This window comes from Silurus aristotelis, assembly GCF_946808225.1.
Source record: "Silurus aristotelis genome assembly, chromosome: 28".
Taxonomy (NCBI): Eukaryota; Metazoa; Chordata; class Actinopteri; order Siluriformes; family Siluridae; genus Silurus; species Silurus aristotelis.
In genome coordinates, this window is record NC_139601.1 from 7940590 (window position 1) to 8012678 (window position 72089).

A 72089-nucleotide genomic window follows, 5' to 3' on the forward strand; every position below is an offset into this window, starting at 1 on the left:
GGTTTAGAACATCAAATATTCTCCCCAAATAAAGCTTAATGAAATAAACTAAAACTTTGGTTTCACAGAAGGAGCTAATCATAAACCTGTTCAGTGAGTTTATTAAAATGCTATATATATATATATATATATATATATATATATATATATATATATATATATATATATATATATATATATATATATATATATATATATATAGCATTTTGACACCACCGAACCTCCTCTTGCCATTTTAAATTTCAAGACAAAAGTGCTGTCTGTCAAAAAAATTTACAGTCTGTAAAGCTAATCTCCAACTCTATTTAAAAATCATTTTGATACAAGTAACAAGAAAAGCAGCAGCAAGTTGGGATCATCTCAATCTTAAAAATGGTATTTTGCCCATGACAAATTTTAGACAGTGGTGGTACAAAGTACAATGTACTTGAGTAAAAGTAGAGTTAAAAGTGGTCCCTTAAAACTTTTACTTAAGTAAATGTATAAAAGTATTTGCTTTCAAATGTACCTAAGTATTTAAAGTACTATGATTTATTATGATTATAATGTTCTTATTATCATTTTGTCAAAAGACTCTTGCTTACTCATCTCAGTGTATGTGAATATACTTTAATGTGACTGAACACCAAATGTATTATATGAGTCAAACACAGATTGATATCTATAAATATTATAATAAGCCCAAAATGGTTTTTTTCAAGTACTTAAAAAAAAATCATGCAAATAGGGCCAAGAGTGTTGTGGGAGTCAGGAGTTTCTTCCATCATTTATTCCTATCAAAATACATACAAAAACTGTATGTTGGTGCTAAGTTGATACCACCAAGTGGCAATCAAAAGAAGTACAAAACAGAGCGTGCGCTCTACCCTGATTGGTGGCTTGCTGCGTGCTTGATAAGTTTTTATCAACTCAGAAATAAAAAGGAACGGCTGATTTTGCAATATGTAGTTGGGTAAAAAGATATAAGACTTTGCAATGTAGTGAAGTTCAAGTAAAAGTCTCCCCTTACAAAGAAATCAACAGTCTAGAATTTATATAGTAGGTTTATTTTTACAGAGACAGAATAAAATAAAAACAATAAATTATTCTAAATTATTCCTGTCCTTTTAGAAAATAACTCCTAATATCAACTCATTATGTGTATAAAAGACACTCATCACAGAATCAAGCTCTTTGAATCAAACCTCTCCAGCACCATGGGAAAGATAAAAGAGCTTTAAAGGACGTCAGGGACAAGATTGTAGACCTGTACAAGGCTGGAATGGGTTACAAGGCCATCAGCAAGAAGCTTGGTGAGAAAGAGACCACAGTTGGCGCGATAATGTGAAAATGGAAGAAATACAAGATAAATCAGTCTCCCTCGCTCTGGAGCTCTATGCAAAATCTCACCTCATGGGGTAAGGAAGATTCTGAGAAAGGTGAGGGATCAGCCCAGAATTACAGCTTGTTAATGATCTCAAGGAAGCTGGGACCACAGTCACCACGAAAACCATTGGTAACACACCGAGGTCTTTCTGCTCAAAACTGCACATGAACAGGGCTTTCTGAAGTTTGCCAGTGAACACCTGAATGATTCAGAGAACACTTGGGAGAATGTGATGTGGTGAGATGAGACGGTCAGATGAGACCAAAATTGAGGTTTTTGACATCAACTCGACTCGCTGTGTTTAGAGACAGAGAAATGCTGAATATAACCCCAAGAACATTATCCCCACTGTCAAATATAGAGCAGGAAACATTTTGCTTTGGGGCTTTTTCTCTGTTAAGGGTACAGGAAGACTATATCACATGAACGGGGCCATGCATTGCAGAATCTTGCATGAGAACCTTCTGGCCTCAGACAGAATAGTAAAGATGGGTCGTGGATGGGTCTTTAAGTCCAGACACAGATGAGGCTCTCTAAAACACTTGGTTGATTGAGAGGGCTACTACACTGAGGATCAATGTTTGCTTGGGACATACTGCACCTCTCGCTGTGCACTGTATTCCACACATCCTGGTCCACATCCCAAAAGGAGGGCTCTTTGGACTGAACCTTTTCTAGGGGCCAGGAAGACACTCAGCTACAGAATACAAACATGGAGGACACATACTTTTACTCCCAAGACAAACAAGCACTTTTCCACTCTTAATCTCCCTTATACTGATTTATTACAGGTGTTACCATTTAGGCAAACACACACACCTGGTATCGACCTGGTAGGACTATTATTCCAACCACTAAGGACAGATTCATAAATAACCTGCCTGATTTATCTCAGTTTCACATTAAACCCATAAATGCTGATCATCTTGATGAGATGGCGAACAACATAGACCTTATCCTCACTAGCACTTTAGACACTGTTGCCCCCATCCGGTTAAAAAAGGTTCGAGAACAAGCACCTGCACCTTGGTATAATAGTCATACGCATGCCCTAAAGAGAACAACACGTAATCTGGAGAGAAAATGGAGGAAAACTAAATTGGAGGTATTTAGAATTGCGTATAAAGACAGTATGCTTAGCTACAGACAGGCGCTAAAAGCTGCTAGAGCTAAACACCTGAGCAAACTCATAGAAAATAACAAAAACAATCCCAGGTTCCTTTTCAGTACAGTCGCTAAATTAACAACAAATCAGGGATCTGAAAAATGTGTTCCATCACAGTTTAGTAGTGAAGACTTTATGAATTTCTTCACTGAAAAAATAGATAACATTCGAAAAACAATTGTGGCAGTTCAACCTCTGACAGCATCTCCCGACACAATCGTACTTACAACCCCACAACTACACTGTTTTACATGTATAGGACAGGAAGAGCTGTATGATGCTATTATGAAAGCTAAATCAACAACATGTCAGTTAGATCCAATTCCCACTAAACTACTGAAGGAAGTGTTATATACAGCTGGTGAGCCTCTTTTAAATATTATTAACTCCTCACTATCGTTAGGTCATGTCCCTAAATCCCTCAAGTTAGCAGTTATTAAGCCCCTCATTAAAAAACCTAATCTGGATCCAAACACGCTATCGAATTACAGACCAATTTCAAATCTCCCATTTATGTCTAAGATTTTAGAAAAGATTGTCGCTGCCCAGCTATGTAACCACTTGCAGGAGAACAATATCTTTGAAGAGTTTCAGTCAGGTTTTAGGCCCCATCATAGCACAGAAACTGCTCTAGTTAAAATCACTAACGACCTGTTTTTAGCTTCAGACCAAGGCTACATCTCCCTATTAGTTTTACTAGATCTTAGTGCTGCGTTCGACACTATAGATCATGATCTTCTCCTCGATCGCTTACAGAATTACATCGGTATTCAGGGACAGGCATTAAGCTGGTTTAAATCCTACCTGTCCAATCGTTACCATTTCGTAAATTTAAATGGAGAGCTATCCAGGATAATGCTAGTAAATTATGGCGTGCCACAAGGGTCAGTTCTGGGACCCCTGCTTTTTACAATATACATGCTTCCATTAGGAAATATTATTAGAAGGCATGGAATTAGCTTCCATTGTTATGCTGATGATACCCAGCTATATATTTCATCCAAACCAGGCGATACAGCTCAATTAGCTCGCATAACTGAGTGTGTTGAAGAAATAAGAGATTGGATGACCCATAACTTTCTGCTATTAAATCCTGATAAAACGGAGATTTTGCTCATCGGCCCAAAAAATAGTACACAGAAGCTCCAGCATCTCAGCCTGCATTTAGACGGTTGTTCTGTAACTACTAGTTCAACGGTAAAAGACCTGGGAGTTATTTTAGACAGCAACTTATCTTTTAAAAATCACATCAATCAAGTTACAAAAACGGCCTTCTTTCACCTTAGAAATATTTCTAAGCTAAGAAATATGTTATCTATATCTGATGCAGAGAAGCTCGTCCATGCGTTTATGACCTCTAGAATAGACTACTGTAATGCATTACTAGGTGGATGTCCTGCATCATTAATAAACAAGCTTCAGTTAGTTCAGAATGCCGCAGCAAGAGTTCTTACTAGGTCAAGAAAATACGATCATATAACCCCAATCTTATCGTCCCTACATTGGCTTCCTATTAAGTTTCGAATAGACTACAAACTACTGCTACTCACTTATAAAGCACTAAATGGTTTGGCTCCCATGTATCTATCCAGTCTCTTAACACGCTACAATCCGTCACGCTCCCTGAGATCTCAAAACTCTGGGCTTCTAGTAGTTCCTAGAATAGCAAAGTCCACTAAAGGCGGTAGAGCATTTTCACATTTAGCTCCTAAACTCTGGAATAGTCTTCCTGACAGTGTTCGGGGTTCAGATACACTCTCCCAGTTTAAGTGCAGATTAAAAACATATCTTTTTAGCAAAGCCTACACATAACACACATCACACACATCACATCACAACCTTGTGCTCCAGAACATCTGATCACATGCACATTATCAACTTGTGCTGTTAATATCATGAACAGCAGCTACGCTAATTCCTCTCCACTGCTTCTCTTTCTCTCCCCATCCCGAGGCTTCCTGAGGTTTGGCCAGCTCCAGTCACGTCCCACCTCGTGAAGATTATGGACCTATGGATGATCATGGAGAAGTAGATGCCGAGTGTTTAAAGGCCCTGGCATGGAGAAGCTGATGCTGGATCTATGATGATCACAAATTGTTCTGTATTGTTGAAAGATTTATGACCAAACTTTTGATGTCACCCATATGAGGATGGGTTCCCCTTTGAGTCTGGTTCCTCTCAAGGTTTCTTCCTCATATCATCTAAGGGAGTTTTTCCTTGCCACTGTCGCCACGGCTGCTCATCAGGGACAAACGCACACCATTCACCTTCACTGTTGTTTTCTGTAAAGCTGCTTTGAGACAATGTCTGTTGTGAAAAGCGCTATACAAATAAACTTGACTTGACTTGACACACACACACACACACACACACACACACACACACACACACACACACACACACACACACACATCATTTAAGAGACTCTTAGTCACACACTCAATGTAAAGAAATATATTCACTGTTGATGTTTACCAAGCCTTTATGTTGTTTTACCTCCAACCTTGTTTCTGTTTTTTATATTTCCCTGCCTACATATGCCTATTTGTATCTACTGACATTAATGATTATCATCAATGAATAAATAATTAATTAGTGATTATTTGAGTATTCCCCAAGTCTGCAACCTAGTGAACCAGTGTTGATTTATTTATTGATAGAGACTCAAAGCAATGCTGTAAATGATAAAGTAATTGGTTGAAATTCTTTATTAGTAGCTTTAAATTTGGCCTGAGACAGCAAACATGCTTTAAACTGAAATCAGGAAATATCGGACAAATCAGAATTTAATATATAAAGAAATCAATATCCAATATTCTGCATTATTTCTAGCTTCCTATTTTAAAGTAAACAAATTTTTAACTACAATTTTAACAGCTTTGTAAAATAGATCAGATTTTCCTCCTCTCTTCTGGTGAAGCATATGTTCAGATGACACCTGATTTGACCTAACCATCCGTGTGCTGGTCCAATGTATTTAGTTTTACTGTGGAGCATAGTGGGCAAATCTCATGCTAATTACACAGTCCCTGTGGGTTAAACCCATTCAGAATGAGGAAAGGATGGGTGGTGGTAGCTGGACTTTATCTAGCCACAGCAGTTTTGTGCTTTTGGGCCCTGAAGGGAAAACAAGGTTCCTCCAGGACCACGGTGATATTATTTTTAAGTGTCTCTATTTAAAGTATATATAATATTATATCAATGAAAAAATATAGCTGCAAGCAGCGATGGCGGGCCCTCGCGCATTTGTGTATCGCTATACCGTGCCTCCCAGAAAACAATGCACGGTGGGCAAGTGCATCAAGTGGGTAAATATCAGTGGACTATTTTATGTTGTTACTGACCCATTTGGGGACTGTAGGTAAAAGAAACCCCACATTTTATACAAACGAGGGCGCTAGTGAGCCACTTAAGAGACACACCGTTGTCCGACCTTTGTGTCCACAGTTAACAGCCGACAAATGTGATGTATGTGTCAAATTTCAAGTTAATCTAAGCACGCCAAAAGCCTTAAATATGCCTGAAATAAAAGTAAAGTTTGACGCTTTGCCATGGGAACGGCGTTCGAGATATCAAAAATCCCTTTGCAATTTATCATTTACAATGTCTCGGCATCATGGTGATTACGTTTGGTGGCAATCGCATGAATATCCTGGGAGGAGTATTTAAAAGTTCACCACATGCAACTGTAAACAAATCCACCTTTTGTGACTGACACACTTCCTGGTGCCTGTTGGAGGCGCTATGTCCGAGATTCACAATAGGCACATCGATGCGATCGGAATCCTTGGCCGAACATACACACCGCGTGTCATCTGAATAAGACATTTTTTGCTTTAGATATTAGACACTTCCTCTTTCCCTGAATTCGCCATAAATTTGTCGCCTCGCCATGGCAGCACCGTTCGAGATATCAAAAATCCCTTCACAATTTAGCAAGGGCAATGTCTCGGCATCATGTTCATCACGTTTGATGTCAATCGCATGAATTCCCTAGAAGGAGAATTTAAAAGTTCACCGCATGCACTTATAAAACAACCCAACATGGCCGACTTCCGGTTGGGCGGGGCTAATAGGCTTGATTGTAAAAGTTGTTCGGGTCGATGAGATCTATATGCAAACCAACTCTCGTACATGTGCGTACATGTGTGCCCGATCTGTGCACCAATATTTGTTTTTGCATTACAGGGGGCGCTACAGAGCCCTACTGCCATGCCTATGTTCCAGCCTTTGACCGGTCCTAAAGGCAGACGACTGTGGTGTCTGTGCCAAATTTCTGGTGTTTTCGAGCATGTTAAGGCACCCAAAGTGCACGCCAAGAGCTTAAATACGCCTAAAAATGAAAGTAAAGTTTGACGCGTTGCCATGGGAACAGCGTTCGAGACATCAAAAATCCCTTCGCAATTTAGCAAGTCCAATGTCTCGGCATCATGTTCACCACGTTTGATGTTAATCGCATGGATTCCCTAGGAGGAAAACAATAGGGCTTCGCACCATTCTGGCCTGCTCCTCGGTGCTCGGGCCCTAATAACAGGCTTGTACAAGCCTGATGTCGCTGGCCTCAAGATGGCGTCAGAGTTCTAATCTCTTCGTTTCACCACATGTTGCTTCAATAGTAAAAACAATATCTTATATTCTCACTATATTCTCACAATGTGTGTAGTTTTCCTGCAAATGTATTAATATAAATTAATGCTAATTGCTATCCTTTGATATGAGGTTAATGACAAACTAATTTTTAATTATTATTATATTATTAATAATAAAAAAAAAGAAAACTGAAAACAACAACCATACATGGCATAGGTCTAGGCATTTCACAAATTAAAAAAAAAAAACTACTAACCACGACTCGACTAACACAAGGCAGAAGAATATGCTTGCATAAAGGCCTTAGAACTCAAGACAAATGGCATATGATCTCTCTGAACTACTTCAGATCAAGAACCACCAGATTACCAGGGACACCAATGACACAAAAACACACATTAAATTCCTTATCCAGCACATAAAACTTGGATGTGCACCAGTCTTCTATAAAAGAAATACTGATTTGCTTATTTTCCTTGATAAACACAGTTGATTATGAATGATGTATGAATTTGTATATTTATTTTGGGATAAATAAAGCGATTAATCTATTTAAAAACGTTCCTTATTTTTGTACAGTAATGGATTCTTAGTTTTGTTTGGAGTTTGGAGTTGTTAAAGGGCTATCAACAGAGTTTGTAAAGGCCATTAATAGGCTGAGCAAGCAAACCAACTATAAAATACTATAAAAGAAGAAAATAAATTTACTGGTTGGATTAAACTCAGTGGTAACTGACATTAAATAGGATAAACTACACAGTGTTTATTTTAAAAAAGGGAAAACACATTTAAAACTAACTAATACATCTCTACAAGTTTCATAGCCCCTGATAATGTGGCTTAAAAATGTCTGCAAAATATGAGTAACATAGACTTTTTAATACTCAGCTTATTAGTCACAGCTGAAGGCAGATGTCCAGCCTTTCAGTTTGCTAAAAGAAAGAGATGGGTGAGCTGAAGAAGAAAAGTAAAGCAGAAACTGAGCATTATTAAATGTTTCTGCTCACTATTACCCTTTTCAAGAAATTAAAGATGGATGCAGATTAATAAAAATTTCTTCTCCTCTTATAAATGCATAACATGCACATTTAACTTAAGGAAATGGTACTGTAGCTCAGTGCTTAGGGAATTTGACTTTGGGGCAGAAAGTCATGAGTTTAAATCCCAGCAATACCAAACTGCTACTGCTGGGCCCTTGAGCAAAGGTCAGTTGTATAACTGTATTTAATAAGTAACTGATAACAAAATGTTTAAATTAGTTGTAATTTTAGAAAATCCTAAAGCATTTTCTTTATTTTTGGTGGATACTGTTTACAAGGTTACTGCTCCCTTGACTTTTATTTTATTGGGACAAACTTAAAGGGTGTGACCTGGCTGCTTTAGACAGCAATAGCTAATTTAGTGATGCAAAAAAAGTCAAGTCAAGTCAAGTCAAGTTTATTTGTATAGCGCTTTTCACAACAGACATTGTCTCAAAGCAGCTTTACAGAAATCAACAGTCAAGGTGAATGGTGTGCATTTATCACTGATGAGCAAGCCATGGCGACTGTGGCAAGGAAAAACTCCCTTAGATGTAATGAGGAAGAAACCTTGAGAGGAACCAGACTTAAAAGGGGAACCCATCTTCATTTGGGTGACATCAAGAGTTTGTTCAAAAAATTTTCAACAATACAGAACACTGGAGAGTGAGAACTAACATAAGCACTGGAGTATAAGATTATAAGTAAATGTTCTTTCAACAGTCTTTGGTATAAAAGTAGGAGCTACTGAGCTCAACATTTGTGATCATCACAGATCCAGCATCAGCTTCTCCATGCCAGAGCCTTTAAACACCTCAGGAAGTCCAATGTCAAACTCCACACATGCAGTGGGATCAAATTGGCACTGGTACGTCTCTAGATGGTTCAGGATGTTTGCGAGTTTGGCATCTACTTCTTTAAAGTCCTTAATCTTCATGAGGAGGGACGTGACTGGAGCTGGCCAAACCTCAGGAAGCCTCGGGATGGGGAGAGAAAGAGAAGCAGTGGAGAGGAATTAGCGTAGCTGCTGTTCATGATATTAAAAAGAAGGTACTGCAAGTGTAAAATGTGTATACCCACAGCAATCTTCTATTCATGTAGTGTTAAACATGCAATATATCCTGTACAAGAAGGAATTCTATTAAAGAGCAGTGTGTGACCTTCCTTCCTTCCTTCCTGCTGTAAAACTGATTTAGGCAGCTGCACATTTAAATTGAGAGTGGGATTTGCATAAATGACATATTTATTCAACCCCAAGTTGGGACACTGTGTAAAAAGGTGAGAAAAAAAACCAACAAAAAATCTCATAAACCCATATTTTACACAAAATAGAACATGAGATATGTAGAACTGAGTAAATGTACCATTTAAAAAAAAAGAGTCATTTTAAATTTGATGGCTTAATAAAAGTTGGAATGCTGCAACAAAATTTGGAAAAAGTAAGTGTTATTAAAATTAAACAGTTCGAGAAACATTTTCAACCAATTAGGTAAACTATCAGGTCAGTAAGATGATTGGGTATTAATAGTGTATCTTAAAGAGGCAGAGTCTCTCAGAAGTAAAGATTGGCAGGCCTGTTAACGACTATGTCTACAAATTGTGGAACATTTTCAGAATTATGTTCCTCAACATAAAATTGCAAAACTCATCATTTACAGTACATAATATCATAAGTACCTGGAGAAATCTCTTTGCATAGCAAGGACAAGGGAGAAAATAAGTATTGGATGCTTGTGATCTTTGGGCCTTCAGGTGGCACTGCATTGCAACAGTCATAATTCTGAAAATAATCCAACATGCCTGCTGTCTAGACCTTTTACCATTTGAAAACATTTGGAGCATCAGGAAAAAAAAAACACAACAAAGGATACCAAGTACTGTTGAGCAGCTAGAATTCTATTTCAGAAACATATAGGACAACATACCTCTCACAAAACTTCAGCAACTGGTTTCCTTAGTTCTCAGTTGTATACAAACTAAAGACATGATGCTACACAGTGGTAAACATGGCTCCATCTCAACTTTTTTGAGACCTGTGGCAGCCATAAAATTATTTTCTTTTTTTTTAAATAGTATTTATTCTGAGTTTAAACATTTGATATGTTTATTTTTCGTTTTATTGTGAAAAAAATATAGATTTATGAGATTTGCAAATCATTGCATTCTGTTTTTTGTTGCATTTTGCACATTGTCCCTAACTATTTTGGAATTGGAGTTGTATTTTACACACTCATACTTGTCACATATAAATTTTTTTTTTATCATTTTCTACGTATAATACCCTTTTTACTGTTGATGTAAATCAGTTTTCATTTTAGGTTACTTTTAATTACAATACATAAGGCACTCCTATATATGGCCTCGATTTGCTCTCAAAATAGCCTTAGCTGATCGTGCCATGTATTCCATAGAATGTTGGAAACATTCTTTCGAGATTCCAGTCCATTGCATCATGAAATTCCTACAGATTGTTCAGGCACACTTTCATGTTTTTTATGCATTTTTAGATAGATAGATAGATAGATAGATAGATAGATAGATAGATAGATAGATAGATAGATAGATAGATAGATAGATAGATAGATAGATAGATAGATACAACTTTATTGTCATTGCATAGTACAGGTACATAGCAATGAAATGCAGTTTGGCATCTACCAGAAGTGCAAAATGTAGCAGTCGTGCAAAAGTGCAAATAAATATATGGCATATTTACAGCAAGTTATAGTGATAATATGTAAACATATGTAAAGTAAATAAATACAAAGGCAGTAACAGTGCAGAGATGTGTGGACATCAATTTAGAGTACAAGTCGAATAAACAGTCTACTATATATATATATATATATATATATATATATATATATATATATATATATATATATATATATATATATATATATATATATATATATATATGTAAATATATATACACACACAGGTTATATACACAAATGAATGAAATGTTGGGCAGAATGTACAGTAATGATATAAGTATACACAGATAAAAATAGTGCAGATGTAATGAGGAGTAAAAGATATACTATGTAATATGTACATGTATTGTACAGAGGTTATATACAGTGTTTTGTTTTGTTTTGTGTTTGTTTTGTGGTGATTTTGCGGTGTAGTGTAGAGTTCAGTAGTGTGATGGTGGATGGAAAAAAGCTGTCCCTGAACCTGCTGGTTCTGGTGCGCAAGTTCCTGTATCTCCTTCGTGATAGAAGGAGGTTAAACAGTTTGTGACTGGGATGTGAAGAGTCCTTGATAATGTTGTGAGCTCTGCGCAGACATCTGCTGTGGTGAAGGTGCTCAATGGCAGGTAGTTGGGTGCCAGTGATGCGTTGGGCGGTTTTGACCACCCTTTGCAGGGCTTTTCGTTCACTCAGAGTAGAGCCTCTGTACCATACGGAGGCTCTACTGTGAGTGAACGAAAAGCCCTGCAAAGGGTGGTCAAAACCGCCCTGTTTAAGGTTAAAACTGTTTAAGGTTTCACTTTCATTTTCCCACGCCAAAAGTTATACTGAAGAACTCTGAACTCATTGTCTTGTTAATGAAACCAGTTTGAGGTGACTTTTGCTTTGTAATATGGTGAATTTCAGCATGAAAATGCACTATATTACAAAGCAAAGTCAACAAATAAAACAATCCCCACACCATTATATCACCTCCACCAGCCTGAAGTATTTATGCAGGGCATATTGGGTCAATGGATTCAGGCTATTTTGCCAAATCCAACCGTTTACTTGCCTCAGCTAAAATCAAGATGCATCAGACAATGCAACATCTTTCCTTCTTTAACTGTCCTGTTTTGATGTTTTGCCTGTGCCCACTACAACCTTAGCTTTCTGTTCTTGACTGACAGAAGCGGAACACAGTATGCTCTTCTGCTCTTGTATTCTTAAGTATTGGACTGTTATGCAATCTGAAATGCTTTTCTGCCACCTGAATCATACAGACTGGTTTTCTAAGTTTCAGTCTGTTTAACCCAGTCTGACCAATCAGTCTTCATTGATTCTCTCATCATTAAGGTATTTCCTTCACAGATGTTCACTGGATGTTTTTATTTCATTGCACCAGTCTGAGTAAACTCTAAAGTCTGTTGTGTTTAAAAGGAGATCAGAGGTATAGAAATACTATACATAAAATAATTTGGCCCCAATAATCATGCCACCTTTAAAAATCATATAGTTTTTTCCATTCTGATGGTTGATTACAATTGATAATGGTAATATTAGCTGGTGCTACTCAGTATTTTACAAGATTTTTTGAATGTCAAGTGTCAAGCAAAATAATGTACGTTCAAACTATTTTATTAAGTGCAAACCAAAACAACTAAAAACTATGTAAGCCAAACAAAAAAACAAAACTACTGTTACTTAGAAGTGGTAAGGTACAAGAGTGAGTGAATATATGCATTTTTGTACATTTAAACAACCTTTTAAAAACCTTAATTTCTCTTAGGATTCTCACACTGACAAATCTATACAATGAAACATTGTCAACACTGAACACATTGACAATAAGAGAATAAATACGATATGGCTTAATTAATACATGAAGAGACAGAAATTCCAGTAAATATAGTAAGTTTTTCAGTTAGTCAATACTTGTTGTTCTTGCATGTAAGAGCATAAATAAGGATTAGAGAGCATTTAAAATGGAAAAGGAAAAAACAAAGAAAGGAAACACCCGCAAAGACTGCAAAGGAAAGCTGCAGTGTGCTGCTTCGAGGAGTGTTATATTACACATTTGGAATAGACTTCTTCTTAAATATGCATTCATGTGCATTCATGGAATCCCAGATGGCTATTAAAGGTTAATAAAGGTTTCATATTTCCCAACAGCTTGTTCAAAAACAGCATGACATTTCCTCTCCATGACAATCTCTTATATTTTTCATAATTCCTTACACTTCAGTTGCTAAAGCTTGCTTACAATTGCTTGAAAGGGTGTTTTCTACCATAGAAGGCTAAGATGTTTTTATTTAGGTCTATGACTCTTATATTCGTGTACCTTTTTTAAAAACAAGACTCATTTGTTTGTATTTTCTGACGTTGTGTCACTTGTTTTCGCAAACACTTTATGATAGTTTGCTTTTATTTGGGGATAATGGAAACCATATTTGGGATTTCCTGAAGCACTCGTGACAAAGGCCCAAGTTTAATGTCTACAGATGGCCCAGACGAGGCTCTCTATTTCCTGTGTTAAACAAAACCATTCCAGAACATAATGACCATGTTTAAGGGCAGATGTTCCATAAAGAGACCCTGTTTTCATTCTGATCTACAGACTTCATAACTGCAGCTGTTCAGGCAACTTGCATATAGCCTCAGCCTAACTCTATATGTGTGTGTGTGTGTGTGTGTGTGTGTGTGTGTGTGTGTGTGTGTGTGTGTGTGTGTGTGTGTGTGTGTGTGTGTGTGTGTGTGTTGTGTGGGTGGTACAGTAGATGTTTTAAATGGTTTGTTCTGTCACAGTATATTAATAATTACTCCTAAATATAGTGAATATATGTAGTATATAATATGAGTAAATTTTTGAGACTGTATGGTTTAGAGATTGACCACACAGGGTTAATAAAAGTGCTCTAAAGTTTTCCCAAACATTTTCCTACAACTGAAATGATTAACATGACCAAGATTATAAATCATAAAGATTATTTAATAAGATTTATTTTATCTAACCCTAACCCTAATCCTAACCCAAAGAACGTTACATTGATTTAAATCAAATTTATTAACCAAATGTAATTCTTAGTTTGTTTCAGTATTAGGCAGACATGAGTGAGAGCTGCTTGCCAGAAATGTCTTAGGTTTTTTCAGTTTCTAATAGCAACAGACGTAATATTCTGGATACCTATGCAGTTATAAAACTAAAAAAGCATTTAGATTTTATTGTTTTAGAGAGTATTAATTTGAATGGAAATTCCATATTGAGAAATCTGCATAACTTAATAAACTTGCACTTTAATACATGTGTTTTGTGAGCTTTTTAACACCAATTGTAAATTTCTGTAAACTCTGTGACTGGTGGGATTTTGGGACATTGCTGTAATTGCCTTAAGTGTGGGAACAGGGCTGGTTTTATAAACAGTTTAGGGCCTTCATCACCCCAATGCATGGCCAACTGCCTTGATTATTTTTGTTGTTTCAGTTGGAAACGTTTCAACATTGCCTTAGAGAATATGTCTTCATGGTAAGGCTATCTGTAGGACATATCCTAACTGTTACAACTATTTACACTGTTGACAAATTATGAAGCCTCTACCATCTATTTTTTTACTTGATTCATTCAAGATAACTTGTAAGATATCTGGAATTTAACTTCAGAATGTTGCTGTGCTGCTGTATCAAGAATCTGGTTTATTGCCAAATTCTGTACTAAAAGGCTGAGCAACAGGCAGGAATGGAAGATCAGCATTACTTTGTAAATGGTATGTTTCTCCATAGGAGACTGGGAATGAATTATCTTGAGAGTTTCCAGATACCACAGAGCTGACGAATCAGTGTTATTTAAACAGAAACAGGAACGGGGATGATGTGGAAGCATTAGTCTGTGGGTTTATGGCTAAAAGTGCTGTTCGCGCAGAGTTTGGACTGCGAGTGCGACTGTGTAGACTCGTTGTAGCTACACAATCTGTATAGAATAGCAAAATATTTATGATTGCAAACAGGATTAGTAGCCACGGCGACTTTTTGTAAAGTCAGGCGATTTCATCCGTGTGTTAGAAAAGCCGAGCGTGAGACGAATGAGCGGCGCGCAAAAGAGGGAGGGAGAAAGAAAGAAAGAACAGCCCCTGATTCCACTCTTGCATTTTTAACGGCGTTGTGGAACTTTGCTGGTTGTCGCTATGACTCCTGGGCTATACCGTTACATCCTTCACAGCTGGCACGCAGCGACTCCGCAAAACTCATCCAAACTCAAGGACAAGACAAAGGAGTTACAGGTAGCTCCAGACTACAGGTAGCTCCAGCCTAACTTCATAGTACAGCTTCACATTTCTACTACGCAAGAGTGAATATAAACGCATGGGCATGCCTCGAATATAGGGACTTCTTTCTTTTTCATTATCTTTCCACATGCTTTTATTCTTGAATCTTGGGGTGCAAAGCTTCATTTTTTTACTCTGCATTATCTAAAACAAAGCAAAAGACATTTGTTTGATTCTGTTGGGCTCCTGTTTTGAATCTAACCTTTTGGTTCAGGCAAGCTGTCTTTCAAAGTATTGCTTTCCTTTATTGGCTAAAGGTGTTTTAAGAGATGACACTGAACACACAGAGAGAGGGAAAAGAAGTGGTGAGAAGAAGGGCCAGTACTCCGATCCCCTCCTCTCGGCATGGAGTAGTACAAAGAGAACCTGAGCATCCTCCGCTTGCCCAGTCCGCCTCCTACCAGGCTGGAGAAACGAAACTCCACCTGCGAACCCAGTGGTCCTCTGACTCAGGGGAGTCCGACAGCTCAGGCTATGAGTGTCTTTACCGGGTAATCCTACTGGGTGATCATGGAGTCGGCAAGTCCAGCCTAGCCAGCATCTTTGCTGGAATCCAGGAGAAAGATGGCCACAACTGCATAGGCGGTGAGTCCACTTCAAAACTTGCATGGAATCAAAAGCAGTGGTTGTAAATGTGTGTTTGTAGGAACCACCATTTTCAATTTATTACTTTTTTTTTTTTTTTTTTTTTTTTTTTTACTTATTATTAAGTTCTGATTGTTATTGTCTATTGTTGCTTGACTGGTCATGAAGTAGTTTGATACAAATCTCAGGAAATAAAACCATAGACTGTGATCCAAATTTGTTTCTCAAGTAAAATGTACAATTACATATATAAACAAATATTCAGGTAAAGTTAATACTTTAAAAAGGTTTAAACTTACTTTCAAGAAAGATTCACATAAGAAAAAAATACATTTGCCTTAAAGCATGATAACTCTAATGAAGAAGACTTGTTATATACATACAGCATAAATATGAATTGTCTCTAGCAATGGAGAGATTAAAGTGATTACATTCTTATTTTTGCTGTTATTGTTAAAAGATCTCTTTAGGAATTTAGATCTGATGCTAAAAGTAACCATATGACCGTATAATCGTATAATATACGACTATAGAGGAATGCAGTGTTGAAATATAATGAGCCGAATAGTAAAATATATTTTCCTCTTAATATATAGCAAGTCATATGTATTAGGTGAAAAAAAACTACTGCATTTAAGTCACATTCTTATATTTAGTTACTCCCATCCTCTTCCTGAAAGTTATATTGTTGTCCATGCTTACAGACTGTTTCTATCTAAAACCAATTCCAATAAAGTTGGGACAAAACAGAATGCAATTATATGCTAATCTTATAAACCCATATTCTATTCAGAATAGAACATACAAAACATATCAAATGTTTAAAATATGGAAATTTACCATTTTAAGCACAAAAAATGGTAGTTTTGAATTTAATGGCCACAACACCTCTCAAAAAAAATTTTGAATACAGCCAACAAAAGGCTGGAAAAATGAGTGTTACTAAAAAGGAACAACTTTTCTTAGTTTTGCAACTAATAAGTTTAGTTAGTTAATAATTAGTTTAGCTATTTGGTTCAATTTCAATGCTCAGATTCAAAGCTTGCATCTCCGATGCTATGGGGCTGCATTAGTCCCTATGGAATAGGCAGCTTGCACATCTGAAAAGTGCACTATCAATAGTGAAAGGTATACACAGGTTTTAAATAATTTTTCAATTCATTTTAATTTGTATAGCGCTTAAAAATATTATTTTATTTATTTGCTTTTTACAATGGACATTGTCTCAAAGCATCTTTACACAGATTAAGCGGTTATAAGGTTGTATAAAAGAATGTGTAAGTTTATTGCCTATATGTTTGTTCCTTATAATTGTTTATCCCTTGATGAGGGAGCCAATGGTGACTGTGACAAGGAAAATCTTCCTGAGATGGTATGAGGAAGAAACCTTGAGAGGAACCAGACTCAATAGGAAACCGATCCTCATTTGGGTGGCACCGATTGTCCATTTATTACAGTTTCATTGTTGATGTGTGTAGTAACAGATGCATAAATGCAGATCTATTCATGCAACCTGTGTTCCTGAGCCATTGTAGTAGACTGTTCATACTAATTACAGTCTAAAACCATCCTCAAAGCTCTTGAGTTGATCAGCGGCATGTTTACTCGACAGAGAAGGGGGGGCAGACAGAGACAGAGAGGAAGAGAGAGAAGAGGGGTGAAAGGAATAGAAAAAATAAAGATTGTTAAGCATTCTCATTATTTAAATATTAAGGACACTATACAGTGTGATCAGGGTGTAAATTGGGACTCCGTAGAAGAAAGATCTAAGACCTAAGAAAGACCTACTGAGAAAAGGCTTGTATAAATAAATGTGTTTTCAGCATAGAATTGAACACTGAGACTGTGTCTGAGTCCCGACACTAATTGGAAGGCTGTTCCATAACTGAGGGGCTTTTTAAGAGAACGATCTCCCCCTGCTGCAGTCTTCATTACTTTAGGTACCAACAAATAGCCTGCACCTTTTGATCTAAGTAGGCGTGGGGTATTATAATTTATCAAAAGTTCACCTAAAGACTGTGGTGCAAGATCATTCAGTGCTTTATACGACAGTAGTGTCATTTTTTAATCAATGCGAGATTTAATTGGGAGCCAGTGTAGACTGATTAAAACAGGGGTGATGTGGTCATATTTCCTGGTTCTGGTAAAGACTCTTGCTGCTGCATTCTGGACTAAATTAAGCTTATTTATGCACTTACTAAAACATCCTGACAGTAAAGCATTACAGTAGTCAAATCTAGATGTAACAAAATCATTAACTAGTTTTCCTGCATCCTGTAACGACATCATGTTTGTTATTTTAGCAATATTTCCAAGGTGAAAAAAAGGCTGCCCTGGTAATGTTATTCACATGAGCCTCAAAGGAAAGACTAGAGTCAATAATCACACTAAGATCTTAGACTGCTGTACATGCTAAAACAAAAAGACCATCCAGAGATGATAGGTAATCCGAGAGTTTACTTCTAGCTGCAGGTGGTCCTAGTAAAAGTACCGTATTTTCCGGACAATAAGCCGCTACTTTTCCCACGCTTTGAACCCCGTGGCTTAAACAACGAAGCGGCTAATTTATGAATTTTTCCTGGGTTTTTCACGGTTTCACAAGATACAAGCAAAAAACTTGAACCCCATAACATTAGACTGAACGGGTTCAGTGGGTGTGGCTTATATTTGGGTGCGCTTAATAGTCCGGAAATTACGGTACTCTTATCTGAGTTGAGCAAAAGGACGTTAATCAAGCATCCACTGTCTAATGTCTTTTACACATTCTTTAACATTGTTAAGATAATCTCTCTCATCTGGCTTTGCTGAAATGTACTGTGTGTATCATCAGCATAGCAATGGAAGCTAATACTATGTTAACGTATAATTTCCCCAGTGGCAGCATATATAAAGAAAAAAGCAGTGGGCCTAAGACAGATCCTTGCGGAACACCAAACTTTACCTCAGTGAGTGTAGTGAAATAACCATTTAACTCAACAAATTGATAATGATCAGTCAAATAAGACCTGAGCCAGAAGAGAGCTGTTCCCTTAATTCCAACAACATTTTCTAGTCTAGCAAGGAGGAGATTATGATCATAGGTGTCAAAAAGTGCAATAAGATCAAGCAACACAAGCACGGAGTCACAGCCATGATCAGAAGCCAATATCAAGTCATTTATCACTTCAACCATTAATGTCCCAAAGGCCTAAATCTTGACTGAAATTGTATAAGCAGAACTGCTGTGCTTACAACGTTATCTAGAATCTTTGAGATAAATGGGAGGTTTGATATTGGCCTATAGTTGGACAGCTGACAGGGGTCAAGTTCAGTTTTTTTATTCAGGAGGTTAATAAATGCCAGTTTGAAAGATATAGGTACATAACCAATGCTAATGGAAGAATGTATTATATTTAGAATAGGTTCAGTTATTTCTGGAATTATTTGTTTGACGAAACATATAGGTAAATGATCTAGAACACGTTAATGCTTTTGATGTGGAAGTAAATTAAATTAATTAATTTGCTTGAATAAGAGTAAAACTTTGTAAATGATGATCTGTTATAATTGTAGTGGGGGTCTACAGGGTTATTTATAGAATTGGGTTTTTTTGCTTGATTTTCAACTTTCATTAAAAAAGTTCATGAAATCATCCCTGCCTGTTGATGGTGTGCATGTTAGTGCAGTGTTTCTATTCCTATTTAATTTTGCTACAGTACTAAATAAAAAAACTAATAATCTAGGATCATGCTTGTTATCTTCTATGAGGGTAGAAAAATATGCTGATCTAGGAGCAATAAGAGATTTTTCATAACTCAGGAGGCTCTCCTTCCATGCTATTTGAAATACTGACAATTTAGTTTGACCCCATTTACGTTCTAATTTCCAAATGGTCTGCGAGTATGATCAATAGAGCAACATATGCATCAATCTAGACAACACTATTTTAGGGAAGGCCTTACATATTTAATTCAATTCAATTCAATTCAATTCAAACTTTATTTATGTAGCACCTAACAACTGCTAGGTAGAACCTATTGCAAAAGGCAATGTGCAAAATAGTAATAAAATTAAAATTAACATAAAAGTAAGAAAAAAAAAAGTAGCAATATATTTAAAAAAAGAAAAAAGAGTAAAAACTAAAATAGAAGAAAAATAAAATAAGCATTAAAACACAACAAATAAAATAAACGTTAAGAAGCAGAAGACTAAGCACACCCTCTACAACAAAACAAATCCTTTGGTGAATAAGTGGGTCTTTAGTTTAGCTTTAAAAGTAGAGAATTCCCTTTCAGAGGTAAGATTTTAAGGGCGGGAATTCCAAAGCTTAGGAGCTGCCACTGCGAAAGCGCGGTCACCCCACGATGGGTGCGCAAATGGATAAGTTCATTTAAATACAAAACCGATTCCAAAAACGTTGGGACACTGTACAAACTGTGAATAAATAAAGGAATGCAATCATTTACAAATCTCATAAACCTATATTTTATTCAAAATAGAATATAGATAACATATTAAATGTTGAAAGTGAGACATTTTGAAATGTCATGCCAAATATTTTGGATTTCATGAGAGCTCCACGTTCCAAAAAAGTTGGCACAGGTAGCAATAAGAGGCCGGAAAAGTTAAATGTACATATAAGGAACAGCTGGAGGACCAATTTGCAACTTAGGTCAATTGGCAACATGATTGGGTATAAAAAGAGCCTCTCAGAATGGCAGTGTCTCTCAGAAGTCAAGATGGGCAGAGGATCACCAATTCACCCAATGCTGTGGTGAAAAATAGTGGAGCAATATCAGAAAGGAGTTTCTCAGAGAAAGATTGCAAAGAGATTGAAGTTATCATCATCTACAGTGCATAATATCATCCAAAGATTCAGAGAATCTGGAACAATTACTGTGCGTAAGGGTCAAGGCCGGAAAACCATACTGGATGCCCGTGATCTTCGGGCCCTTAGACGGCACTGCATCACATACAGGAATGCTACTGTAATGGAAATCATAACATGGGTTTAGGAATACTTTTAGAAAACATTGTCGGTGAATACAATCCACCGTGCCATTCGCCGTTGCCGGCTAGAACTCTATAGGTAAAAAAAAAAGCCATATCTAAACATGATCCAGAAGCGCAGGTGTTTTCTCTGGGCCAAGGCTCATATAAAATGGACTGTGGCAAAGTGGAAAACTGTTCTGTGGTCAGACGAATCAAAATTTGAAGTTCTTTTTGGAAAACTGGGATGCCTTGTCAGCCGGACTAAAGAGGATAAGGACAACCCAAGTTGTTATCAGTGCTTAGTTCAGAAGCCTGCATCGCTGATGGTATGAATTCTGTACTGTACCGGACGCCAGTGGAGAGGGGAAAGGACCGGAGTGATGTGTGCACCCTTACTGGTACCTGTTGAAAGCCTGCTGCAGCGTTCTGAACCAGCTGTAGGTAATTAAGAGAGGACTGATTAATTAATCAACCTAAATAAAGAGCGTTGCAGTAATCCAATTTAGAACTTATAAAATCATTAATGTCTTTTTCTGTGTCTTTTATCGAAACAAAAGGCTTCACCTTTGATAGTAAACAGAGTTGAATGAAGCTTGTTTTTACAACTGAGGTTACATGCCTTGCAAAATGTCAATTGCTGTCAAATATGATGCCAAGGTTTCGAACCTCGTTTTTAAATTCTGGTGCGGGACCCCTTAGGTAAAAATTAGACTGCTCCTGCGTACTAAATAATATACATTTACACTAATTCCCATTAAGACTTAGAAAATTACTAGCCAGCCAATATTAAATGTCAGTTAAACAGCCGGACAAGGACTGGAGCGCAATAAGTGAATCTGGTTTTAAAGGAACTTATAATTGGATGAGTTTAAATGAGTTTTCTAATGATATTACCTAGAGGTAGCATATATAGGGAGAACAACACCGGGCCAAGTATCGATCCCTGTGGTACACGATAGAGTTGAGGGAGGCTCAAAGATGAGCTGTCACCCCATCTAACAGAAAAACTTCTATTTGATATGTAAGATGTGAACCAATCGAGCACTGTACCCCAAATTCCAACCAGGTTTTTAGCCGAGAGATAATAATCTTATGATCATGATCTTATGATTATGATGGCTGCTGTGAGGTCTAAAAGGATCATCACAACTAGGCAGCTGCTATCTCTTGCAAGCATTATATCGTTGTGAATCTTTAATAGGGCAGACTCAGTGCTATGACATGTTCTGAAACAGATTGAAATTTCTCCAGAATTGAATTTTCATTTAAAAATTGTTGTCATACATAAAATAGTTCCTCTAGTTCTTTAGAGAGGAATTGTAAGTGTGAAATGGGTCTAAAATTAGCTAAAACAGAAGGGTCAAGATGGGGTTTTTTTTTAAGAGTGGAGTGACGATAGCATGTTTAAAAACATCTGGCTATGCTACACCACATGGCCTGTGATTTGCAGATTATGCCATTCTGTTTTTAATCTACATTTTACAGTGTCCCAAAATTTTTGGAAATGGATTTGTAGATCTAAAAATCTAATCTTTATGTAATGTAATCATGAAGAATACACAGCTGTTTTTATTAATTTTTCCCAAAGCAAATTGCACAGACTAATGCTATTTAACTTTTTTTGTAATAAAAAATACTTATAACATCATCATCAAAGTTTTAGTTTACATTTTATGATTTTTATTTGTGTATTAGATTACAAAAGATTTTAATACTCTTTCAGGCTTATTGTTTTGTTCCTGTAGAGAACCTTGAAAGTCTGTCTATCAAACGGATTCCAATTAGCAAAAATGAAAAAAAATATGGGGGGGGGTTTCGAGAGAGCATAGCAGAGCGGACATACTTCAAAAACTGCAAAGCAAGCAACAATGCTAGGGCTTCTTTTTCTATCGTAAAGTATTTTACTTGATGTTTGTTAAATTCACGTGAAAAATAACATACAGGATGGTCAATTCCACAGGCATCCTCCTTTAACAGCACAGCTCCAGCTCCTATTGCACTTGCATCAAATTCACGCTTAAAAGGCTTAGAAAGATCTGGAGTTGCAAGTACAGGTGCATCACATAACATGGCATTCACACTGTAAAAAGCATGTTGGCAATCCAGAGTCCAAACAATTGGTTTGGATGCACTAAGCAAGGATGTGAGGAAAGAAACAGTAGAAATACTTTTACAAAACTACAATAGTAGCCTGCCATTCAAAAAAGATAAAACACCAGCTAATATGAATGAATGACTATCACAAAGAATCTTAACAGGTACTGAAGAACATGTGCCATCTGTTACAAATGGCTGATAACTTGAAGCTCCCTCAAGGACTCAAAGTCACTTGCTTTACTGGAAGCACACCACTTGTCCAACAAGGTTTCTATCTCTTGGGCAAACTCTACAAATGTCTGTAAAGGAAGTTTTCAAGATTTCTGAACCTTTGCCTGCAGGCTCCAAGGACCAACTTATAAGCATAAGCTGCTTTCATTACCTCATACCATAAGCTATCCTCAAAGGACAACAAAAAGCACACTGTCCGAGCTTTTCAAATGAGCTTACACTTGAGCACAAAATACCACACATCCTCAGGCACATTTAAGGCTATAGCTATATGTTTAAAAACACTGAAATAAATGTCTACTCCACTTTCTCTGAAAGGGGGGAACCAACACAATGTTTTTACCAACATCAAAAGCAGGTGTTGATGGAACAGGGCTAGCAGAACAAGGCATAGGGACAGGCCTTACAGGAGGTGCAGTAGTCTTTTTTCTGGACTGAGTCCTAGAATCTGGTACACTATAGTGAGCAGCTATTTCTAACTGGTCATCCTCTTGACACCTCTCAAAAACATCCAGACTTGGAGAATCAACAAACGCTTGGAGATCAAAGCTTGCCATGACTATTGACCAGTCAAACAGAACACACAATTAACCATAAACACAATAACCAACTCTATACTATCCCTATCCAAACAGATCCCAGGCAAGCCACCACTTGTTACGTTCCTACCTTGGCTAGGCCCAGTGGAGTGTAGGAACAATAACACTTTAGTTGTTGCGGTTTGTTTGAACAAAAATAGTATTTATATATATCTTCATAACACACAAATATGTACATGCTAATGCGTATATGTAAATGCATACATGCTTTATTAAACTTTACATTTATAACAAAAAAGAACTTTATAACAATCCACTAACCCCTATAAGTCTTTATGCAAGTATCATACAGAATGAGATGGCCTGTGTTTGATATATATTACAAAAAGCTCTATTTGCTCCCAATAGTACAACACAAGGCTCAGGTGCCAGATTGATAGAGTACACATCAGAAAGAAATTTAAATATACATTGCCAGAATGGCTGAATTTTACAACATGACCATAATAAATGAAATATGGTACTGAGTACTGAGGTTTTACACTTATTACTGTTTAAAGAAATCATCAGATACATTTTATGAAGTCGAAAGATTTGCAGTAATGAAGTCTATGAATGACCTTAAACTGAATCAGATGATTCACAGAACGTATGTACATTTCTCAAGCATTCATCCCATCTATTGTCATGAATGTTAAAACCCATTTCTTCTCCCCAATCATGTTTCATTTTTTCTGTACTGTTGTCCACTTTATCTAATAGTAACTTATACAATTTTGATACGTTACCACTGGCTCTAGGGTGTACATTAACAATTGTCTCTCAAATAGGATTCAAACTCAAAATCTGAAAGTCTGGAATATGTTTATGATTTTATCATAAACATATTCCAGACTTTCAGATATTGCATTTAAATCCTATTCCATTCATATATATGTATATATATATATATATATATATATATATATATATATATATATATATATATATATATATATATATATTTCCATTCTGTCTGGTCGGAGGTTTGTTGAGCGTCTAATGAAATGGCACATCTTTGAGTTTTTCTTGTTATAAATTATGATAAACAGCTGTCTCAAATTAAAGTATATGTGTCTATTGGACATAAAACTGTTCTGGTTTTAATGAACAATTAAACATGTGTACTTTTTCTGTCTATTAGCTAAAATATTACTTATAATCTTTGATTCAACAGGAATGAGAGAAATCGGACGATAGGACGACATCTGCAACTTATCTTTTCCAGGCTTTGGAATTAATACTATACCTGCTAGATAAATTGTTGTTGAACATTTACTGTGTGCAGTTGCACTTTTAATCAAATGATAAATCATTGGTGCAAGATTATTCTTAAATCTTTTTATAATATTCAGTACTAAAGCCATCAGGACCTGCAGATTTATTTTTAGGTGTCAGGGATCCACCAGCCACACCTTCCCCAGAACCACCTATCACTCCTAGCAGTTCTCCATCGTACTAACTATACGCACCTGACACTCATCAGATCACCTCCTATTTAAGGCCGGCGCTTCCATCGTATCTCCGTCCATTCTACAGCTTAGACTGGAGGACAATGTAGGACTACGTCTTGCTACGGACTTTCCATACCGCTGTGGATTACTACCTTTGCCTGTGGATTGTGTATTTTAGAGACTTTACCTTTCTAAGGATTTACCTGGGTTCACTGGAACTTTAAGTACTTTGTTGTTTTTGCCGTTTTTTCCTTTTTTTGCATTCATTTTCATTAAACCTTCGTTCTGCGGAACTTCGGTTTCCGGCACGTTCTTCCGGCCTAACATTAGGTAACTGTGATATAACTTAATTCACTCCAATGTAATTTCTTTATACAAACTTTGTTTCACTTCAGAACTTAGTCAAGTCATGTTTATTTCTATAGCGCTTTTCACAACAGACATTGTGTGAATGGTGTGCATTTATCCCTGATGAGCAAGCCGTGGCGACTGTGGCAAGGAAAAACTCCCTTAGATGTTATGAGGAAGAAACCTTGAGAGGAACCAGACTCAAAAGGGGAACCCATCCTCATCCCAACTAAGGATGGGAAGGTCTAAAAAAATTAATAAATAGAATTCTTCTATTAAAGGGCAACTAGCAAATAATTCTCACTTCTCCTTTCTTCCTCCCAGGCAGGACCTCATGTTGTTGCTTTTAAAATGTAGGCTCTGCCTCCTCTTATTAGGTTCTTGCTCTTTACTGGTCCCTTTTTTCCAGGCCTCTGCTACAATTAATAGGTGACGCCACCTATTTGACAGTAGAGAGCCAAAGACAGAGCCAACACAAGGGGGTGGTGGAAAATAGAAAAACTGAAAACAGCACAGACAAGCAACAGCTGGTCTTACATTTAGTTTTTACCGAGTTTACCCATTTTGCAATTGCTTAATAAAGAATTATTAAGCAATTGTAAAATGGAAAACTGTGCAAAGGGTTGTTAATGTGGTAAAAATGGATACAATAAAGGTGTTACATCACTAGCATGTAGTTTTTTTGTCAACAATCAACAGATAAAGTAGGCCAAAATGCAAGATTAAGTTACCATCACAAATACACTGGACTCTTAGTTAATTAACCCCAAACTTGCTTACTCTGGGTATGTCAGTTACAGTAGCTTCGAGGTTGGCCGACCTCTCCTCATGATGTCTAGCTTTTTCTTGAAATTGTATTTTTAAGTATGTCTAAAACTAAATCAATTTCTCTTCCTCCGTAGGCAAAAAAAAAGTCTAACTCTGATGTTTTAATGTGTACAGAGCACTACACACGTGTTTTGCCAGTCGAACTTGGCTATAACAGTTTTCCTTTGACCAACCAATCAGAGGACGTATAAATGCTGACACTGTTCTGGGCCTGTGAGTCGAATATGAAATCTACCAGCAGTACAGACTTTGCAGGCCCTGGGCAGATGTGATTGACATGGCAGCACATAGAGGCGGAAATCTGATTGGACAAAAAATCTAACATTTACATACATGTACTGGAGCAGTGCAGCCAAGAGAAATGCTACGAGAATACTCTACGATAAAATAATGAGAATAAAATGTTGGGAATAAATTAATACAATTTAATGAAAGAAATATTGAAATTTAGGTTGTAAATGTAGTCAGTGCTTCTGATAGTGTTTAGGCCAGCAGAGAAGGCTTTGCTTGCCCTGACCGCCCGCCACTGGTCAGTTCCAAAACCCCTGTGATGATCCTATTGGTAACCCAAAGTTAATGCACGCGGACGGCATGTACAGAAAGACATTTTCATGATTTGGCTGATTTCAGGAGTCACCATGGAAACACAAGGCGGAAAAAAGCAAGTTACATTCTTAGTTATGTTTTAATAATGGTTTAGGTGAGGTCAGCTGCCGTCATGACTGCTCCGGCTACGTTTTCTCCTTTTTTGTTTATTTTATACTTTTATTTACTTAGTTACAGTTCCATCTACACAAGCTGGACATCATTAGATATGACAGAGACACTCATATATCTATTGGTGTACAATGCACTCACCTTTCACCATTTTTAAACCCAGACCCATGCTGGCCGAGCGAGATCTTGGGGGAGAACAAAGGACGCGACCCGTACCGGCGTCCGCTCGGGAAACGAACCGGCGTCAGGCACAGGCTGAGGGCATGCGCACACCGCAATCCCTTACCTAGTATCCTGCTAGCCAACATCCAATCACCGGAGAACAAGCTCGACGACTACAGGGCAAGGGTCAAGTTCCAGAGGGACATTCAAAACTGCAACCTTATCTGCTTCACCAAGACATGGCTGAACCCAGCAGTACCGGACCACGCCATCCAGCCGGCCGAATTTTTCTCGGTTTACCGCATGGACAGAACACTGGAGTCGGGGAAGTCAAGAGGAGGTGGAGTGTGTCTTATGGTGAACAATCATTGGAGCGACAGCGCGAGCATCATTCCCCTTTCACGCTCCTGCACATCAAACCTGGAACTACTAAGCCTGTGCCGTTTATATTCCACCTCAAGCGGACACGGACACTGCAGTATGGGATTTACATGAGACACTAACACTTCACCAAACACAGCATCGGGACGCTGCGCTCATTGTGGTAGGAGATTTTAACAGTGCCAACCTCAAGCACGCACTACCGAACTTTCATCAGCACATCACCTGCCCCACCAGGGGCGAAAGGACACTGGACCACTGTTACACACCTTTCAAGAACAGCTACAAGGCACAATCACGTCCACCATTTTTTGAAATCGGACCCTGCCGCCATCTTCCTCAGGCCTGTTTACAAACAAAGGCTGAAACAGGAAGCTCCGGTTCAGAGGGAGGTTGCGTGCTGGACTGTCCAATCGATGGCCGCTCTGCAGGACGATTTGGATGACGCAGACTGGGACAAGTTCAGGCGCAGCTCTGATGACGTCAACATGTTTACGGAAGTGATTGTGGGATTCATCGGGAAACTAGCGGATGATACGTTGCAAAAAACACCATCAGAACGTTTCCCAACCAGAAGCCGTGGGTGGATATAACCATCCGCGACACTCTGAGATCCCGCTCTGCTGCCTACAACTCGGGGCTCACCACCGGGGACATGGTCGATTACAAGGCTGCGTCTTACAGTGTTTGCAGAGTGGTGAAGGATGCAAAGCGGCACTACGGGAGGAAACTAGAGTCACAATTCCAACATGGTGGCTCTAGGAGCCGGTGGCAGAGACTAAGAACAATCACGGACTACAGAACAGCGTGCACGCCGAGAGAGCCGGAGAGGTGAACACGTTCACCATTTCAGAGCATGACGTGAGGAGGGCATTCAGAAGAGTGAATACCAGGAAAGCAGAAGGACCAGATGGCATCACAGGTCGGGTTCTACTAAGGACGCCATTGCTCATCTCCTCCACACTACGATGAGCCACCTGGACTACAGAAAAGGGAATTATACAAAGATACTGTTTGTGGACTACAGTTTAGCATTTAACACAATAATTCCCTCCACACTCACCTCTAAGTTGGAGGTCCTGGGACTCAGCCTGCCGCTGTGTCAATGGATCTCTAACTTCCTGACAGACAGACCACAAGCCGTACGGGTGGGAAAACACACCTCATCCACCCTCACCCTCAGCACTGGAGCTCCCCAGGGTTGTGTTCTGAGCCCCCTGCTGTACTCACTGTACACATATGACTGTGTGGCCACTTCCAACTCCACCGCCATTATCAAGTTTGCTGACGACACTGTTGTGGTGGGTCTGATCGCCAACAAACGATGAGACGGCCTACCTACAGGAGGTTAAAAACCTGGAGAGATGGTGCCAGGAGAACAACCTTCTCCTGAACGTCAGCAAGACTAAGGAGTTGATAGTGGACTTCAGCACGAAGCAGGAGCGGTCATACCAACCACTAAACATCAACGGGACCCCAGTGGAGACAGTGGACAGTTTCCGGTACCTAGGTGTTCACATCACACAGGACCTGTTTTGGTCCTGTCACATCAACACCCTGGTGAAGAAGGCCCGGCAGCGTCTGTACCATCTGAGACGCTAAGGGACTTTAAACTACCCTCTCAGGTGCTAAAGACTTTTTACACTTGTACCACTGAGAGCGTTCTGACGGGTAGCATCACTTCCTGGTTTGGGAACAGCACCATGCAGGACAGGCGAGCCCTCCAGATGGTGGTGCATTCAGCTGAATGTACCATCCACACCGAGCTCCCTAACCTGCAGGACATCTACAGCACGTTATGCCGTACCAGGGCCAGGAAGATTGTGAAGGACCTCAGCCATCCCAACAATGGACTCTTTTCTTTGTTGCGTTCAGGTAAATGCTTCCGCTCCCTGAAAGCAAACACAGAGAGAATGAGGAGGAGCGTCTTCCAGCAAGCCATTCGGAGTTTGAACCAGTAAACACCCAGGATCTAAAAGCTAGTCCACTCTCTCCATTGTCACATTTTTCTGAAAATTCTTTTCTTTTTCTTTTCGCACTACAACACTTTAAACTCTGGACCGTCACTTTAACTGTGGACCTGCACAGCACAGTGCACTTTATACCACGCCACACCGCACACGGTTACTTTAAAGGACAATCACATCAACCACCTTCTGTGATTACTGTTTACTGTACATATGCATACCTTGTATCCATAAGCATACCTTGTATATACACTTTTTCCTTATATATATCTTTATATAAAGATAAAGGGGGAGTGGTGGCTCCAGCGGTTAAGGCGCTGGGTTGCCGATCGGAAGGTCTGGGGTTCAAGCCCCGGTATCGCCAGGCTGCCACTCTTGGGCCCTTGAGCAAGGCCCTTAACCCTCTATGCTCCGGGGGTCCCTTACGAGGGAAATATCAAGGTCAGTGACGTCGGAGTGACGTGGGGCCGCCTTCCCGTGGGTTTACCACCTGCAGGAGGGACCGTAAGGGACGGTGCTGTGAGGATTGGGCAGCAGTCGAAGGCGGGGGCCTGCTTAGACTGCTGCCCCCGCGACCCGAATTACGGATAAGCGGGAGTGAATGAATGAATATCTTTATATCTCTATATATTTTATATTTTACATAGATTATTCTTTTTTATTTATCTCATTTAATCTAATTTAATCATAATTCATTTTTCTTTTTTTTCTTTTTCTCCCCATTCTATTTCCTCATGCCGGACAGTCGTATAAAGCATTTCACTGCATGTCATACTCTGCATGTATGTGTATGTGACAAATAAAATTTGATTTGATTTGATTTGATTTGGAAAAGAAGCCATATCTAAACATGATCCAGAAGTGCAGGCATTTTCTCTGGGCCAAGGTTCATTTAAAATGGACTGTCGCAAAGTGGAAAACACTTTGTGGTCAGACAAATCAAAATTTGAAGTTCTTTTTGGAAAACTGGGACGCCATATCATCCGGACTAAAGAGGACAAGGACAACCCAAGTTGATATCAGCGCTCAGTTCAGAAGCCTGCATCTCTGATGGTATGGGGTTGCATGAGTGCATGTGGCACGGGTAGCTTACACATCTGGAAAGGCACCATCAATGCTGAAAAGTATATCCAAGTTCTCCAAGAACAACATATGCTCCCATCCAGACGTCGTCTCTTTCAGGGAAGACCTTGCATTTTCCAACATGACAATGCCAGACTGCATCAATTTGTACAGTGTCCCAACTTTTTGGAATCGGGTTTGTATTTGCATATAGACTAAAAATTATATAATATATATTAGCTTCTTGTGTCTTCAACAAGGTCATATTTTTTAAACTTACTAAACTGTTACTGAAGCCATGAAATTTAGTATTTCATGTAATTTAGTAATTTCTATGTAGCCAAAGGAAGAAGGCTGAGGCATGTAACAGGAGGGGTGTCCAGCAGTTGTGTTTGTTTCAGAATATACATTGAGTTTCCTATTGGTTTACTTGTCTTGATGGCTACACTGTATTATTGGACCCTACTGCAACAACACACTCTGTCACAGTTGTAAGTGATTATTGTCTTTAGGTGTCTAAATGTAGAACAAGCATTCCATACTTATTTACACTGTAGGATGAAGATGAAAAGACCACTTCTGCTGTGACAGAAATTGAAAATGCAGCGAGGCCAATAGAGATACGATGTATATAATGCCCCCCCCCCATTTTTTTTTTTTTAAATAAGACAAAATTGTCATTTTCATTTGACAGAAAATGGCTGTACATAAAGATGAGGGTTCATGTACCTCCATCCAGAATCTTAGCAATGAGAGAAATTTTATGGAGCCGTCTTTTTCGAAAATATTTGTTCTGTGATTGTATTACAAACTTTATCAGTCATGTTGAAATATTTTGCCTTTCTAGTTGCCTGCCAAAGGGCTGTATAAAGTCCATCTTCGAAGGCAAATTAGAAAGAGTGACATGGAGATGGACTTTATACATCTTCAAATGGAGAACAAATGGTTTAACTTAAAAAATCCCAGACTTGACAATTAACTGCAGGAGAAGCAGCTTAAGGTGCACAGTATATGAACAATAATCTGTCATTTGTTGTTGAATGTTATATAAAGCAAAAATTCTAATGTCTTTTTTATGACAGCAAATAAAGAAATAAAAAAGAATAAACAACCTTGACTGTTAACTGATTTTATTTAATTTCATGTCTCATACCACACTGCGATCTCTTTGGTCTACTGGGTTTACTTAGCTCTTGTTGGCATTGAAACCTTGCCTTAAGGATGTCTATAGTCATCTCCACATTTACCTGTGTTCTGCTGTGGGCCAGGTTCAATTGTGCCTGTGGATAGGGTGTCATCATATACGGCAGACAAGGATACCCTCTGTCCCCAGCAAGTAACCATTGAATTGTTCTATAATGGTAGTTAAAGTGTATAATTTTATAAATAACACAATATTTAAAATAAAAAACATTATGTAAGGCAAAATATACCTTGTTTAAAATGTGTGGCACAATGATGATTCCCATTCTGACATCATGTATAGGTGATTTAATGGTTTAAAGACCAAAAGATTGAACACCAATAATATATTGTTACCTGCACATTCATGGTATGGATTTACTTCCTATTAGCATAGTGTCCTTTATTGACTGAAGGAGATTTAATATGAATGTGGGTTCCACCAATGCACCCCAATCACATTTGGGAAACCTAAAATTGAAAGTTATATAAGTAGAAACATTTTATTGATTGTGGCTGTAAACAGTATTGATATATGGATAGATTTAGTAGTGCTATGTAACTAAAATGGTGTCTCATAGAATATCATAGAAAAGACAAACCTGCCACTCTGTGGAATTCCTCTTCAATGATTCTCAGTGGATAATGGAGAACTGCACAAATGTGTGTAGGAACCTTTCCCACATGCTCCGCATCTTCTGTTCTACAAAAAACTCCTCGTCCCAAAAGAAACCAAAGGGGAATGCACAAAATTTGCTCTGTGTTAAGCGTGTCACATGAAATGTATGATTTTAAAAGATTTGTTAAATAAACGATAACTATTCCGCAAATGTTTATTTGGATACTAAAACACCGATACGTGGTCATCCCCTCACAGAAAGATCGAATTATCTGTGCTTCCACATTTACTAGATCATCTTCAAATGGGCACTCTATGCTCCGTCACCTCTCTGAAACAAACTTATCCTCAAACTGAACCTGCTCCAGAGCAGGTTTTGTTCTGAGCATAAGTTGCTATGGCACCTTACATACTCTGAAAGTGAATTGTGGGACCGAAAGCTGAGGATATCCACTTATTTAACCCTTAAACTTACCCAGGTATGTCGCATAACCTGATTTTTGGAAGACCCACTGTAGATTTGTATCAACATAACTAGCAGTTGATTTTATGAGTGTGAATATCCACTTCCAGAACTTGCATAGTAATAAAGCAAAACTGAGTCACGAAGCATACAAGCAAATCTTTGTTCTTCAGATACTTTCATATTTGTTTATTCATTGCATGGTTTTTATTGTATTGTATTGTACTGTATTGCATTTAAGGTTTATGACCTATGGAATGATAAATAACATGCCAAATAAATGACATGCAATCAGGCATTTAAATTTTCTTTGAATACATGGATTGTAGCATTTGTATTTGCACTGGTTATGACACTCATTTTTTTTTAGATTATCATTATATAATATTATATTGCATATCTTGTATCGGCTTTTAGTGTTCCTAGCACACAGTGGATTGTGATTGAATGGATTTGAAGTGGAAAAATCAGACAAGGTCTGTTTTAACCAAAAGCAAAGTATGTTTTCATCTTCCTGTTAAACTGGCCATAAGATCAGCCCAAACCAGACATAGCTCAATGCTTTTTCCATTGCATCATACTCTCCTTATTTTTACTTCGCATGAAGATGAAAAATAACAGCACATTTCAAGGAAATCAGGGCTAAACAAGAAGTGTTTTGTGTTAGAATACCTTGGGGTCTTATCAATCATCTGTCTAAAACATATTAATGGTATGTCAAAGTAACAAGGTTTGTGCCTAAAAGTAAAGTGCTTGATACAGCTTGAAATCATGACAGTAGTTATGTTTTCTCCTATAGATTATTTTGATTATATGGATATACATTTCTGTCTTTTCTTTTTCAGAGGACATGTATGAAAGGACACTGACAGTGGATGGAGAAGAAACCACCCTCATAGTTATGGACACATGGGAAGCAGAAAAGCAGGTAGGAATATTACACAGTCATTGCACAATTATTTACCTTTAAAAGACATGCAATAACAAGTTAACAAAATTTACTTCAACTAAATATTAGGACTGCTTGGCCCAAAACTCAATATTTACAATATAAATATCTAATTTTTAATAAAATTTGTTTTGTGAAGGTGATTGAGCCATTCTGTCATTACTGATATTTGCCAATTAAAAAAATCAAAACAGTGTTTCTGGTCCAGACTTGTTTCCATTCAAAAAGTTTAATATTTTTATTATTTATGGCATATAGCAAATGCTTGTATCCAGAGCGACTTACAAAATTTATTTTTCAGTCTCTGTCAATAAATTAACCAACACTGATTATACAACACTAATTAAATAAACAATGATTACAGTCAACCCATGATAATTTGCGGTTCGGAACTCGCGGCTCTGAAAATTATCATTCTCATTTGGAACCTAACCAACAGAAATTTCTGTACAGTCGGGGGAAGAAATACAAATTATAAAATTGCTTGTAGTTTTTTTATTAACTCAGTTTATTATTATTATTATTATTTTTTTTATTATTATTATTATTATCATCATTATTATTATCATTATTATTAACATTTGTAAACATCAACAGTTTACAATTTTTTTTACAATTTTGAATAAAATAAATAAATAAAATGCGTGATTGGTTGAATAATACATAAAATAATATTTTATAAAAGTAAAATAAATTCAATTAATGCTGTATACTTTTTTTATTATATTGTTTACACTGAGTAATTAATTAAATTGGCACAAATAAATAAATGGAAAAATTCATTTATTAGTTTTCATTTGTTAGACCTCATTTGGGTACAGATGTGTGTGTGTGTGTGTGTGTGTGTGTGTGTGTGTGTGTGTGTGTGTGTGTGTGTGTGTGTGTGTGTGTGTGTGTATTTTACATTCAATATGTACTTTTCTAAATATATGATCTACTTAATTGTTCTACTTATTTCAGCATACTTTAACAAATGTCTTAATTCCTTCCATCCTTTATTTATACACTTCGTCAATATGTGAAATTGTCAGGATTTTCTCCTTTTAAGAGAAATTCTTGAAACTGCACACAAAATGCTAAATAATCCATAGCGCTAACGTTAGCCGCTAGCCACTTTGTAGCCACAGTGACACTGTGCTAACTCTAGTTTCTTTTTTTAACCCCTGCAATTGTTGTGTATGTTTTCAAGTTTATTGATAATAATAATAATAATAATAATAATAATAATAATAATAATAATAATAATAATAATAATATACTCAAAGTGTGAGGTGGAGAGTAAACACACTTGCGGTCCTCCACTGAATACATACCTTAGAGAAATTTTAACTGTGTCCCGCACGTAAAAAGGATTGCATTCGGTACACATGTGTACTGGACCTGAAAGCATTGTACTGAAAAATTGTTTATCCAAGAAATTTATCCAGATAAATGCCATGTGTCTCTGCCTACATTTTTATGTCTTTCATTTTGGGGTGTAATGGTACATGTATTCATACCGCAATTTTTCTGTAAAATTTTTCGGTACAACTTGCTTAGTACATAAACTGAACAAATCAATCAAGATTTTCACAAATTAAACATTAAGTGAAAAATTAGTGGTATGTACATTTGGATGCATTTGAGTTGCAAAATTTGGTTTAACAGCAAAACATATTCCCTTAGATGCAGTACTTTTTTGTGGCAAACTATATTTTGAATGCTGGCAAAACTGACAGAAGTTGAAGTGAAGGGAGCCAGTGTTCAGCAGAGAGGGCAGAGTACTATAAACCCATAAAGAGCAAAGGACATTGACGACTTCGGGACCTAATTACACAGCTATTGATCCCAGCATTGCTGTATCATGTCCTGCTGATGGCTGCAAGGCATGGCCAATGTTGAGTGTCTGGATAAAAACTGGCTATTGAGAGAGACTAATGGATAGGTCTGACGCGTCTTTTTGGCTACTGTGGAGACGTTGCTGGGATGTTCAAACTTTTACCCGGGAAACCCTCTAAACCCCTTCAAAACATACTGTATATGCAACAAAAAATCCCTAGTCAAAACAGATACATTTTGTGAATATAATCATTATTATATTCCACTTGAGAGCTACAGTGTATGCAGAAAGTACTCACTATTCAGTATTTTCTTCCAAAATCTACAAACAATACTCCATAATGACATTGTGAAAGAAGTTTGTTAGAAATCTTTGCAAATTCATTACAAAAATTAAAAAATAAAATCACATTTACATAAGTATACACAGCCTTTGTACAATACTTTGTTGAAGCACCTTTGGTACCAATTACAGCCTCAGGTCTTTCTGAGTATGATGCTACAAATTTGGCACACCTATTTTTGGGCACTTTCTCCCATTCCTCTTTGTAGAACCTCTCAAGGACCATCAGTATTGGGAGCGTCGGTGCACAGCCATTTTCAGATCTCTGGCTGGGCCACTGAAGGGCATTCACAGAGTTGTCTCATAGCCACTCCTTTATCATCTTGGCTATGTGCTTAGGGTTGTTGTCCTGTTGGAAGATAAACTGTCGCCCCAGTCTGAGGTCCAGAGCGCTCTGGAGCAGGTTTTCATCAAGGATGTCTCTGTACATTACTGCATTCATCTTGCCCTCAATCCTGAATAGTCTCCCCACAGCATGATGCTGCCACCACCATGCTTTACTGTAGGGATTGTGATGAGCGTTGCCTGGTTTCCTCTAGACATGACGCTTGTTATTCAGGCCAAAGAGTTAAATTTTTGTTTTATCAGACCAGAGAATTTTGACAAACTCCAGGTACCTTTAACTGAGGAATCACTTATGCCTGGCCACTCTACCATACAGGCCTGATTGGTGGAGTGCTGCTGAGATGGTTGTAATTTTGAAAGTTTCTACTGTAGAGTGACCATCGGGTTCTTGGTCACCTCCTTGACTAAGGCCCTTCTCCCCCGAACGCTCAGTTTGGCCGGGCGGCTTGCTCTAGGAGTCCTGGTGGCTCTAAACTTCTTACAATAACGGATGATGGAGGCCACTATGCTCAATGGGACCTTTAATGCTGCAGAAAATGTTTCTGTACCCTTCCCCAGATTTGTGTCTTGATACAATCCTGTTTCTGAGGTCAAGAGACAATTCCTTGGATTTCATGTCTTGCTTTGTGCTCTGACATACACTGTTAACTGTGGGACTTTATATAGACAGGTGTGTACCTTTCCAAATCATGTCCAATCAACTGAATTTACCACAGGTGGACTCCAATCAAGTTGTAGAAACATATCAAGGATGGTCATGGCAAAGGCTGTGAATACTTATGTACATGTGATTTTTTGTTTTATTATTATTTGTAATAAATAAAAAAAAGGTTTCAAACAAACTTCTATCATGTTGTCATTATGGAATTTTTAGAATTTTGAGAAAATGTATTAATTCAATCTATTTTGGAATTAGGTTGTAACATAACAAAATTTGGAAAAATCTAAACGATGTGAATACTTTCCGTATAAAATGTATATCAAGAAACAATAAATAATCATTTAATTTTAAAATGTTTATTGAATTTGATAACAACTGCAGCTACACTGTAAAAAATTGTCGTGAAAAAAAACAGTAAAATACTGGCAGCAGGGTTGCCCCATTAACAATAATGCGTAATCATAATCCAAATACAGTACCATGTATTCATTTTTGTAAATAACCCATATTAATGGCAGCAATTTTACTGTAATATTCTACATAAAATATACTGGATGATTCAGTAAACTAAAATGGTGCTATTACAAATAAATGGAAAGAGCTTGGAGGCTTGGATAATATGAAAATTTATTATGTAACCCATCATTTAATTTAAAAAGGTAGCAACAACTGAAAACTGTACAAAATTTTTTCCATTACAGTTGTAAATACTATGCATAACATAACATACGCATAACTAATCGTCTTTTTTAGTAATCTCAGGGGACTGATGCATCTTGGCACTGTCAGTGCTGCTGCCTTTTTAATACAAAATGTACAATTTGTCAGTAGGATTTAAAAAATAGGTTCAGTCCAATCCATAATCTAAAAGGAGAGAGCCTTATACTATAAATGGTGTAAAATCCAGTCAAATTTGAAAACTACAAAAAGGTTCAGACAAATCAGAACATTTACTATAATAAAGTAAATTTCATCTAACAGTGACAAGGCATATTATCCTTTCACACTAGAGCAACAGTTTTACTGTAGCTTAACTAAACTGATATTTACAAAGAGAAAGCTCTGATTCCTTCAGATTTGATCTGGTCAAGTGTATACCAAGATTCTGCTAATCGTTTTATACAACGTGACCTTTAAAGGCAAACGTGAACAAAAACAAGACGAGATACAAATCTTGTCCTGGGACAAGTGAACATATTCCCTTTCGGTTTACATTAAACAATATATTTTCTTTAGTGTTCCACATCTAAAATAACCACATTGTGGAGTGTAGTAGACTGGAGAACAAGATGATGTATATAAACTAGAACATAAATTGGGCCATATGATATGATAGCCTGATGGCTTGAGGGAAGAAACTGTTGCACAGTCTGGATGTGGCGCCCGAATGCTTCGGAACCGCTTTCCTGATGGTAGGAGAGGGAAAAGTGTGTGTGACGGGTGTATGTGTGGTCATCCACAATGCTGTTGGCTTTGCGGATGCAGCATGTGGTGTATATGTCCATATCTCCAGTGCTCAGTGTGGTGGTGCTGGAGATGCAGGTTACCGATCCGGACTGACTAAGGTCTCCCAGTCAGGAAGTCCAGTATCCAGTTACAAAGGGGGGTGTTCAGGCCCAGTAGGCTCAGCTTCTCAATCAGGTGCCGAGGGATGATCGTGTTGAATGCTAAGCTAAAGTCTATGAACAGCATCCGTACATAAGAGTCCTTGTTGTCTAGGTGGTTGCGGACCAGATGAAGGGTTGTGGAGATGGCATCGTCCGTGGAGTGGTTTGGACACGCGAACTGCATGGGTTCCAGTGCTGGTGGAAGCTGTGTCTTGACATGCCTCATGACAAGCCTCTCGAAGCACTTCATCACAATGGGTGTGAGTGCAACTGGACGATAGTCATTAAGGCAGGAGACAGTAGACTTCTTCGGCACGGGAATGATGGTCGTCATCTTTAGGCACGTAGGAACAATGGCGCTGCTCAGGGAGATGTTGAAGATGTCGGTGAAGACATCCACTAGCTGTTGTGCACATTCCCTGAGCACTCTGCCAGGGATGTTGTCTGGTCCAGAAGACTTCCCCTGGTTAACTCTGCATAGAGTTTTCCTCACTTTAATTCAATTCAATTTTTATTTGTATAGCACTTTTAACAATGAACATTGTCTCAAAGCAGCTTTACACAGATAATGTGGTGATTAAACGTAAATATGTTCTTTGTAAAAATGTTTGTCCCTGATGAGCAACTGTGGCAAGGAAAAACTCCCCGAGATGGCATAAGGAAGAAACCTTGAGAGGAACCAGATTCAAGAGGGAACCCATCCTCATCTGGGTTGCACCAAATGTCCATTTGAAGCAGATATACAATGTTGCGGGGTACAGTGATGAAGCAAACTGTATTCCTGAGTCAGTGTAGCAGACTGTTGACATTAACTACAGTCCAATCCATCCTCAAAGCACCCGTTCTACTCCGGAATTACATGGAACCACCCAAGGTGTTGATAAGAGACCGTCCCAAGCTGCACAGAAGTGTGAAGATCCACGGAGGGGAGAGGGGCAGGAACAGTGGTCACTGGAGCCTCAGGAGCATGTTTAACTCGACCGAGAGAGAGAGAGAAAGAGAGAGAGAGAGAGAGAGAAAGAGAGAGAGCGAGAGAGAGAGAAGAGGGTGACGGGAAGAGAGGAATATGGATTATTAAGTGTCCCTATTGGTGTATAAAAGTTAATATCACTGTGCAGTTTGGACTCCGGCAAGACTCGCTATAGCAGCATAACTAAAAGGGAGAACCAGAAGGTAACACAGACATGAGGGATCTCTGGGATAAGAGACGACCCACCACACCACTGTCAACAAACCCGAGTGAACGTGTGAATGTGAGGGGACGACAGCATACAAATATACCAGTTCACCAAACACTCTATATCCATGCTCCCTCCAGATCTGAGCCTTTACCTAAGAAAAATCTACTGATAAAAGGCTTGACTAAATATATAGGTTTTCAACCTCGACTTAAACAATGAGACTGTGTCTGAGTCCCGAACACTGGTTGGAAGGCTGTTCCATAACTGTGGGGCTTTATAAGAGAAAGATCTGCCCCCTGCTGTAGTCTTCATTATTTGAGGAACCAACAGATAGCCAGCACCTTTTGATCTAAGTAGGATCAAAACACTTCAGCTGTGGTTAGACAGAGCACCTGGTCACTGGGAGGAGGGATGGTCTTCCTCGCCACCATGTTGTTCTGCACCACCACAGGGAGGCATCACGGTCACAAGCAGGTGATGTTGTCTTGTAGTTCGTGATCGCCTGGATCCTCTGCCACATGCGCCGGGTGTCTCTGCTGTCCTGGAAGTGGCCGTGAATTCTCTTGGCGTGTGCACGCTTCGCCTCTCTGATGGCACGGGACAGTTTGGCCCTTGCTGTTTTTAAGGCCATCCTGTCCCCTGCTCTGAAGGCAGAGTCTCTTGTTTTTAGCAGCGCACCTTGTCAGTCATCTACGGCTTCTGGTTGGAGTGTGTAGTGATAGTCTTGGAGATAGTAACGTGTACTCCTCCAAGTTGATGAAATCGCCGTTGGTTGCAGCTTCCCTGAACATGTCCCAGTCAGTGCATTCAAAGCAGTCCTGGAGAGCAGACATGGATCCTGCTGGCCAGGTTCTCACCTGCTTTCAAGCTGGTCTTGAATGCCTGCTGAGTGGTCTGTATGCTGGGATCAGCGTAACAGAAGATGTGGTCTGAGTATCCGAGGTGGGGGGGGGGGGGCTTAGCCCGGTATGCGCCCTGGATGTTTGTGTAAACGACAATCCGCGTGTTTTCTCCTTTGGTTGCAAAGTCCACATTCTGATAAAATTTAGGACGCACAGTCCTGAGATTTACATGGTTGAAATCTCAGGCGACAATAAACAATCCGTCAGGGTGTGTGTTTTGTAGTTCGCTAATGGTCCCGTAGAGTACGCTGAGCACTTCCTTAGCATTCGCGCTAGGTGGTATGTACACTCCGAGCACAATAGCAGTGGTGAATTCCCGGGGTAAATAAAACGGTCTACATCTCACAACAATAAGCTCCAACAGCGATGAGCAGTAGGTGGAAACAAGCACAGAGTTCTTACACCATTCCGTGTTGATGTAAACACACAGACCACCGCCACGAGTCTTACCGCACAGAGCTGCATTTCTGTCGTCACGAAACGCAGCTAGCCCGTCCAGCTGAATGGCGGCATCTGGAACTCTGTCGCTCAGCCACGTCTCAGTGAACACAAAGACGCAGCAGTGTCTGTACTAACGCAGAGTAGCTTGTTGTAGTCTGATGTAGTCCAATTTGTTGTCCAGGGAGCAGACATTTGCCAGCAGTAGAGATGGTAGAGCAGGCCGGTTAGGGTTAGCTTTTAGCTTAGCACTAGCCGCTGCTCGCTTTCCACGCTTCCGCTTCCTCGCGCAGCGCTTTCGATTCCCCCTCCTCCGTCCATCCGCCGCAGGCGATGCCGAGGTCTGGAGGCCTGGTTCTTAAAGCACGCTGAGGTCACATAGCTTCTGCCGCAGATCATTATTTATTGTGTTATTTGGGTTGTTTCTGAGTTCTTTGAGTTCTTGGCGGTGGTACACAAGGACACCGGTTGCTCCGACGTCCATATGTTGCGTAAGGCAGGCTACAAAGTGAAAGTAGCACCATTTTGGGTCCGGAGCGGCCGCTGCGAGCTATTGCCATGCGGCAGTAAGCACAGAAACTTCTTCATCTCCACTACACTCTTACTGTACTCTTTCTTCAGAATCACACCTACACCACTTCTCTTTCCATCCACACCATGAAAGAACAGTTTAAACCCACCTATATTTTTCCTGGCCTTACTCTCTTTCCACTTGGTCTCCGGAACACACAACATATCTACCTTTCTCCTCTCCGACATTTCAGCTATCTCTCTCCCTTTGCCAGTCATAGTACCAACATTTAAAGTACCAACCACAACCTCCACTCTCCTACACGTCTCCTTTCCCTGCTGTCTCTGTAGACGTCTTCCTCCTCCTCTTCTTCTCCTTCGGCCAAGAGTAGCCCTATCACAATACCTGTGGCTGTTGTTGGTAACTCGGGCCTCGACCGATCCGTTATGAATTACTCTTTCGTGATCCGCATATTTGATTTGGCACATGTTTTATGCTGGATGCCCTTCCTAACACAACCCTTCCCATTTATCTGGGCTTGGGACCGGAAATAAGAGTGCACTGAGTTGTGCAACCCTAATGGCTGGGATTCAACATCCTACCAGTAACAGAATAAAAACTCTTAACAAACAGTATCAGAAACTACAGCCAATCAGATCACCTCCTATAACAAGAAACATTATGTCTCATTTCACATATAAATTTAATTTTGGTAAAGGATATCCAAAAAATGCATTTAAATACTTTTATTTTGAATAGATTTCTAGCAGATATACACAAAGTAAAATAGCAGATCTAGATAAACATAATCTATATTTGCAATAAATCTTGATACTTTAAAGAAATATGACTTGAAAGATACTTTCAAGTCATACTCTCTATTTAATCCATCAAATCACAGGGATTTATATTATACATTTACATACACCATCTGAAAACCCTGTTACCTCATAGATTGCATATTGTGTATGACTTGGAGTGTATGCCTGTACAGTAACTGAACTTTCTGTATATCTGTTTGACATCCACTTCAAATAATTGCCTTTTTACATTTATATATACTTATACCTAACCAAAATTTGAATCTCTATGTGATATGAGACATAATGGTTATTGTCACTTTATTTTAAGTGATCTGATTGGCAGTAGTTATTGTCTTGGCTTTAGATTTTATTCCTCATGTTTATTCTCTGGCTCTCAAACACTACTGCAGTGAAACCTTAACTAAAATCATCAGTAACAGCTGTGTTTACCCTACAATTTCATTTCAAAATGACTGCTGTGAAACAGGTCAGTTGGACAACACAAGCCTTACCTTTGAATGAATGTTCCACCTGCAACATGAAATACTAATTGAGGAAAGCATGTATATCTCTACATGGACCTATATCTCTATGTATATCTCTAAATAGATCTTCTACGTATATCTCTACATGGAAGAACATGTATGCTTTGAACACTTTAAAAAGCTTATCTGATATGAAATACACAGTATGTCATTTCAATGAATACATATTGTACAGTATTAGATGAGGTGTTGGGGGTTAGCTTGAAAGTCCTTTCAACATCAGCCATTGTGCCAGATGACTAGGTATTAAAAAAATAGAATTGTAGTGGGAATGTTAGCTTCATAGGATGAATTATTTTGATGGCAATAAAAATTAAGAAAGACAGGAAAACAAAACCCAACATGGCTAACTTATTTTAACACTTCAGTAATTGCCTTTACCTGCCAAACAATAATAAAAAAAATTCAATGTGCTGCACGTTTCTGGCCAGTCACAACACACAAAGATGAGTGTTGAGGAGCAGATACAGGTAATGTAATGTTATTCACCTTACCATGACATTTGCTTCTAAAATACTGGATTGAAATGGATAATCCTCAAAAAGTAAGTCCAAAGTTGGCTCCACGTCTGTTCCGCATACCAAATGTTTTTTTATTGTCTAAAATGCATAGAGGGTAACCAGACAAAACCAATAAACAGCACTTTGACAGGATGCTATTCATATTCATTTTATGCCATGCCAAAGCTTTCTATGTAGTAAAGTCTGTAATTTGCAGGAAGAGGACGAGAAGTGGGTGCAGGACTACTGCATGCAGGTTGGGAATGCATATATCATTGTTTACTCCATCACTGACCGCAGCAGTTTCGAGAGTGCTTCAGAGCTGCGCATCCAGCTGCGACGTATCCGTCAGGCCGAGAATATTCCCATCATCCTTGTGGGCAACAAAAGTGACTTGGTGCGCTGTCGAGAGGTAGCAGTGGAAGGTGACAGTAGAAATTTTTTTTTCCCCTTATGTTTATAGAACAACTAGTTCCATGACTAAAACAAATGTAAATTAAATTTTTACTAAATTATGTATAGCCAGAATATTCAACAATCACCATGACCATGGTTTACAGCATAGATTTGCAACAGTTGGGCCTGAAATGCAGATGGAGTCATATGTAATATTTAATAATTAAAACATTCAGTTAATAACAATAATGAAAATATTAATTATAAATAGCCTTTACTCTGTAAGGCTAATTCTGTTAACCTCTATTTGTCTGTCCTTTAATGCCCGACCACAGTAGCATTACATTCATCTATCATATTCTAGCTGAAACACTACAAAATACAATATTCATGCTGTACATAATCTGAACTGCACATTATAATATTGACAAAAATTTGCACGTTATATGTATTAATGCAGTGCAGGAAGGTACCGTATTTTCTGGACTATAAGCCGCTACTTCTTTCCCATGCTTTGAACCCCGTGGCTTAAACAACAAAGCGGCTTATTTATGGATTTTTCCTGGGTTTTTCCCGGTTTCACAAACTTCAAGCCCAAAAACTGAGCACCAAAACATTAGACCAATGAAATTGCGAACGGGTTCAGGTGAAACAATGAAACTCTTTATATTAAATCAGATGTGCTCCCACTGAATCGGGCCGCACCACATCATAAATATGGATGAGGTTCCCCTGACGTTTGACCTGCCGCTGACTCGGACTGTCTACAGGAAATGTGAATCATTCGTCACGCTGAAAACAACCGGGCATGAAAAACCGCACTTCACCTGTGTTCTGAGCTGCAAGGCATCGGGAGAAAAAATTCCACTGATAGTGATTTTTAAACGCACGACGATGCCAAAAGACGAACTCTCGAGAGAAATTTTTGTGAAAGGAAGGAGGAAGACAGTGAACAATGACTTTCTTGGTAGGCTACTGTTTAGATACAAGTCGTTGTAACATGTTGAGTCAGGGTCATGGGAGAGCTCACTAACTCCAGTTGCAACATAAATCATATAAGCACAGACAGGTTTCCAAAACACATGCTTTTTTATTTTTCTTGGCAACAGCGTTACGGGTTAGTTAAAGAAACTTAGAAATGAGCATCAGAAAATAATAAGGACATATTCCTCGGTCTTGCACACATGCAGTAATACTGGAAAAATGCTGCTCTGCTCTTAAAGGAGCCACAATATATTTCACCTGTTACACCGTGTAACAGTTTTTCGTTAAAGCCTGTGTAAAGTTCATTAGTTATAACGTAGACACCTCCGGCTTATAGACAGGTGCAGCTTATTTATGTTCAAAGTAAAAATCTTTGTAAAATTTAGTGGGTGCGGCTTATATTTGGGTGCGCTTAATAGTCCGGAATTACGGTACATGAATGGATGCTCTATGACACAACACACAAAATTAATGAACCTAAAAAGGTTGTGAACCCTTGGTTTACACTTTTCTTATAAGAAGTGAAATGTTACATTTTTAATAATAGAATACCATGTTCTTTTTGCTAGAGGGTCGGGCTTGTGCTGTCGTTTTTGACTGCAAATTCATTGAGACGTCAGCATCATTGAACCACAATGTGACAGAGCTGTTTGAAGGCATCGTGAGGCAGATCCGTCTGCGGAGGGACAGCAAAGAGACCAATGAGCACCGGCGGTCAATTTACAAGCGCAAGGAGAGCATTGCCAAAAAGGCCCGCAGAGTCCTCGACAGACTGGTGGCCAAGAACAACAAAAAAATGGCCTTGAAAGTGCGCTCCAAATCCTGTCATGACCTGGCTGTGTTGTGAGCTCTTTTGTTAACCCCTGAAGGCTTTAAAAAATTATCAGGCATCTTTTTTGTTTGTTTTTAAAGAATTTTTGTCTTTATTTATTATTAATTTTGCTTAGTTTCCAAAGAGATTTAAATGAATGGATGACATTTTATGAGAACCTTTTCAGCAAATAGATCTGGGATGAAAAATTATCTTGGGATGAGAAACACTAAAGCAGTTGCACTGAATCAAACAATTGTATTTAGTATTAAGTAGACTTTTGGGACTTCTTTCGGTGTTTGACTTATTAGATTGGGTAGAAATCACCAGACCAACAAAAAAAAAAAAGAAAAAAAATGAACAACCACAACAGCTGTAATGCATCTATGCAAGTCTTTATAATTGTACTAGAGAACACAATTCTTCCTAAATATTTTAACCTCAGTTAGATTTTTGACAAATCTTCAAGTCCTGTCTGTGAGGACACTGCAAGAGACCAAAACCATACAAGCAAAACTATTTTGACTCCTTTAATTAATCACTCATCAGTAACTTCAGGCTATAGTTATACTACTTAATTTTGTAAAAAGTATGATCAATTGTAAATATGCAGGTACTAATACAGGTGTAAACACTGTGTTCGATAGAAAGTTTTGCACTATTCTGTTTCATTGCATCTATTCTGTTTCATTAAACTGTACAAACTGACTAGATAAAACATGCAAGTAAAGCTGCCTGACTAAGTCTACCTAATTGTTAAAAGGTTGCATGCTGATCGTAATGTTTTTTTTAATATTGTGTCCATATTTTCTACAAACATGCCTTTTGGACTTGTGTGTGTATTTTAGGTGAAGATACTAGTCAACTATCTTCAGTCTCTAATGGCACTCATTAGGCTAAAATTATTGCTCTATATTTGTTCTTACAACTTTTTTGTCACGTTCTGGAGACTTATTATATATATATATATATATATATATATATATATATATATATATATATATATATATATATATATAATTGTAATAATAATATAAATATTAATCGATTCATTCATTTATTCAGAAATTAATTAATACATTTAGATTTATATTATAATAAAAATTATATATATATATATATATATATATATATATATATATATATATATATATATATATATATATATATATATATATAAAATTCTGATTATAATATAAATATAACGTCTCTAGGTTAATCCTAGTTCGAGACGCTACGTCGCAATGCTTTGGGAACGCTTCATTTGTTGTCCATGTTCTGAATCACGGGTGTAATCTGTCCAATGGAAGGCGCGAAGTCACCGGCGGGGTAACGTCACGACCAGGAAGCTAAAAATAAAAAGCATATGGAGTGAAGCCGGCACTGTGGCAGGGGGATGCAGCATCTCGTTCCCTCAGTGAACTAGGGTTACAACCTAGAGACGTTCCCTTTCAGGAACTCGAGCTGCGTCGCAATGCTTTGGGATGTCTAATACCGCCAGACTGACCAGTCCCTGACTAGTGGGTATGGGCACAGCTATGTCGAAGAACATAGGAGCCAAAAGTGTCACAGAGGTCAAGGTTATAAAACCTGACAAAGGTCAGCGGGGTGGACCAACCCGCAGCATCGCAGAGGTCTTGGAGGGACACTTTAGAGGACCAGGCCTTAGAGGCTGCCACACTCTGCGCTCTGACCCTGAATGGAGCGGGAAAACCAGAGGACTCTTCGAAAGATAGGATAATCCACCTGCTGAGTGTCTGTTTATTAGCATGGAGGCCTTTTCTCGGAGGGCCATAGCAGATGAACAGTTGTTCCGACTTCCCTCAGGGACTCGTATTGACGTAAGTGTCCAGTGCTCGCATCGGACACAGCAGGTTCAGCTTCTCCTGGTCTGGGGCTTGAAATGGAGGAGGATAGAATGCCTGGAGCCTAAAAAGGTCGTGGGATGACAAAGAGACATCTAGCAGAACTTACCAGGCTGCCAGGTAGTCTCTTAGAGGACTTAGTCTCTCGAGACCTTCAGTCTGACCTCCATTATGCCTAGAGCAGGGGCTGCCCCCTGGTGCAGCTCTAGTGGCCTCAAAAGAGGCGGCGAGTCCTCCTGGTCCGCAAATCCTTCCTGGGAGGAACTCATCATATAGGGAATATTATGATCATAGTGTCAAAAGCTGAACAAGTAAGTAAACATGGCCCTGAGGCCAGTAGCAGGTCATTTACCTCTTTGATAAGGCATAAATCCTGAATGATACATTTAATGAATGTTACTTCTGGATATGTATGAACATACACTGATCAGGCATAACATTATGACCACCCGCCTAATATTGTGTTGGTCCCCTTTTTTGCTGCCAAAATAGTCCTGATCTTTTGAGCATTAACAATGTTGGTCTGTTGGTCAGCCATCGCTCCCCACCTACATCAATGTGCATCCATGACCCTGTTGCCTATTCACCACTGTTTCCTTGGACCACTTTTAATAGTTTTTGACCCAGTCGTCTTGCCATCACAATTTGGCCCTTGTCAAACTCGAATCCTTACACTTGCCCATTTTTCCTGCTTCTAACACATCAACTTTGACAAGATGTTATTTATAACAAGATGTTATTTTTCAAATTGTCTGGCTTTAAATAAATAGTCTGGATTTATTTGTATAATACAGGGGTGGCCAACCAGTCAGAGACTGGGAGCCACATTTTTTACTGTGTTACCGCAAAGAGCCACATCATACACATGGGCACACCTGAACATCACCCATCCCTTCCTCTTACACACTTACACACACACACACACACACACACACACACACACACACACACACACACACACACACACACACACACACCTCTGCTCAGCCAGATTTATTGTAAATGTCACACACCAACATAATGACAGAAATTGACTCCTACAGTACTAAGACCACAGGACAGTCATTTTCAACAATGAACATTGTGTGCACTGTTCACACAACTCTTAGTTTAACCAAGTCCACAAACAAAAATATAATAATTTACAATAGCCATCCATCCATCTTCTCCCGCTTATCTGAGGCCGGGTCGCAGGGGCAGCAGTCTAAGCAAAGATGCCCAGACTTCCCTCTCCCTAGCCACTTCCTCCAGCTCTTCCGGGGGGACAGCAAGGCGTTCCCAGGCCAGCCAGGAGACATAGTCTCTCCAGCTGTCCTAGGTCTTCCCCGGGGTCTCCTCCCAGTGGGACGCGCCCGGAACACCTTCCCAGGAAGACGTTCAGGAGGCATCCGGAACAGATGCCCGAGCCACCTCAGCTGACCCCTCTCGATGTGGAGGAGCAGCGGATCTACTCTGAGCTTCTCCCGAGTGACTGAGCTTCTCACCCTATCTCTAAGGGATCACCCAGCCACCCTGCGGAGAAAGCTCATTTCGGCCGCCTGTATCCGGGATCTTGTCCTTTCGGTCATGACCCAGAGCTCATGACCATAGGTGAGAGTAGGAACGTAGATTGACCGGTAAATCGAGAGTTTTGCCTTGCGGCTCAGCTCTTTCTTCACCACGACAGACCGGTACATCGACCGCATTACTGCAGAAGCTGCACCGATCCGTCTGTCAATCTCCCGTTCCACCCTTCCCTCACTCGTGAACAAAACCCCAAGATACTTAAACTCCTCCACTTGCGGCAGGAACTCCCCACCAACCTGAAGTGGGCAAGCCACCCTTTTCCGACTGAGGACCACGGCCTCGGATTTGGAGGTGCTGATTCTCATCCCAGCCGCTTCACACTCGGCTGCAAACCGTCCCAGTGCATGCTGAAGGTCCTGGTCCGATGAAGCCAACACGACAACATCATCTGCAAAGAGCAAAGACGAAATCGTGTCGTCACCAAACCGGACACCCTCCGACCCCTGGCTGCGCCTAGAAATTCTGTCCATAAAAATTATGAACAGAACCGGTGACAAAGGGCAGCCCTGCCGGAGTCCAACATGCACCGGGAACAAGTCTGACTTACTGCCGGCAATGCGAACCAAGCTCCTGCTTCGATCGTACAGGGACCGGACAGCCCTTAGTAAAGGGCCCCCGACCCCATACTCCCGGAGCACCCTCCACAGGCCGCCGCGAGGGACACAGTCGAATGCCTTTTCCAAATCCACAAAACACATGTGGACTGGTTGGGCAAACTCCCATGAACCCTCCAGCACCCTGTAGAGGGTATAGAGCTGGTCCAGTGTTCCACGGCCTGGACGAAAACCACACTGTTCCTCCTGAATCTGAGGTTCTACTATCGGCCGTATTCTCCTCTCCAGTACCCTGGCATTTACAATAGCGTTTTTCTTTTACTATGCATGTTACTTAGTGGGACTTTTGGCATTCCTTGCCTTGAACAATCCCCTTCAAATCTGGCTCGTATTCCGTTGTTGCCACTCGAAGCAATTCTTTCACGTGTTTCAGGGTAGAAAACACAGACTTTGTTTGTGGGGTTTTTTTTATGTGCGTGTTCACTTCGCTTAAGTTCAATACGGTATTTTCGTCAAATGCGCATGTGCGTGAGATGAATATACCGCAGGGGTGGGCAATTAATTTTTTACAAGGGGCCACATGAGAAACCTGTATTGTGTCTGAGGGCCACACCAACAATAATATTTTAGGGATGCACCGAAATGAAAATTCAATTCAAAAGGCAATGAAATCCATAATTTTTTGTGTTATGCCTTTTGCCTTGGCACCATCACTGGAAAACTTTTCCGCCTTTTCAAAAACGTCCGCTACAGACGGAGTGCGCATGCTCGGATTGACTTTACTTTTCTGCGCCGCGTTCTTCTCATATTTAGAAGGCAATCGGGATGGTTTGAGTTCAGGTGATAAATTAAACCCGACTTGGAGAAACTCTTTGCAGATACACCCACTCTTGAAATTTCAGCATTGCATGTTTTGCACATCGCTATCCGCACACTGCAGACATGTTGCTCTTATCCAGATAACCGTGTGCTGGCTGCGCTTTTTTTATTGCGTCATTACAATTGTGTTTCTGCCGTGTTGTTTCGGTGATTTGGGTATTCCGGGCAAAAATTTTCGGTGCATCCCTGTAATTTATGATTGGCCTCACGTGGGCCGGGCAGGGACGTACAAAGGGCCGGATGTGGCCCGCGGGCCGTGGTTTGCCCAGGTCTGATATCCCAGTAGGGGCAAGCTCATTTTAATCTTAAAAATACCGTATTGAACTCAAGCGAAGCGAACACGCACATTAAAAAACAAACAAACACAAACTTCGATATGGTATAATACTATACATTTTGTCATTGAAAAAAATCATGAATGTACACTGGCGATCAAAATTAGAGAACAATTCATAAATAATTGAACAATTCTACAATAATGTCATCTTCACTGCTCAACAGTTGAAGGACTTTTTGTCCTGTCTATACCATGCTACCAGAACACCTTTTCCACAAAATAACTAAGGCATTTAATAAAAAAACATTATTTTACAGAAAACACACTGATTAAAATTAGAGAAATAATGACATGGCCTGCCCAGAGTCCTGATCTCAACCCAATAGAGAACCTCTGGGAAATACTTGGTGACAAAGTTATGGCCAAGAAACCCACTACAGTCACCGACCAAAATTACACCAGAGCAGTGTGAGAGACTAGTGCTGTCCTGTGGCCGCAGATGTGCTGAAGTCATTCAGAGCAGAGACCTGTACACTTCCTACTAATTGCTGACTGCTGTAACCTTCAGAGAATTTTGTTGTAATCTTTTTCCATGCTACAGTCATTGTTGTTCTCTAATTTTGATCAGTGTGTTTTCTGCAAAATAATGATTTTTTTTAAATGCCTTAGATATTTTGTGGAAAAGGTGTTCTGGTAGCATGGTATAGACAGGACAAAAACTCCTTCAACTGTTGAGCAGTGAAGATGACATTATTTCAGAATTGTTCAATTGTTTATGAATTGTTCTCTAATTTTGATCGCCAGTGTATTGCTGTTACATATCGGTGGTGTGCATGTTACTTTAATGCTCCTAGTTTATTTTGCTATTGTTGTGACTATTAAATTATTATGTTTGTCTTCTAATAGGGTGGAAATATGTCCTAGCCGCAAGAGCTTGTCAACTCATGAGGCCTCCTTCTATTTACTTTGATTCCATTTATGTCTTAAATTCTAAATGGCCTGATTTTACCTGTGTGTATGATAGTTAGTCACAATGATAGTTTTTCCCTCTGTAAGTATTTTTCTTTTAAGGGTCTATCCAGAGTTTAGTAGAATATTGATTTAGGAGTTCAGCAGCCTGATTGAGTTCTGTGGGGTCAGATGGTGATCCAATCATAGTCGATATCTCTGGGAGATTATTGATATAACTCTTTACAGTAAGTGACGTGAATGTACTTTTAACACAAAAAAGTGGGGAGATGCATATATTATTAATAAAACATAGTATTAAGTAGATAAGGTAATGGTCTGAAATAACTTTAGACTGTGGAACTATGTTAATAATAAATACAAAATTTTAATGCTTTGTATATATAAAAAAGGTTTGAAATGAAATCCCTAAATTCTGAAAAAAAAAACATGGAAAAAAAAAAGATCCAAACCAGTCTTCCCCAAAAAAGTGGAGATTATTGCAATCTTTATTACTGTATGATTTGTAAAATACAGTATGACTTCACACAGTCTATTTTTTTAAACATAAGACTTTATGTGATATATTTAAACAGATTTAACACTGTACATCTGGAACACTAATATGATCTACTAAATATGGATCTACTAAGATAAAAATGGTTGATCATGTGTTTGATCAAGAACCATCACTGTGATACTAAGTACTACAATTAAATACTTGCTTTTGAGCAACTGTGCTTCAGTTGTATGTTGTCACTGCTTTGTATGGTCTATTGAACTGCAACAAATAGGTCACTGGTGAGCAGTGGTCAATATTCATACTGGCAGTGACCTACTTTCTCCCCACTATGCAGTACTTCCTAACTTAGCCACCGCTAATATTTATTCAATATGGCTAAATTAGAGAGGGTATTGGAAAATATGAACAAATGTGTGTAGACCAGATCTGTTAGACTAACACACTGTAACATAGTTGTCATAGTTATTGTAATGGTTGCTGTAATGCTTTGTTCAGTTTGCTATATTACCAAATTATATGATATACTGCTGCCAGGTTATTGTGTTAATAGCATATAACATTTCATTACCATGGATTTTTACAAACAATGCTTAGAATGACAACAGTATACTAATGGCAGCTGCACATTTTGGCATCTGTAATCAGATAGGAAATGTATTTTCTTTGTCAAATCAAAATAACAATACAGACTGATTAGTTTTTTGGACATCTATTACTCGTGTGTTTGTTTGAATAAGGCAAAATGTGTTGGAAGAGCAACTACTCATCACCAGAATTAAAGGGGAGCAAATAAACTGTTTTCAAAAGCTTCATGACTAGGTCAGCACTTTCCACTGTGTCCCTGACATTGGTGCAGTTGGGGAGGAGGGGTGGCTGCTCCCTGGAAACTCAGAGCTTTGATTTAGTCTGGCTAATGGAAAGAATCTTCATTTCATTGTCAATCTTTTTTCCTAGCTAATTCAGACACTACCAACATGCAAGATGTAAAAGAGGTTTCCTGCCTTCTAAACATATTCTTTGGCACTGGTGTACATAATATTAAGGAAAATCTAGTCAGGCAATTGTTTTTGCAGCTAAAAAATGTGCTCAGGAAATGTTTAAGTTTTTGAAATCACCTTATGTGATATTATTTACATATCTTAATAGTTAAATCCTAATCTCATAAATGGCTTTTAAAATGTTTGATATATTATCCGGGTTAAGTTGTACTGTGTGGGCTGTAAAACAACGTGTGTGTGTGTGTGTGTGTGTGTGTGTGTGTGTGTGTGTGTGTGTGTGTGTGTGTGTGTGTGTGTAAGAAGGAGACAATAGAGAAAGAGAGAGCTAGAGAAAGCAAGAGTAGAATGGAAAAAGTGAAAAAGGCCAAGGAGGTGGTGATGTAGCAAGGTTAATGACCCTGCACGAATTACAATGACTACATGTTGCAATGTGTCAAAAAGTTGGCATCACCAAGATATGTTGTGTGCACTCTCTACCTTTCTTGGGAAACTTACATTTCCTCACAGTTTGTTGGCCCGCTGCCATTGGGTTGTGGGGTGTGGTTTTTTGGGGTACTCTAGCAGGTTTGACTATATACAGAATACTGGTCTTCAACAAAGGAATGTAGGAAAAATAATATGTAAGGCATGAAAATAAACCAAGAATAAAATGTAAATCATTTTTTTGCAATTTTGTAGGAAAAAATCTAAGCTGTAGATATTTTCCCAAACAATTTGTATTTGTTGGTTCTGCTTTGTGTTAATTGAAATCCCCATAAAAAAATAAATGCTTTTCAGGCAGGTGAAATGTAAAAAATATCTGTGTGTCAAATGATAGCTGACAAAACTTGTGAACACAGCGGTATGATTGCATGTGTGATGTGAGCTTTTTTCTCTGATTGTACAGAATGGTATTAAATAAGAAACAAAAAAAACTGCTCAGCAGCTTTTAAGCAACATTAATATGTGCATGCACACACATGCCAATTGTACGGTGGCCGAGAAGTGCAAAACACATTAACAAATCCGAAAACAAATTAACAAATCCAAAAACAAATTAACAAATCCGAAAATTTGTTAATTTGTTTTTGGATTTGTTAATTTGTTTTCGGATTTGTTATTTTGTTTTTGGATTTGTTAATTTGTTTTCGGATTTGTTAGTGTGTTTTTGGATTTGTTGTTTTGTTTTTGAATTTGTTAATTTGTTTTCGGATTTGTTGTTTTGTTTTTGGATTTGTTAATTTGTTTATGGATTTGTTAATTTGTTTTTGGGTTTGTTAATTTGTTTTTGGATTTGTTAATTTGTTTTTGGATTTGGTAATTTGTTTTTGTATTTGTTGTTTTGTTTTTGGATTTGTTGTTTTGTTTTTGGATTTGTTGTTTTGTTTTTGGATTTGTTAATTTGTTTTCGGATTTGTTAATTTGTTTTCGGATTTGTTAATGTGTTTTGCACTTCTCGGCCACCGTACAATTGATTAATATAAACAGTGTGCCATGTTAGTTACCCATTCCTTCCTACTCCTTTCAGACACCTGCTCTTTGTTTTTTGTTATTGTTTTCTTTTAGGTATCAGTGTATATTGCAGGTTAAATAAAACCTTAAAAACCTTAAAACCTTTGAATATGAGCTCACAGTGCAGGCCACTGGCTTTAATTTAAGTGTATTTGAATCCCAAAACAGCTTAATGGTGTGGGAAGTACATGGCATTTGACACACATAATAAATTAATTTGAAATGACTAAATATCTTGCATTGTGTATGAGAGTGTGTAGCTGCAGATTGGTCAGAGTGCCCATGCTGATCCATGTTCACTGCCAACATTTCTGAGCACATGAGCATTAGACCTTGACTATACAGCAATTAATGTAGGAGGCCTGGATGATCATGTTTTCTGTTTCCACCTCTGAATGACCAGACAAGATCAAATTGGACCACCTGGTCTAGTCTGGACAACCTGGCTAACCTGCTCCCTATGTGCATCAGTGAGCCTCCACCCATGACCCTGTTGCTGTTGGCCTTCCATAATCTGAAGTAGAATATTGCAGCACTCTGAAATGTTTTCCCACCATTATTTCATAGTCATGGTTACTCGCATGGCAAATGGCAGGCCAGCCCTAGCTTCATTACCTTAAAAATATGTTAAAAAACAACATCTTTATAGATATAATGATGGAATCCTAGAATGTTGTAGCTATCTATTTTGACAGATTTCGGAAGTTTTGTTGAAATGTCACTCTTTTCACACGTTTTAAGTATTTCTGACCACAGGTCTTTAAAAAAAGCCTCACTGCAATAATTTGTTTCTCTTTCAGTGCATCAATGAGTTCAACAGTGGTCAACAGATTTTGACAAAATAGACAAAACTTAGACAAAATATTACAGACATTAACACCTTTCGAACAAAATTGACATGGATTTGTTGAAATGTATTGATGGGTCAATATGCCTTTGGTTCAATGGTTCTTTGAGGATTGATTTAAGCTGAGATCCCTTCAAGCACCTGCAAAATAGCAGGCAATTTGTCCATGGTATTGCAGCATGCTACATGTCCACAAGCCCAGTCCATCATATATGTTTCGCTTTACTTTAAGCCCTTTTTCTTTCAGCTTCTCCCGTTAGGGGTCGCCACAGCGGACCATCCGCATGTTTGATTTGGCACATGTTTTTGCGCTGGTTGCCCTTCCTAACGCAAACCTCTCCATTTATCCGGGCTTGGGACCGGCATTAAGAGTGGCTGGGGTTGGTTCCCTGACCGGTGAGCAAACCCGGGCCGCAGCTTAATGGACATAAATCCAGACAAGAAGTCTTTCCAACAAAGAAAAGAAATTTCCAGCGTCTGGCACATTTTTGACAGCATCTACTATAACCAGGTTTTTTTGCATGCTTGACCACTGCTTTTATTCTTGTTTGGACACCTGAATGGACCCCACTCATAACAGCTTCCCCATCATACCCCTGACCTACAAGATTTTTCTTGTACTCCAAACCATACTTCTACAAACTGGCAATTATTTTCTCAGTTAAGACAGCAGCATCAAGTTTTTTGCCTTTTGAAATTTTACAAAGCTCTCATAAATCAGACCATTGTAATGGTATCTTAGAATAATTGACATTAGCTTTTTTTCTGATCATCTTTAGTTTCATCTACAATCACAGCTGTATGTCAAGCACTGAAATATTATATGACTGTCTGAAGTGGGAGCAGGGTGCACTCTTTAAAATTACTGTACACCTGATCCAATATGCTTTTCTCCCTTATATGGAAATGAACATGCTGACAGTATGTAGGAAGCACATTCTGTAATTTACAGTGGTTCAAGTCACCCGCAACGATAAACACAGCATCCGGATGTGTGCTATCTTAAACATTTATAGTGTCAAACAAAATCCTGAGTGCTGCCATTGAATTTGCGTGTGGCAGCGTGTGACAGCTAGGAAAAATACATTAAAGAACTCCCTTTGCAGATAAAAGGGCATGCAATTCAATACTAAACGTTCCCAAATACTCAAACAGTGTTTGCTGACAGTCTGTACATCCAAGTACCACTGGTTGTTAATGTAAACTCACATTCCTCGAACTTTATGTTTTTTAAATACTGCTGTATGGGCCACTTGGTGAATGTAGAGTGTATGTGGCTGAAATGCTGAGCCTGTTGTATTGTCCAGTAAAAAGAAGCATGTAATAGTCAAATTTTATGTTGTGATGTTATCCTGGCTAGGAAGAGGAGAACAGTTTGCTCAAGCCATTAGCCTAAAATGTAGTCTGTGTCTCTAGCCTCGCCACTGCTTGGCTCCCTAACGCAGATGCAGGAGATGATCCAAGACAGACAGACTAAAAGTGAGTTCAAATGTCTGGTTACCATTTACCAATCAAAATTCCTTCCTATATGTAATAAGTGCAATACTATGTGTGTCTATTAAGAATAATTCAACAATGTCTGCAGGAGAAGTACACAGAGACGTCTTCTTCATTTATACCAAGAATTCATGAGCGTTTGCACCCACCACCTTTCATGAGAATATCAGTGGTGCCACTAACACACAACTACACAAAGGCTACCTGTGCAAATGTGTGCAAACAATGCTGTAAAGTTCAGAACAAGAAAACAATGTAACAATAGCACAAAGCATTACAGCATGTATTAAGGAGTCTGATAACTTAGGAGAAGAAACTGTTGTACATTGTGTTTCTTAGAATGCAAATGCTTCTGTATCTTTTGCCAGCAGGAGAATAAAAAATTGTGTTATGGACAGGAATGGCAAAATTATACACATTCTTCAATCAAGTAGTACAGATTTTAAAAGACTGGTAAAATGTCAAAGTACTGACTATAATTTATTTACTCAAGTTAATGTAAGAAGTTCGTACTCTGACTTGTACTTAAGTAAACAGTAGCTATTAGAGTGTCATGCTGGTAACTGGACATTAAATTATATAAATATAATAATGCAAAAGTAATTCACATTTTGTTATCTAATGAATGTATCCAGGCTGAAAAACCACCATATAGAACACAAGCAAAAATAAAGAAAATATAATGATAATCAGGTGATCAGAAATGTCTCTGTTCTCAGTCATGTTTACATCGCTGAATCCCTCTGTCTCATCCACGTTAGCCATACATCTTGTTGCCTTCTGCCTTGCTCATTGTTAGCTTAATAAACTAGCGTATATCTGTGAGAGCCAGGAAATGATACACCAGTGGTAGGTTGAAAAAAGCTGCACAATGACAGAAAATAGGTTGATGGGATGAAAACGGCAGGCAATGAGAAGAAAAATTTTGACATGTCACCACATAGATTAAAACTAAAGTAACGAGCCTGGTTTAAAAATGGAAGAGGTAGAAAGTACAGATATTTGTGTAAAAAATGTAATGAGTGAAAGTAAAAAGTTGTCTGAAAAATAAATAGTAAATTAATGATAGCAGAAAGATCTACTTAAGTAAAGTAACAATGTATTTGTTCTTTGTTACTTCCCACCTCTAATTATAGATTAACATAACCCTCTACAATGCTGGTGGCTTTGCAGATGCAACAAATGGTGTAAATGTTTGTGATGGAGGCCCAATGGATTTTTCAGATGTCCACACTTTAACCACAAATACTGAAACAGGCAGTAATGTAGTTGCTCAGGATGCTCTTGATAGTCCCTCTATAGCATCAAAATGGTCTTCCCTCTGTCTTCTCAGAAAGTAGAGAAACTACTGTGCTTTCTTGGCTAGGAAGCTGGTGTTGAGGGACCAACAAACAGGTAAATAATAAGGAATTTGGTGCCTGTGACAGTCTTCACAGGAGAACCATAAATGTTCACCATTCCTTTTGTGTTGCCTATATTCACAGACAGGTTGGCTTCGCTGTGGGTCCAGTGAGGTGCCTGCAGGGTTTTGATGTCTATGAGTACTCCAAGAATATAGTCTGATCTAGCAGCATTCCATGGGTTAAAATTTTCTCATATCAGTTGTGGTCTTACAACACCTGGTCATTGGAACAAGGAGTGGTCTTCCTTGCTGCCACATCATTTTGCTTTTTAAACTGAGTATAGAACCTGTTCAACACATCTGTAAGTTAGGCACAGTCACATGCAGGTGATACAGTCCTGTGTTTGGTTATGATCTCAATGTCACAAATGCTGTGTGTCCTGGAAACTGTGGATTCATTGGGCATGTGCACATTTTGCCTTTCTGATAGTTAAAGTCAGTCTGACCCTTGCTGTTCTTAGGGGCACATTGTCACCTGCTCTAAACGCAAAGTTTTGGGATCTCAACAGTACATGCATTTCTGCTACCACCCTGTAATGATAGACCTGTATGTAGTAATGTCATCTATGCACCAGCGATTATAGCTGGTCACTAATGATTTGTATTCCTCTAGGTTCTAGAAATCAACATTAGTTGTAGCCTGCCTGAACATGAGTCAGTGGGTATGTGCAAAACAGTACTAAAGAGCATAGATGACTCCTGCTGGCCATGTTTTCATCTGCTTCAGAACAAGTTTTGAGCATCTGATGAGCACCTTGTGTGCTGGGGTTAGCATAGATAGCATAGCATTGATTCAGTTTGAGCAACAGTATCTCACAAAAGTGAGTACACACCTCACATTTCAGCAACTATTTTTCGATATCTTCTCAAGGGACAGAAATAAAAAATGAAAACTGGATATAATTTAGAGCAGTGACTGTGCAGTTTGTATAGCAGTACAGATTTACTGTCCTTTAAAAATAAAAGTAAAGTAAAACTGTGTCCAAAGTGTCAATATTTTGTGTGAGCACCATTGTTATCTAGCACTTCCTTAATCCTCCTGGGCATGGAATTCATCAGAGCTGCACATGTTGTTGCTGGGATCATCTTCCACTCTGTTAGACACATAGTGCTTCTCCACTTTCCACTTGAGAATGCCCCACAGGGCATGTCTCTCTGGAGACATACTTGGCCACACCTTCACCTTCAGCTGTGTTGGCTGTTTGCCAGAAATGTTGTGTTTGTATCGGCGTTAAAATGTTTACAGTAAAATATTGTCTCTCTCATCGCTTTGAAATCTCAAAATATCGTTTTTATTTCCTGTATTCTCTACTTTCCGTTGGCTCTGTTCCTTCTCTTTTTTCTTTTGGAAGAGCGCTTTATTCCCTGTTTGAGAGTTTAAAAGCAGTGAGTGGAGGCCATTCCCAACAGAACTACAAACACACACTACAGTAACCACATTAAGGCACGTAATTTCTCTGCTATTGTGAGCATCCAGCTCATTCAATGTGTGAAGTGTTACATGTTTAGTCAGTCTTTATCTGTTGCGAGCGATAATTTCATCTGTGAGAAGGGTAAGTTAGTTTGCTCTTTGACAGAGAAGATCTTAGCATTAGAGGAGCGCATCCAGAGTCTAGACAGAAGTAGCAAGAGGAGTCTAGGTTCTGCAGGGGAAAGTCTGGATGCCTTAGGTGGAGATAGACTCTGGCATTAGAGCCCTTGCAGTGGGGCGAGTGGGTGATGACTCGGTGGCAAAGTCGCAAAGCCAAAGCTAATGCTAAGGCTCGCCTATGGGAGCACTGTTCCTCTCCGCTTTACATGTCCAACAGGTTTGCTCTCCTCAGTGAAGGACCCGCTAAAAAACCTGAAAGAGCTTTGGTTAGAGGAGACTCTATTCTGCGGCACAAGAAATTAGCTAGACCTTTAGGGGCACCAGCAGCACAGGTCAGGTGTATACCGGGAGCCAGGGTGCCGGACATAGCAGGTCAGCTTAGGTTTTTAGGAAAGCACAGGTTCTCTAAGATAGTTTTTCACATAGGAGCTAATGATGTACGCCTTCATCAGTCAGAGGTTACTAAGAGTAATATTATACAGGTGTGTAAATTAGCAAAGGCAATGTCCAATGCAGTAACATGCTCTGGCCCCATCCCAATGCAACGTGGTGATGTAGCCTACAGCAGGTTATAGTCGCCGAACTGCTGGATGTCTGAGTGGTGTACCAAACTCACATATTTGGAGCAATTTTGTGGGCAAGGATGGCCCTGTAGGGTGCGACGATATCTATTCCACTCGGGAAGGTGCTGCTCTCATTTCTTGTACTATAGGTTATAGTCTCAGAACAGCACTAGTTAACATGTGACTGTCCAGACCCAAGGCCAGGGAGCAGACAGACAGGCTAAACCAATCGTCTGCTAGCTGCACAGAGTCGTCACTCAGGATCCAGCATATTGAGATTGTGTCTGTCCCCCGAGCGAAACCAAAATGTAGAAATTCTCAGAAAGTCTGTTTAAGTAACCTGATTAACATCAAATTGATTAGGACTGAATGCACAGCCAGCACCTCTGATCTAAAGATATGATTGTTAAATATTAAATCTCTCACATCAAAAGTGCTGACTATAAACTAAATTATTACCGACAAGGAGTTTAATATTGACAGAAAGGTGAATTAAACCAAATGAATATGTAAGCGAGTCCTCCTGTGTTACATACACCAGCCCCGTCCAAATGGCAGAGGAGGCGGAGTTGCCGCTATTTATAATAATAAGCTAAGCGTCACACAAAAAACTATTTAGTGTCCAAAAGCAGGTCTAGTCAGTCAATTCCATTAATTATTATTTATAGACCCCCAGGGCCCTACTCTGATTTTCTCATATAATTTGCAGATTTCATCACATATTTAGCTACCTCTTTAGACAAAGCATTAATTGTTGGTGATTTAATATTCATTTTGATAATCAGGAAGTTGTCAGGAATCAGGAAGCAGCAGTTGTGTCCATTCTAGATTCAGGTGGAATTTATCAGAATGGGTGAAATTATACATAAACATGGTATTTGCTTCCATTGCTAGGTTGATGATACACAGCTGTATATTTCAGCAAAGCCAGATGAGAGAGATCAGCTTAAAAATGTTAAGGAGTGTGTAAAGGACATTAGACAGTGGATGCTTGATAACTTCCTTCTGCTTAACTCGGATAAGACAGAAGTACTTTTACTAAGACCACATGCAGCTAGGAGTAAGGTAATTTCTATCTGTGTGTACAGCATTCAAAAACCTTGGTGTGATTATTGACCCTAGTCTTTCTTTTGAGGCTCATATGAATAATATTACCAGGATCGCCTTCTTTCACCTTAGAAATATTGCTAAAATTAGAAATATGATGTCGTTACAGGACGCAGAAAAACTAGTTCATGCTTTTGTTACATCTAGATTAGACTACTGTAATGCTTTACTGTCTTGGTGTTCAAATAAGTGCATAAATAAGTTCAGTTAGTTCAGAATGTAGCAGCAAAAGTCCTTATAAGATCTAGAAAATGTGATCACATCACCCCTGTTTTAATTAGTCTACACTGGCTCCCAATCAAATATCACATTGATTATAAAATACTACTACTGATGTATAAAGCACTTCTCGCACTGCAGTATCTGAGTGAACTTCTGTACCAATATGATCCTCTACACCTACTTAGATCAAAAGGTTCAGGCTATTTGTTGGTACCTCAAATAATGAAGACTACAGCAGGGGGCAGATCTTTCTCTCACAAATCCCCACAGTTATGGAACAGCCTTCCAACCAGTGATTGGGACTCAGACACAGTCTCAGTGTTCAAGTCAATTATTTTATCAGTAGATTTTTCTTAGGTAAAGGAGCAGATCTGGAGGGATCATGGATATAGAGTGTTTGGTGAACTGGGATATTTGTATGCTGTCGTCCCCTCACTCTCACACGTTCACTCGGGTTTGTTGACGGTGGTGTGGTGGGTCGTCTCTTATCCCAGAGATCCCGCATGTCTGTGTTACCTTCTGGTTCTCCCTTTTAGTTATGCTGCCATAGCGAGTCTTGCCGGAGTCCAAACTGCACAGTGACATTAACTTTCATACAAAAATAAAAGACACATAATAATCTATATCCTTCTCTTCCTGTCACCCCTCTTCTCTCTTGAGTTAAACACGCTCCTCAGGTTCCAGCGACCACTGTTCTTGCCCCTCTTCCCTCCGTGGATCTTCCTACTTTGTCCAGGCCTGCCTCTGGTTAGTGTCCTCTTCAATTGGAGGCCACTCTGTGCAGCTGTGGATGGTTACTCATCAACTCCTTGGGTGGTTCCATTAAATTCCGGAGTAAGAACAGCAGCTTTAAGGATGGATTTGTAGTTAATGTCAACAGTCTGCTAAACTGACTCAGGACTACAGTTTGCTTCTGATCACCATCACTGTACCCCGCAACATCATTTATCTGCAATAAATGGACATTCGGTGCAACCCAGATGAGGATGGGCTCCCTCTTGAGTCTGGTTCCTCTCAAGGTTTCTTCCTTATGCCATCTCCAGGAGTTTTTTCTTGCCACAGTCGCCACCGGCTTGGTCATTAGGGACAAACTTACACTTATAAAGAACATCTTATTAATTTTTATCACCACATTATCTGTGTAAAGCTGCTTTGAGACAATGATCATTGTTAAAAGCGCTATACGAATAAAAATACATTGAAAATTTTCATTGAATTATTATGTTGGAAAACTGCCGTTCAGTCCAGTTTCTGAAGGGAGTGCATATTGTTCTGCTTCAGAATGTAACAGTACATGTTGATATCAATGTTTTTCTCAATGAACCGCAGCTCCCCAGTACCAGCAAAACTCATGCAACCCCAAACCATGATGCTACCACCACCATGCTTGACTGTAGGCAAGATACAATGTTCTTGGTACTCCTCACCAGGGTGTCCCCACTCATGCTGGACACCATCTGAGCCAAACAGGTTAATCTTATTCTTATCAGACCACAGGACATGGTTCCAGTAATTCATGTTCTTGGACAGGTCATCTTCAGCAAACTGTTTGTGGGCTTTCTTGTGAGCCAGCTTCAGAAGACGCTTTATTTTGGCATGACAGCCATGCAAACAGACTTGTTGCATTATGGTCTGAGCACTGAGAAATGGACCTTTAATCATACTTATCACTGGTGATGACGATACACAATCCAACAAATACTATATGGTTGGCCCAACCAACACCGTCCACTGTGTGCTCACAAAACGATTCAGTTCTCAAGTATTTATTTCCAGTGTTCACAATAGGATGTGTAGCTAAGGTCTCTTAGTAAAGCATCCCATTGATACAGTGGGTGTATTAGTAGCAAGAAACTACTAATATAAAAAAGTCCTTCTAAAATAGAATATACAAACTGAGTGTTAGCATGCTAACAAACACATACAACAACACAAACATATTAAACAAATTAAAATTCATGCATAAAGTCAATTGAAAGAAATACAAAAACAAACTAAACAGAGAAAAGCATTTACATTGATTGAGCTAAAAACACAAATGTTTTTTAAAACAGACTTTAAAGTGTTGTAGGAGATAAAAGAATTAGGCCATGCATCCTTCCAAGCCAAACAACCTCTCCTCCGCTACTACATTACCTGGATTAAAAAATAAAAGTAAAAGTTCAAAGTTAAACTTTAAAGGTTATGTCTTTTCACTTTAGTTTTAATTAATTTGGTGGAATGACCAATATTATTTTTTCTCAATGCATACCATTTTCAGCCCATCAACCAATTTCTTGTCATGGCACATTTTTTTTTCAATTTACTACTGATGTATAATTTTCTGGCTATTATGCACCAAAGATGTAAGCTAGCCTACAAAGCTAACAGCATGCAAGGCAGAAGGCAACAAGTATAATGTGGATGAGACAGAGGGAGTTAGTGATCTTTGCTCTGCTTGTGTTGTATATGGTGGTTATTCACCGAGGATACATTTATTAGTTAATTCAAACACTGTTTGTATAAATATATTAATATAATGTGAGGTCCCATTACCAGCATGACACTAAAACAGGTAGTAGTAATGGCTACTTAAGTACATGTCAGAATCCACACTTCTTTACTACACTTTTAAAAGTGTAGTCAGTACTTCATCTTTTACTAGAGATTTTATAAAAACACAAGTATCTGTACTTCTACTTGAGTGAAGGATGTGTGTACTTTTGCCATCCAATTAGTTTCAACATGTTCCTTCAGCTTATATTGGTAGGAGAATGCTAAGGATGGAGCCACCAGGAAGGTGGAAAAGAGGAAGGCCAAGGAGGAGGTTCATGGATGTGGTGAGGGAAGACATGCAGGTAGTTGGTGTGAAATAGGCAGATGTAGAGGACAGGGTGGTATGGAGATGGATGATCCGCTGTGGCGACCCCTAATGGGAGCAGCCGAAAGAAGAATATGTTCCTCCAGCTGATTTTTCTAAGTAAATTATTTAGGCTTTTTGTCCTCCTTTTTAAAACATGTTCTGGCTGTCACACTCAAAATCAACAATTTGTACCTTAAAATGGTACATTTCCACGATTTAAATATTGAATATGTTTTCTATATTCTGTTCTGAATAAAATATGGGTGTATGAGATTTGCAAATTATTGATCTTTGTTTTTACAGCGTTAAAACTTTTGGAATTGGGGTTGTTTATCTGTTATTAACTAATGCAATTTATAGAAATTAAGTTAGTAGTTTTAGGGGGTTATATTTGTTTGTTATATTAAACAACCAGTGCCTACATCTTTTTAATCTTATTGCTTGATGTTAACTGAATTGTATTCCAATATTAAAAAGTCAAAATGTGTGTCAAAAACACAGAAAGATCTTCAATTTTATTTGTTTTTTGGCAACTGTATCATTAGTTTATCAGTTATAAGTATGTACATTTACATTTCTTTCTTTTGGGAGCAAAAACTCTTTATTGTTTAGTAAATAATAAAAGCCTAGTTTGAGAGCTACCAGATTCTCTCCGCCAACAAACATGCCTAGCTCTCAGGAATTTGAATCAAATGTCACTGAGTGTGACTAAACAGACTATTAGAATAAGTGCAAGAGTTAAACTGAATATCACCACGTTGCGATTTGGCCACAGGAATCAGCCTGCAGACAAGTACCATAATTAATCACAGCTGTGCTGATATTCAGCATAACTGCACACATTGCAAATGTGAAATTCTATAAGAAATAAATTAATATGATGTAACAGGCATTTTGGCCAAATGTACTGTTTGTATTTGCTGTGATAATGAAACTACGGTATTTTTCGGACTATAAGCCACTACTTTTTTCCCACGTTTTGAACGTTTCGAAGCGGCTAATATATGGATTTTTCCTGGGTTTTTCCCGGTTTCACAAACTTCAAGCCAAAAAACTGAGCGACATAACATTAGACCAATGAAATTCCCGAACGGAAACGAAAAACGCACCTCACCTTTGTTCTGAGCTGCACGGCTTCGGGAATAAAAACTTCCACCGGTGGCGCACGACGATGACAAAAGATAAACTCCCCAAAGAAATACAGTGGTACCTTGCCCTACTCGTATCTCAATTTGCTCGCACATCAAATCAGTTTTCCATATTGAAAATACTTAAAATGGCATTAATCCGTTCCAACCCTGAAAATGACACCCCGTTTTTATGTTTCATGTTATTAAATTGGAAAATACATTTCTAAATAACAAATCTTGTAAAAAAAAACATAATAGAAAGAGTATGTAAAGATATAATAAGGTCTTATTCAGTGTATTTTCCTTGCAGATGAGATGACTTGAGCTAACGAAAACGCCGGTGGTGTGTGTGTGTGTGTGTGGAGGCGATAAGCGGAGGCGGAGGGAAAACTCGTTTTTTGCTATCACTTCTGTACACTAAGTATCCCTAAACTTTAAAATTTTTACTTTTTCTTCTTTGCTTATCTTAATTTTCGTCACAATCTTCGCTTTCTGGCTTCGCTTCGCCATCTAGCAGCGGCGTCTCAAGCTCATACCTAAATTTTTTGCTTGCGTAACAAAGCAAAAAAATCGACCGAGTGACCGCTTGTACCTCGGAAAACTCGTATATTAATGCACTCGTAGGTCAAGGTACCACTGTAGTTGTGAGAGGAAAGAGAAAGACAGTTAACAATGACTTTCTTGGTAGGCTACTGTTTAGATACAAGCCATTGTAACGCGTTGAGTCTGGGTTAAGGGAGAGCTAGCTAACTCCAGTTGCAAATGAAATCAAATAAGCACAGGTTTCCAAAACTTGTGCTTTTTTATTTTTCTTGGCAACAGCATTACGGGTTAGTCAAAGAAACTTAGAAATGAGCATCAGAAAATGATAAGGACATAATCCTCATTCTTACACACACGCAGTAATACCGGAAGAATGCTCACATTAATTTGTACATTCCTATTAAAAGTGCTTACAGGGAAATTGGCTTCCCTTTTCCATTTTATATCTTACTCTGACAAGCTTTCATATTTCAACTGAATAGTTATTGTAGGAGAGCTTTCGGTTCAGAAAAGGAAGCACAGTGGATCAGTGACAAGTTATTGGCAGACCCAGTCTTATTTTACTTTTACTTTCGCGCTTTCTCTCACACGCGCATATACATGTTTCTCAATGTTTCTTTCACGAGGCTCCCTTCTCTCTCTCCCCACGTATCCTTTACCCCCGCTCTCTGCATAGGAGAACACAGATTAGACACAGATTAGATGTAGAACCGGTGTCTGATTCTCACTGCTTGTCTCCTCACCCATGCCAGCCCCCACCGCAGTTATATTTCAAATTTCTAATCATTCAATTAAATTTTTTTTTTTGTATAGCACTTTTAACAATGAACATTGTCTCAAAGCAGCTTTACACAGATCATTCAGTGAGATAGATAGATAGATAGATAGATAGATAGATAGATAGATAGATAGATAGATAGATAGATAGATAGATAGATAGATAGATAGATAGATAGATAGATAGATAGATAGATAGATAGATAGATGAAAAGTTATTTCCCACTTCAGAAAATTGACAAATACATGGCTTTTTGTAGTACAAAAAAAACAGTGCACCATAGAGAGTAGCATTAGAAACACGCAAGATAGCTAATGATATATGAAGGATGACTCTAAGATTGATGTTTACATTTTTAAAACAGTGATTAGTATGATGTTCCTGTAGTTTTTTATTTTTATTTTTTTTTTTACTTAACAGAGCACTGTGCTAGTACATTCATCTCTCTCCAACCAATATTGATATAAATTAATTTACTTTACAGTGTTAAATTGATGTCACTCTTTAAATGTGAAAGGCAGTTCGTATAGGAGGTATTCGAAAAAACAAGTCAACAAGTATTTTTTGGATTTATGTTGGTTAAATGGTGGAATTACAGGTTGCAACTCAAGTTAAATGCAGTATGGCAGGTCTTGAATCTTCTTTACCAATTTTAAGGTTGCAACTTGTACTTTGGACCTTTTTAACAGTAAAATCCAAATAAAATTTTCCCTCAAGGAAAAATTTTAATTTGGGGAAATAAAGCTGAAAAGTCTGTCAGTGAGTAACTAATTCTCACATTACTGTACAACAACCCAAGATCACCAAATGCATATAAATAACACTGGCTGAAATTTTATGACAATGACAATTTTCTGAAAAATAACAATAAATAAGATAGCTTCAAAGTCCTTGGAGACTTTTTTATGCTTTTGTATCCATGGTAAATTTAGCACCTACTCTTCAATTTCAATTCAATTCATTCATTTTTATTTGTATAGAGCTTTTAACAATTAACATTGTCTCAAAGCAGCTTTACACACATAATGTGGTGATTAAAAGTGAATATGTTCTTTATAAGTAAGTTTGCCCCTTATGAGCAAGCCGGTGGCGACTGGCAAAGAAAAACTCCCTGAGATGGCATAAGAAAGAAACCTTGAGGGGAACCAGACTCAAGAGGGAACCCATCCTCATCTGGGTTGCGCCGTGTAGCGACTGGGGGAGAAGAGGGACAAACTTACAATACAGTAAAATTGAGTATATAGTTGGAAGCACAGAGAAGAGGGAAAAACCATTGACAAAGATAAAATGAGTATATAGCTTAAATAACAGTTTGCCCGCATTCACCACCATTATATGTAGCGAATTTAGCTCGCAAAGAAAAGGGAATATTTATAAGTAATTATAACAAGTTGTAGTTACTCCTAAATATTTAAATTAAGTTGAATCGACGGTAATGGAATTAACGTTACACTTATTGGTCTGTTCGTCCGGCGAACAAACAGTATAATTTTATATTAATTCTATAAAAGAGGTATCTCCCCGGCCGAGAAAGATGCAACCCCCCTTTACTTTATACCGTTCAATTAATAGAGCATGTAGTTCAGATCGAATGTTGCAGGAGCCTTAAAATGTGGCACTCAGACACAATCACTTGTGAAAAATTCAGCGTTTAATGAATGAGACAAACACAACATAAAACTAACTACACAAACAAAGAAACAAAAAGAAATAAAGAAAATTAAAATTAAAATAAACAAGAAGTTAAAAATAGGAAAAAGAGGAAGAGAATGGAAAAGAAGAAAGGAGAGAAAGGAAGGAAAGGAATAGCAAGCTTCAAAATTAATCACATCCTAACTGAGAAATCGTCACGGAAATTTAAATTTGCCTTAATATGAAGGGGTTCAAACTTAACACGCATCTAAATTAGTTGGTAAACCAGTTACTTGCATTGGCTTGTTGCACAAAAGTCTGGATGCGGTAGACAAAAGAATCTTTGACGAGTCGGTTAGGATGGAGACAGATGTTCTTCCAGCTTCTCCTGAAGATCAGAGCAGTTGTTGTTCTTGAAGATAAAGCTTGCTGGAAGATCTCAAAAAAGATTTGAGATCTCGTCCCGAAGAGTCGCTGCTGGGCTGTTCTAAGCGTCCGACTCTCCGGGCCTTCGGGCCCCGGGAGTCCAAGCCTTTCCGGTCGAGCCAAGTGAGCGAGCTTGCTTTTTTTGACTGAACGTTGATTAGTTGGGTACAAGGTGTTTTAAAGGTCCTGAACCCCACCCATCTTTGGGGGAATGGCCAATGCTATGGCCTGAAATCTTGGAGGGAAAAACTCCCTTTGTTCATGCGTCTGTGGGCATGGTTTCCGGGCTATACTTGCTTTGGAGGACTTTAAAGTTTGATCCAAAGTGTATTAAGATGGTATGGTACCTTTCGTGATCAAAGAAAATGCACCATTGTTTGAAAAATAAGTAACAGATAATTTTGTGGTCATTTGGATACTAAACATGAAAAGAAATTACAGCATTAGAACAGGGGTAAATTAACATACAGAGATCAGTAATTAAAGTATAACTGATATTAATACAATGTTGTATTCTGATGTATACAATGCACCCTTGTTAGGAAAGAAAGAATAAAGCGAAGATAATTTTAAGTCAGTCAAGCCTTAACAGAAGAGACAACATTTAAACAAGGTTACAAGAATAAGACTTTTAGAGTACCACTATAATTGGAGAGGAGATACATACAAGGTATGGGTTAATGTCGTGGAATGTGGAACATCTTATTTATCTGTTTGATTAGTAAAAGAGTGCCCCATTGTGTTGTGCATGTGTGTGTGTGTGTGTGTGTGTGTGTGTGTGTGTGTGTGTGTGTGTGTGTGTGTGTGTGTGTGTGTGTCACAAACAGTCATACTGGAGCCGAGTTTCGAGAGTGGATTGTTTTATGGTTTGAGGGTCCCTGTGGAGTCAACCAGAGAGGCCAGGGGGTTATCTGGCTTTCGGGGTACAGTGATGATGATCAGAAGCGAAAAGTAGTCCTGAGTCAATGTAGGAGACTGTTGACATTAACTACAGTCCAATCCATCCTTAAAGTGCCCGTTCTTACTCCGGAATTTCATGGAACCACTCAAGGCGTTGATGAGAAAGCATCCCAAGCTGCACAGAGTGGCCTCCAGTCGAAGAGAACACTATCCAGAGACAGGCCTGGACGAAGTGGGAAGATCCACGGAGGGGAGAGGGGCAGAAACAGTGGTCACTGGAGCCTCAGGAGCATGTTTAACTCGACCGAGAGAGAGAGAGAGAGAGAGAGAGAGAGAGAGAGAGAGAGAGAGAGAGAGAGAGAGAGAAGAGGGTGACAGAAAGAGAAGGATATGGATTATTAAGTGTCCTTATTTTTGTATGAAAGTTAATATCACTGTGCAGTTTGGACTCCGGCAAGACTCGCTATGGCAGCATAACTAAAAGGGAGAACCAGAAGGTAACACAGACATGAGGGATCTCTGGGTTAAGAGACGTGTTCTATTTAGCTACATGTGTTATAAGACCGTAATTGACCCAGAATGGTCAGTTCAACTTGGCTTATATCCTCACTAGGTTGTCTGTCTGGTTCATGAAGCCCTTACACACATCGTTTCTCAGACAGTGCATCATTGATTACATTGGCAACATAAATGTGGATCCATTATGACCTTTATAAGGGTTTGCTTGATTTAAGGACTGGCAGATTGTATAAGTTCTAGCTCTGTGTACCTATTAAACTGTCAATTATATGCAAACATTTCATATATTAAAAAGACGTGTTAGTGGTATTTGTACTCCACATTGACCCAGCCAAGCTCTCGTCTGATTTTAGGAAAAATATGTAGCTAGTGCTACAGAGACATATGGGAAGGGATAGCTCTGTGGTTAAGATGTTGGACTTTTGATCAGAAGATTGCGAGAATACCAGCACTACTGGGCCCTTGAGCAAGGTCCTTAACCCTCAACTGTTCAGTTGTATAAAGCAGATAATTGTAAGTTGGTCTGGAACTGGCATTTGCCAAATACTAAATATACATATTCTTTTTTTCAACTGCTGGTCTACACTCACATGTTTGTGTGTGTGTGTGTGTGTGTGTGTGTGTGTGAGCTTAAGAGCTGGGTGAATGAGTTTCTATGAAGGCTGTCCATACAAGGAAAAATCCCTGCATCATAGATGAACAGTTTCATTTTTGCAAGCACCCCCTCAAGCTGAACCCTCTGTCAGTTATTAATTAACTTCCACCATGGAGTCTAATAACAAATTGTCAACCGTCTCTCTGGTTGTATTATATTATGAAATGTTAAATTGATTGCAGTTGCTTGCCTTGTTTGTTTTTACACTGACAAGCTAATTTCTTACTTTTGTTATAAATTTAGGAGCTGCTTGCATTCATTGATATTTAATTATTGTGCAAGTTGATGTGAATGTTTTCTCACTAACAATAATAGACTATCTTTTTCTGCAATTTAGGAAAAATATGTAGATAGTTTACTTGCAACAGACAATCAATCAGCACTACAGAGGCATATTATTTTTTATGTGCTTAACTGTGTGTGTGTGTGTGTGTGTGTGTGTGTTTCCCCTAATGCAGTAGAAAAGAATAGAATAATAACTACCGAGGCTGGATGAATGAATTTCCATGAAGACTGTCCATACAAGGAAAAAACTAGCATCATAGATGAACATATTTTACAAGCATTCCCTCAAGCTGAACCGCCTGCCAGTGATTAACAGATTACTGTCCAACAACCCAACAAAATCCATTCTGAAATCCATTTACCGTATTTTTTGGACTATAAGCCGCTACTTTTTTCCCACGTTTTGAACCCCGCGGCTTAAACACTGAAGCGGTAATTTATGGATTTTTCCTGGGTTTTTTCCGGTTTCACACATT

At 38.7% G+C, this 72089-nt stretch overlaps 1 protein-coding gene across 2 annotated transcripts; it reads left to right on the forward strand.

Annotated features, from left to right (window-relative positions):
• Nucleotides 1–14674: 14674 nt before the first annotated feature.
• Nucleotides 14675–45937, forward strand: rem1 (RAS (RAD and GEM)-like GTP-binding 1). Of its 2 annotated transcripts, none has more exons than XM_083534278.1 (5): nucleotides 14675–15106; nucleotides 15392–15719; nucleotides 33625–33707; nucleotides 43600–43807; nucleotides 45332–45937. In XM_083534278.1, the coding sequence occupies exons 2-5, from the start codon at nucleotides 15404–15406 to the stop codon at nucleotides 45607–45609; spliced, it is 885 nt and encodes a 294-aa protein (XP_083390404.1). In that variant the 5' UTR covers nucleotides 14675–15106; nucleotides 15392–15403; the 3' UTR covers nucleotides 45610–45937. The 2 variants fall into 2 exon arrangements, with proteins under 2 accessions (XP_083390404.1, XP_083390405.1); XM_083534279.1 differs by having other exon boundaries at nucleotides 14675–15089.
• Nucleotides 45938–72089: the final 26152 nt, after the last annotated feature.

Coding starts and splice junctions, on each gene's coding strand:
- rem1 (XM_083534278.1), top strand. CDS start 15,404: ATGACACTGAACACACAGAGAGAGGGAAAAGAAGTGGTGAGAAGAAGG. Junction 15,720..33,624: donor TGGCCACAACTGCATAGGCG/GTGAGTCCACTT, acceptor TTTCTTTTTCAG/AGGACATGTATGAAAGGACA. Junction 33,708..43,599: donor CATGGGAAGCAGAAAAGCAG/GTAGGAATATTA, acceptor TGTAATTTGCAG/GAAGAGGACGAGAAGTGGGT.